Genomic DNA, 72089 nt, shown 5'->3' with positions numbered 1-72089 from the left:
AAAGGCTGACCTTGGATCAGTAATTTTTGGATGCAAGCATTTGACATATAAGGAATGCATGTTCAAACAGTTATTTGGTTAGTCTTCAATTTCAGATCAGACTTTTGTTTTAGTGCTATTTTATCGGGTGAAGATTGCACAACAGTTAGATAACGCGGACCTTTATTTTTCTCTTGATCTTGTTGAATAGGTTTACCAGCTTCTCATTTCTCATATGTGAAGAATATCAACATTGGCTTAACTCTATTCCTATTCAACTATAGTGATCGAACGCTCCATGGGATCTTTGAGGCTGCTAGCCCTGGGCAGCTGAATATCAATCCGTATGCGTGGACGTCTGATGGAACAGAGAGTACACCATATGCAGCACAGGTACAAGAATTGATCATACATGTTTTGGTGTAGGGGGTTGTTACTGTTAGCAATTCCATGTTACTCACCCTAATGTGGTTCTTTCTTGTAAAGGTAAGGATCCGAGTGCGGAAGTTGTACCATCCCTTGACTGAAGATCAGTTTATCTCAATCATTGGTGACAACTATTTTGCGCCAAAGTTGTTTTGGTTTGAGCTGGATCGAAGCCAAACCAAAAGATTGGTTGACTTGTTTTCATCTTTGCCAGCCTTTGATGATGTCATTAGCCTGCAAATTCCATCTAAGTTGAAACATCCTTTCAAAAGTTCACCAACGACTGTGCCAATAGATGCAGTTGGTAAAACAGAAGACTGGAAGCACTTAGATCATGGTGGTTGGGCAGATACTCCAAGATTGGTGAATACTGATACCACCGAGAACCTAAATTATGAGAAGTCACATGCCTCTGTGCTTAGAAGCACTAGTGCATCCACATCAGTAATTGAACCCATGTCTAATTCACAGAAGTTGTGGAGTTCATTGTTCAAATCATCAGCTTCTGATATGGATAAGATGGATCCAACTTCTAACATGGACAAGACAGATCCAGTGCTGAATTCATCTTCAAGTCTTAGTTCACCATTCCCAGATAAAGGTAGAATGGATTGGGATTCATGCCTTCCATCTTCTGTTGACAAAGATGGACATATGTATCAGGCTTGGGGCTTAGTGGAACATGAAGAACCTGTTGAATCAATATCAGGCTCTGCCAGTTGTTCAATGCAGAATCAATCAATCTCCTCCAGTCAGCAGAGCAAGTTGTGTGAAAGGCAATACACGGTACAGGAGAGTGAACATTCTGAACTCGCTGTTTCTGAGTTGAATCTTCAGAAGCTAAATGAACTGAATATTGAATGGGCGTCATCCTGCGGAGGAAGTCAGCATGCAGAGTCTTCTATGGACAATGATAATGTGGAAGTGCCGGATGATGGACCAACAAGTTTAATGGGCTTAAAGGAGGAAGGTCAAAGAGATATTTCTCAAACATCTTTTGCTAATAACATTAGTTCTGAAGTGCTGGGGATACTCAAACAAGTGAACCCTTCTGATCCTTTAGCCTTTGTAGCCAAGGTGAACTAAATTGCCCCTTTTCCTAGTCTGGTTACATTCCTCCCTTTTGCTACTACTAATAGATCATGGTAAGTTATCTTTGAAGTTAATAGGAGAAGTGGAGGGATTGAAGAGATCTAAGTTGGAACAAGACCGGCAAATGATGATTCTGGAGCAAGAGTTGGTATGTTCTATTCTGTCCGATCTAATATTTTTTATATTGGTGGTTCATTTTATGCTCAACTGGCTTGTCTAGAGTCCTTTTTGCACCTTTGACTTCAGCTCTGAAATCTTTTGATTGGGGACCTGCTCCTTTTTCTTTAGTGATCGAATAAATTCATTTGGATCGTAATTCATAACTTAGTAGGCCTAAGATATGCAGCAGAGTTGATCTCTTTTAGTGAACTGGAAATTGTTTCCAGTGGTGATCTTTTATGCTTCTGTAGGAGAATAACAGATATTGACTAAGAAAGAAAAGAAAAGATAACAAGGTTAAGTTGCAGTTTTGTATTGAAATAATGACTGCAATACGCTAGCAGTATATCCAATAACTAAAGCCTAAAATATAGCAACTAACTAATCAGATGCCAAACTGCAGCCTTATTTATCTGAACTTAATCCTACTTATGAGCTGTATATTGATACAACAGAAAGTGGAACTAATCTCCAGGTTTTGAGGCACCACTTTCAACACTCCTCCTTGACTCAAGAACCGTAATCCCAAGTGTTTTCTGAGAAATTTAAATCTTGCTCTGTGTAGGGCCTTAGTCAAAATATCGCAGTCTGAAAATCAGTTTTACAGTGCACCAAGTCTATGTCTACATTCTTTTGCACCTCCCTCAAGAAATAAACTTGTTCTTGAAATGTTATATCTTTCCTTGTGAAACATGATCATTTGCAGTTAAAATTGCAGCTTGATTATCAACAAAGATTTCAGTTCTCTTCTTTTGCTCCATGTACAAATCTGTCAGTAGCTTCTGATCCAAAGGGCTTGATTCACAGCTGATGCAGCTGCAACATACTCTGCTTCAGCTATAGATTGAGCCACTATATCTTGCTTCTCTGAACACCAAGAGAACATTCCAGAACCAAGATTAAAACAGTAATCTGAGGTGCTTCTCATATCATCTGAGCTATCAGCCCAATCACTATCAGAATATCCAAGAAACTGAAAGTCTGATGCTTTTTTGAACATTATGCCAAACTTGCAGTACCTTTAACATATCTAATCACACGATTAGCTACTTGAAAATGAATTTCGCTAGCACAATGCATATATCTTGAAAGTAAACTCACAACATAAAGAATATCTGGTCTTGTTGCAGTTAAGTACATTAGGCAACCTATCAGGCTCCTATAAAGTCCTTCATAAACCTTTTCAGCTCCATCATCTTTGCAGAACTTCTCATTTTGATTCATAGGAGTTATTGTAGACTTGCATTCTTCCATTTTGAACTTTATGAGAATTTCTTTTGCATATCTGCTGGCATATGATAACCTCATGTCCTTTTTGCTGAATTTCCATGCCAAGAAAGTAGAACATTTCACCAAGGTCTGTCATCTCAAAAACTTCCATCATTTCAGTGTCGAACAAATTGATCAAGTTCAAATTGCCTGTAACTAGCAACTCATCTACATACAAAGAAACAATGGTTCAATCAGAATCTTCTTTTCTAATATAGAGTGTAGACTTGCTGAGACTTCTTGTAAAGCCTAAGTTCAGAAAATGGGCATCAATTCTGCAATACCTTGCTCTAGGAGCTTGTTTTAAGCCATACAATGGCTTCTTTAGAAAGTACACTTTGTCTTCTTTGCCTTTGATAGAAAAACCTTCAGGTTGATCTACAAAGATTTCTTATTCAAGGTAGCCATTTAGGGAAGCCGATTCCACAGCTGGTGTATCTTCCATCCCCGTTGAGCTGCTAAAGCTAACAACATTTTTATCGTATCCAAACGGGCGACAGGAGCATAAGTTTCTAAAAAATCTACTTCAAACATTTGTGCGTACCCTTTTGCAACCAACCTAACCTTGTACTTGTTTATGAAACTATCAGAATTGAGCTTGGTTCTATAAACCCACTTGACTCCAATAGCCTTCTTGTGTGATGGTCTGTCAACCAGCTCCCCTTTGTTCTTTTCTATCATTTTGAGCTCCTCCTGCATTGCATATCTCTATTTTTCATCTTTAGCAGCCTCCATAAATTCTCCTGGTTCTAAAATTGCAACATTACACCTTTGTTATATATCAGAAAGTGTTCTTGTGCCTCTACTAGGTACATCATCAACATCTTCATCTAGAAATTCTAGATTTTTTTGCTTGTCATCATCTTGCCAGCTCCAGATGTCATTTTTCACGAACTTGACATCCCTGCTAACAATGATTTTGTCATTTTGAGGTTGATAGATCCTATAAGCTTTTGAGAGACTGCTGTATCCAACAAAAATTCCAGATTCAGTTTTCTTATCCGACTTATCTCTTTTCACCTGAGGTACATAAGAAAAACAAGACAACCAAATAATTTCAGATTTTTAGCAAAGGTTTGTGACCAAACCAAGCCTCAAATGGTGTCTTCTTTTGCAAGGCCTTAGTTGGCAATATGTTTAGCAGAAATACTGCAGTATTTGGAGCTTCAACCCAAAATTTCATCCTTTCTCATGGAACAAACACTTTGTCATCTCCATTAACGTCCTACTTTTTCTTTCCACTACTCTTTTTTGTTGGGGGAGTATACGGTGTTGTTAGCTGAAGCTCAATTCCTGCTTCATTACAAAACTTGTTGAATTTTTCTGAAGTATACTCGGTTCCATTACCTGAATTCTGCAACCACTCTAATTTTCCACAAAAGCTTGTATTTCCAGAAGACATCAGCAACCTTAGATTTATAATTCAAAAAATAAATCCAACAATATCTGGTACAATCATCAATAAAGGCAATATAGTACTTATTACCCTTTAAAGATGATGATTTCTGATAAGGTCTGCCTACATCTGTGTGAATAAATTGCAGCTTCTGCTTTGCCCTCCATGATGAATTCTGAAAAGGCAACCTTGTTTGCTTCCTATACTGACAAGCTTCACAAGCAGGAAGGTTCTTCTCAAGGCTTAGAAGACCTTCTGCTAGTTGATTTTCTTTCATGAAGAGTATATCATCATCATGAAAATGTACGAGTCCGGTTGTGGGTTTCCTTTGTCATAAAAACAAATGTACGAGTTGTGCCATAGTTCTGAGTTATTTTCCAACTGGATAATTGTTGCTTGCTTCTCGTCCAACAAGTTCAAGGCAAAACTTTTTCCTCTCATCTTGACTTTGAACAACTCTTTGTTATCATCATCCTTGATGACACGCTTTTTCTTCAAACAACACTTTCAAACCATTTTCAAGTAGTTGTCCAACACTTCAAAGGTTTTGATCAAGATCAAGAACAAACAACTGTAAGTTTGTAACCTGTAAGGCTTTCAATTGCTATAGTTCCTCTGCCTCTTGCATCGAGGTATTCTCCATTTCCAATTTTCATTTTGGAAATAAAAGATCTATCTAGATCATTAAAGAGTTCTTACTCGTTGGACATGTGATTTGTGCATCCACTATCAATTAACCAACTTTTAGAAGCACTTTTGCTAGCAAAACAAGTTGCTACAAACAATTGCTCTTCTTGATATTGATTTACAACAACCTTAGCTTCTTCTTGTTGCGGTTGTGACTTGCATACTCTCTCCTCATGGCCTAATTGACCACATTTGTTGCACTTGATATCTGGTCTCCACCAACACTTTTGTTGAGAGTGATTTGTGTTTTTGCAATGAGGGCAGGGAGGCTGACTTTCTCCCTGAGTGTTGTAATTATTGCTTGGTCTCTGCTTCTTGTTCTTTTTCCTTCCTTTTGTTTGACTCGTTGTTCTGTGAATTAGCTTGAAAAGCACCTTCAACAGAACCTTCGTTCCTCATTAATCTCCTTTGCTGCAATGCCTGCAAAGCTTTAACAAGTTCTGCTAAAGTAATGCTTGACAAATCTTTAGAATTCTCTGAAGAAGAAATTGTGGCTTCATATTTCTCAGGAAGTGTAACAGGAATCGTTTGAACAATTCTTTTTATCAGCGAAATCCTTACCAAACAAGCTTGCCTTGTTGGCCAAGTCAAGTAGTTGGTCTGCATAGTCTTTTCTAGTTTCTGATTCTTTCATTCTCTTCATTTCAAATTCTCAAATCAGTATCATCACTTGCATATTCTGCACTTTTCATTTCCTTGGTATTCTTTTTTGAGATACTCCCAAATTTGCAACAGACCATTTGCATAATTATGGTAAGAATTGAAGGGGATACTGCAGAGAAAAGGCAAGCCTTAGCTTTGGCTTTCATTGTCTTAATCTCCTTGTGATGTTTGATCTGATTCGTTGTTGGACTATCACCGAGAGAAGTTACTTCATAATTCTGTTCTACTGCTTCTCAGAGATCCAGCGCTTCGAGATGAACCGTCATTCTAATTGCCCTAGCTTGATAATTTTCGCCATTGAAGAGTGGTGGAGTTAAGAAGCTTGTTTCACAATTCATTTTCTATAATATTTTATAAGATTGTAGTTCAAAGAAAGGTTTATATGGTTCACTCTCTTCTCTAAGAAAGAAAAGAAAAGATAACAATGTTAAGTTGCATTTTTGTATTGAAATAATGACTGCAATATAAATACATGAATTCATAACTCAAAAAACTATAGAAAAGGAGTAAAATAAGCTAACATTATCTGCAATAACTAAAGCCTAAAATATAGCAACTGACTAATCAGATTCTGCCAAATACTACAGCCTTATTTATCTGAACTTAATCCTACTTTTAAGCTGTATATTGATACAACAGAAAGTGAAACAAATCTCAAGGTTTTGAGGCACCACTTTCAACACCTTCTTATGCAACTTTTCCTATTTCATTCCTATAACACACAAATGACTTGACATGTCCCAAATGGATAAAAAGAAAAATCTAACTCTTGAAAATTAGTAGTCCCTATGTCAAAGCGTTCTCTTAAAAACAGGCATGGAGTGTCATTTAGTATTTTTGAAGTGTTACATATAGATCTACATGTTACCTTTTGGTTTTTCGGTAATAGGATAGGAAAATCATTCTAATATGAAGAGTAATGTGGTCTACATTGAGCTTTTAATGTTGCATGGCATATTTTCGATACTTCTAAGAAAATGTGTGACAATTTGATGATGAGGAGGAGACATGAATATTAAGTTTGAATTGAAGGCAGTATTGAGCTTTGTGTCTCTCCAAGGACACATTATAGAGTCAACAACAATAATTTATAGGGTGTTAAGTACATTTAACTCTTGAGCTCAACAAATACATGTCAATTATGCATTAAAATCATATACTTCGGAGAGGAAGCGTCTGTTTTGAAAAAAATTACAAGGTTTTCTTAAAAAAATTTCATGGTTTACTCTAGTTTATTGTATTGAAGTTACCTGATGCTTACGTATGTTAGTCGTGAACTCTGCCGAAAATCATCTATTTGTATCTTTGTGTTTGCACGTAGATCTGAGAGGTAGTTATGGAGGTCCTCTCTGTGCCACAAAACACAAAAAATTTCGAAGCTAATGCTAAACCTGTTATAGTACATTGTGCCTTTCTATTGTTGAATTATATGAGCTTTCAGTTCATCAAGTTTATTTGCTTGTTACATGTAAAGGTTCATTACAAATTGGAACTGCGACAAATCATGAATAATTGAGGTTGTTCCTTCTCCTATTTTTGTATGTTTCCAAAAGAAATGTGTTGACATTACTTGCTCATTTCTAGTTGAATCGTACAGTCCATTGAGAAATCAATGGAGTCAACAACCTTCGTTGAATGAGAAAAAGGGGTGCTTAGCCGGAGCTTCTTTGAATGACAAAATTTTTGCTTTTGGTGGTGGAAATGGTGATCAATGTTTTTCAGAGGTAGAAATGTTTGACTTGAACCTTGGACATTGGATCTCTGCTCAGTCAATGATGGAAAAGGTATCATCGAGTTTATTACAATTTATAGTGTTGTATATGACTTATTTGAGTTGGTATCACCAAGCATGTTGCTCTATTAATGAGAAAAGTGTGCGTCTTTTTCTTAGATAAGCTGGAGGCAATATATTCTGAAGTTTGCTCAATTCAATTGATATGTATTTCTATTTTTTTATGTATATATTGCAGCGGTTTGCTCCAGCAGCAACAGATATTAATGGTGCTATATATGTTGCTGGTGGTTATGATGGGAAGGCTTATACGAAGTAAGAATTAGTGTTGTTGCTAACTTGTCTTCCTTAAGGCTCAGTTTCCTATGATTTTCCAGTAATTCATTTTATTTAGCCGTTTGTTGCATGCTTCAAATCATTCCACTTTTGTATGTGCCATATCTTTTATGAAACATCTGTGCCCTTTTCTTTTCAGTACAAGTCCTTGTATGTGTTTTTATATATCCAGCTTTTAGAAACTCTGTTTCATGACAACCCTGTTATCTTATGTAGGAAGGTGTAATTGTGTAGGTCATATCCCATTTAGTTTTTCCTAGCTGGTCAATTAAGGTGGATCTTTTGTTTCACTTTTTTCACGTACTTCTCCCAATCATTTCTAGACTCATGGTTCATGGTCACCTCTTTGGCCTGCCAGGCGGTGGGGATGTTGTGCTGCAGGTAGCTGTCATACCCGCATTGGGATATATATATATGATTATTAGTACGTAATATATTTATAGATATGTGTGTCTGTGTTCTTTTTAGATTGAGTAAGCTGGGTTATATCCGTAGTAAACGCCGAAATAAAATCTAGATTATCAATTTTCTATATAATATAAATAACATCATACACTTTAAAGAAACTAGGATTGCTTCTCTTAATTCCAAGAGTTCTCTGTGAATTCCTAAATAGTGAAGCATTCATTGATGTTGGGAAGTCATATATTCTGCTTGACGCACAATTTTTCCCAAATGGTATTATCAGTTCTAATTAGAAGGTAACTATATATGAGGTTCTGCTTTCCGTGGTGTATTTTGAACCCATTTAAACTGTTATCACATTTTTTTTTGAAATTCAGCCTGGTCTTGCCTGGAACCGCTTAGGTCACTTCAAACCCAATATGGACCAGTGGACCTGGTACTCCCAACCGGGTTACGGACTGACGGGTTCCATAATTAGTGAACCTACCCGGTCTGGCCCGGCCCAGTGCCACCCTTTGACTTGACAGGGAAGATGTAACTGACAATTCTTATCTGCTCTCTTGATAATTATTAGAGGTCAGAGATGGTTTGCCTTTTGGTTCCAATCGGTATTTAATACCATGGTTTATTGGGTGTGGATGTATGATGACCATACGGCGCTTTTACCTAATAAATAATAATGACACTTCTGTCTAGATTCTGTTTAGAGTGCATTTATTTCTGACTGTGATATTTGGTTCTACACTTAGATCTGTTGAAAGATTTGACCCGAGGGAACATACATGGACTACTGTGGAATGCATGAAAATGAGGAGGGGATGCCACTCTTTGGTTGCCTACAATGAGAAGTTGTAAGTCCGTTTTTGGTAGAAGCCTCTGTTAGATATGTTAATATTACCATTGAACTATTTTAACTGTGTTTCATGGTCCTCATATGATTGTAATTGGGTGGACAGTCACTTTGTTGCTTAGCAAGTTTTTCTATAGCAGGTTTCAAGGTAATGGATGGTACGAGACATATTTGGGAGGGTAAGGGTGGTAGGATCGAGCTCGGTGACTATTAACTGATTATGTATTTTGTTGCCCTATTACCAGTAGTTACCGGACCTTAGATAGTCCTGATTTCATGTTTGTACATTGTGTTTGAAGATGATTATATCCAGACGTACAAATGTATTCTCGCAGATATTCATTGGGTGGTTATGATGGAGAGAAGATGGTTTCATCTGTTGAGATACTTGATCCACAGTTTGGTTCATGGGTGATGGGAGAGCAGATGAACAGACCCAGGGGTTACTCTGGAGCAGTTGTGATAGGAGGAAAAATATTTGTAATTGGCGGGGTAAACGATCAAGAGGAAATTCTGAATTCGGTATATTACTTTAAGCATTTATCACTTCCACCTTGGTTTAGAATATTTATCCAATCTTTGCCTTACAAGTACTGCTGCAATTCATGGCAGGTTGAATGCTATGAAGATGGCCATGGTTGGCAGATGACTAACTCGAGGACTTTAGGGAAGAGATGTTTCTTCTCTGCCGTCGTCTTGTGAGTTTGGGAAGAATATCTCAACGTTTTGGTGCTAATACATGTAATGTACTTTCATTATATTATGACATAGGTAATGACTTCACTGCACATATTGCAGATCCAGATATGTAAATGATAAGTAAAATATAACTAGTGTCTAGTGATATATACACTGGTACACAAGAAGTGCTAAGCTCATGTGTGACTGTCTTAAACTCCAAGCTTTTGCCGCTTCACTGAAATTCTGTTATACAATATTTAAGACGCTGTCGATCGGTTCTAGTGGAACACATTATGATCTTTTCATATCTGAGAGGATGTCCTGGTGGTGGGACACTATTAATCTTTTGTTACTTCTCAGTTAAATATATATATATTTGCATATGTAAAAATGAAATTCTCCACATCTATTTTTGTGGTGTTTAGATGAAAGTAAAAGTAGTGTTACTAATGATGAACCCAAGCCCTTGTTAGGGTTCAGAATGATTCTGGTAATGACCCTGTTATATACCCGACACATATCTAGTAATAAATTTGATCATTTGGTGGTAGAACCTGCTCCTAGCTCGCTGCCAAAAGTGCATATTAATTCTTTGTTCAAAGGAAAAAGACAATCTTTGATGACCAGTATAATTATCTAGATAAAGATGACAATACTACTGATGGAGCACGATTCTTTGGTGAAACTCTTATTGATGCGGATGTTTATCACCTAAACAACTGAAGAAAAATTCTAACATCGGAAATTAAAAGAGAAAATTAAGGGTGTTAAATGGATGGATTGAAATAGAAATTGAATTGGTTATGATCCGTCCAAATTTGTTTTGAGCTTAAATAACTAAGAATTGTGTTGAGTCATGACCTACGTAATCTCAATAGTTCTAAGTAGGGGTGTGCACTATTTGGATTAAATCAAAAAATCAAACTCAATTCTAATTTGGATTGGTTTTTTGAATTCTTGGTTTGATTTTGGATTTATAATTTACTTTGTTTGGTTTTTTGGTTTGGTTTCGGTTTTAGAAAAATAAAAGTCGAAATATATATATATATAAAAGTTGGAGTTAACCACTTTTGTTCCTTTTTAGTTACTTTCATTATGATTTAGTTTATTTTCTTATGTCTGAACATCTAAAATTGATATACTTTTAAGTATTGTGTTTTACATTTTACTCGTGATTTATATTTCAAAGTATATTTAAGAAATTCAATTTATATATATATAAATTTTTAAATTGCAAATACTTTTGTTATGTTTCTAATTATTGACATAACCAATTAATCAAATCGAAAAAATTCAAACCAAAAAGAGAAAAACCAAATCAAATCGAATTTATTTTGGTATAGATTGAGTTACACTTCTTCAAAATCAAAAATTGAAAAATCGAACGCACACCCCTAATTTAAGGAAAAACTATCTAACTAGAAACACACTCCCTACCATATACACTAACATTACCTCTATTTTCAAACAATTACATATACTAATCACTTTTAATATTTATACCATATATTTTAAAAAGATACATAAATTCCTTAAAAATGGGATTATCTAATTATCTTTATAGTTAGGCTAAATGGTCTGATGGACCTTTCTACTTGAATCAATTTGTATTTTGAACACTTCTACTTACCATTTTGTTATTTGGACCCTTAAACTTAATAAAACATAATTTAACAAATCCTTCTAATTATTGATCAAACTTATGTATCTTTAAAATGACTTTTAGGCGAGTGAATAACTTTTTAGATAAAAAAATATAAGAATATTTTTTAAAAATAATTAATTAAAAAAGCTTTTCTTGTTCCCCACTGTCTTCCTTTTTAGACATTTTTATGCCTTTTACCAAAACTTTTTTTTCTTCTTCTCCACAATTCACTAACACCAGACACCAGCACTCGCCAGAGATTGCGACTGATTCATCGGAGACCACTAAATCGCAGTGGCACGAGAGACGTGCTCTATTCAACCAAGACGTGCTCATTATTAAATAGCGCATTATTTATTTAATCTCCAACTAGCAGCAACTCTATTCAACCAAATTTCAATTGCCAAAGAATTGAGAAAACAAATTTTGTGAATTCAATTCTCCATTTTTTTTTCACAACAACTATAAATATAATTCCCAAAAATACTCCCAATCTATTTTCATAAAGTTGTAATATTTCTATTTAATTTCATTAAATAAAGTAATGCCTACTTCTATTGTGAAAAAAAAAATGATATAGAAAAAAACAAGAGACATGGAGATGGTTTTGAGTTTTGGGAGTGATTGTGGATTAGGGGAGGTGGAGCAAAAGCTGGAGAAACAATAATTTTATTGGAAAAGGGCTTAAAATATCCTTGAAGTATTGGAAATGGTACAAAATTACCCTTCATCTACCTATTGGCTTCAAAATGTCCTTCTCATCCACCTACTACTTCAAAATATCCTTGTCATTCACCTTTGGATTTAAAATTGATTACTTATTTAACTGTTTTAAAATAAAACTGTTTAAATATTTTTAAAAATACTTGGCGCTCAACTATTGGTTATAATTTAATATATTAATATAATTTATAAAGCAACTCACTACCCACTCATTACTAAACCCCACCCAATTAATAAACCAAATATAATATCAAAATCGTCATAAACACTACTAAAATACGACGAAATTATAGATTCACGAAAATGACATCCAAAATTATTCAAGTCCGAATCGAAGCCCCAATTAAATTTAGGTTGAGCTCCTTAGTTAGGAGAACACTTTCGATAAGATTCTCTTTCAAGCTTGAATTCGAAATTTATGAGTAAAGGTAAAGAAGTAGTACATCCCGAATTAATTCATGCACTTTTTTTTTTATAATTTTATAAATATTGATGATTTGTTTTAAAACCTTTAGCATATTATTTTTTATTATAAAAAAAGTTATCTATAAAGTAACATCACATAATTGAAACGAGAGGATAATTAATATGAACATAGTCAGACTTTTATGTTTATCAATAATTTAAATTTAGACTTTTGAATGTCTGATAGTTTACTTCTATAGATATTTTTGCCTCAAATTTTTAAAAACACTCATTGGCAGTAGTTTCCCTGTTGTTGCATTAGTAATGTGACGAATTTATTTATTTGGTGGGGTTTAATTAGTAATAAGTGGGTAGTGGATTGATTTTTAAATTCTACTAATAAGTTAAATTATAACAAATAGTTGAGCGCCACGTATTTAGAAAAATATTTAAATAGTTTAAATTTAAAATCGTTAAATAAGTGGTCAATTTCAAACCAAAGGTGGATGACAAGGGTATTTTGGAGCCAATAGGTGGGTGAGAAGGGTTTTTGGAGCCAATAGGTGGATGGAGGGTAATTTTATACCATTTCCAATACTTTAAGGGTATTTTAGGTCCTTTTCCGTAATTTTATTTTATTTGATAAAATAGAAAATTTATTAATTTTGTCTTTTATTTAATATTTTAATTAATAATTAAAAAATAATTATGAAGAAGATTACGATTTGAAAGTAATATATAAGACATGGATATGACATGTCATCTATGTAAGGGAGAGTGAGCTGCACACATGCTTGGAAGAATTTAAAAGTCTCATTTTAATTGAGTTTAAAAGTTCAGATGAGTAAAAGGATAAGTAGAAGGGTTCACAATATAAACTGATACAAGTATAAGGGTCTATCAGATCATTTTGCCTTATATTTAAACATCAAAATTAATGGTCCAATTACAACTAGTAATTTTTCTCTCTCATCAACTGTTTCCTGTGCCAATTCGCTACTCTAACAATATGTCTACTCCCCAGTTCCACGATTTTTCTCTTTCTTCAACCTCTCAATACATGTTCCGTTAGTAATCTATTACGACAATTTTTTTAATGGATTGTCTGAGTATTTTTTTGTTTGACTAATTAAAATTGTTATGTTGGTCCTCCTAATTATATTTTGTTTGAATGGGCACAATGAATTTTCAATGATGTTGTTTGTTGTCTTTATAGTTTAAAGTGTTAATAGAGTTTGATGGACCTATACGGAAATAGGGAAAACTCAACTCTGAGGAAGATCTATAGTTTATATAGAATCCCTACTTTTATGAGAATATGCCCCACAAAATGATATATCATTGAGATTGTGTTTAATTCTGACGTTTGTTTATTTATCTAACTAGAGTTAGGGGTGTATAAAATCGAACTGAAAATCGAAACAAATCGTAAATCGAGTCAATCCAAAAAGAAATTCGACTGGTGGTTTAGTTTGACTTGATTTGGTATTGCGAAAAAAAATCCGACTATATTTGGGTTGGTTTAGTTTTAACTAAAAAAATCAACCCGAGATCAAATCAACCCGACATTATAATTTAAAATCTTTCTTACACTATTCCATGGTTTTATCTTTTATTATATTATTTTCAAGTGTCAAACTTAGAATTCAGAATAATCCAATAAAAATTATAGTTCATAGATGTTGATAATTATAATAAAACTTAAGTCATAATTAAATTAATACTAATTCAAAAGGAAAATCAATTCAACACTAAGAATGACAATAATATTGAATGTTTATTCTTTAGTTTTACATTAGTTTACATAATTAAAATACATAATCTAATTTTAATTTTTCTTAAATATTTAGTAATGTAACTAATACTTATTAAACTTATTTTAGCATGATTTAGTACTTTTAAATTATGATAATTTTCATTATGACATTACAATACTTATTTTATATGATGATTTCATTGTTATTTTTAATTGAATATTTTTGTGTCAACAATACTCATCTCACATTTTATGATATTTTTTTAAGAAATACCTTAGATAATTGTATTTTGGTTGGACTAAAGTTATATTTGAAGCACAAGTTAATTATATGTTTGTATGCAAACTTTATTGAAAAAATCCAAAAATCTGGAAAAAAGAGGTTTATAAATTGGTTTGATTTATAAATTACAAATTCGACACAATGGTTTGATTTGACATTTGAAAAATCCAAAAAATCCAAATTTTATTAGTTTGATTTGGTTTATAAATTTAAAATTGTTATACAAATAGTTTGATTTGATATCTGAAAAATCCGAATTAACCCGATTATGTACACCCCTAACTAGAGTGCATGTCTAACATTTTTAAAGTCTCATCTTCTGACCATGTCATATGGTACACCAAATTTTATTGAATCATTTTAAGCAACACAAAAGAGTGAGTGATGATTGAAGGGTTGGGGTAGGAGTCCATTTAATGTTGATCTGTACATCTAACGAATTAAACATATGTATCAAATTAATCAAAAGTTTATGGATTTGAGTTAAAACTGTATGTAATGAATGCTAAAAAAAAAAAGGAAAGAATTTTGAATTTTTAATACTTTTTTGGATTAATGATATAACGGGTTCTCTATAGTCATGATTTATTTTAAAGCTTATGTGTTTCAGTTATATATCATATTCCAATACACATATTAGTTGTATTTGCTTATCATCTATCCGAGATACATGTTTTTTGATATAGCATATGAAATTAATACTTGATACATCAAATTAATATTAGATACATATAAATAGATACATGAAATTAATACAAAATCATATAAATAAATATATAAAGTTAATACTAAATACATATAGCAAATATATAAAGTCAATACTAGATACTTCTATGATACATATGAATATAATTGTGCGTCCATGATACATCTGAATGTATTTGTGTCCATATGATTTTTTATGCATTTAAGAGGTTAGTATGTGTTCATGATGCATATAAATGTATATGTGCAATTGTATACGCACGTATATATGTGATTAGTTTGTTGGATTCTCATATATTGATAATAGAGAAGTCAAATGAATGAATCTATTATTTTAAGTAGGGGTATATATGATCAGATTGGTTCGGATTTTTTAAATATCAAACCAAACCATTTGTATCGGATTTTTTAATTATAAACCAAATCAATAAAACTCGAATTTTTAAAGTTCGGATTTTTTTTGGGTTTTTCCGGGAATGTATTCATACAAATATATTATTTACTTGTATTTCAAATATTTCTTTAGTCCTATTAAAATGCAACTATCTAAGTTGTTTCTTAAGAAAATGATACAAAATATGATGTGATTAATGACACTAATATATCCAACAAAAAATAATGATGAAATTGAGTAAAACAAATTTTGCAAATTAATAAGTTATAATGAAATTGATCATAATTTAAAAGTACTGAATCATGCTAAAATAAGTTTAATAAGTATTAGTTGCATGACTAAATATTAAAAGAAAGTAAACTTAGATTATGTATTTTAATTGTCTAAACCTATGTAAAATTAAAAAAAAATATTTAATATTATTATCATTCTTAGTGCTGAATTGATTTTCTTTTTGCATTATTATTAATTTGATTTTGATTTAAATTTATTATAGTTACCAACATGTATGGAATATAATCTTTATTGGGTCATTATAAATTCTTACTTTCAAACATGAAATAAATATACTTAAAAGATAAAAACTATGTTCATAAAAAAATATTTAAAAATTATATCAAAGTAAATATTTTTACGTATAAAATAAAATTTTAAAATTATATATAATATTGGGTTGGTTTGGTCTCGGGTTATTTTTTTAGATGAAACCAAACCAACCCAAAAATTGTCGATCTTTTTTTCAACCATAAATCAAGTCAAACCAAACCAGTAGTCGAGTTTTTTTCCAATTTGACTCGATTTTCGGTTTGATTCGATTTTCAGTTTGATTTTATGAACCCCTAATTTTAATATCAAATGAAATTAATCAAATTACATAACCAAGATATACTGATTTTTCTTTTATTAATAATATTGACAAATTTATTATTATAAAAGTAATAAAATGAAATTAATTAATTCTAGATACACTCCTTGATTTTCGTCTTGTTGATTAACTTTAAACTTTTAGAATTAATTGTCAAATATATTTTAAAAATCTGTTAGAGTAGTCAATTACTCTTTTAATTAAGAAAATATGTTACAGTCATTCAATTCAAACTAGAGTTGTCCATATGAGCCGATTCACTCCATTCGGACTAACCCATACATGCTTTGAAATTTGACGGGTCAAGCTTGGCTAGCCCATTTTTGTGTGGGCTAGAAAATTTTGCACAGCCCACAAGTATGTGGAGGCTTTGCCTGGTCAACTCTCTTTTCTTAAAAATTATATTTTTTATAATTTTTTAAATTAATTATAATTTAAAAATATTATCATAAATATCGACAAAACAATATTATATGGTATTAGTGTTACTAGTTGTTAATCAAATGTACAAATAAATTATCTTTGTAAAATTTATTAAGTTTGATTTCAAGTATAAATATAAATAGCTAAGTAGTAATATTAACCTAATTATTTTCTAATGATCATAATTAAACACAAAAATTATTACAATATTTCATAGGTTATGTGACCTATGTAGTGACTCCCTAGAAATTTTAGGGAATTTTATTTTATGTAGTACATATTTTATAAACATAATTTGTAGTTAAATTGTAATATTTCAAACTTTGTACAAGTTTGAGTTTACACTCTTGTTATTTTAATAATTTTATTTTTATTTTAAATTAATTTTTATTTGGCATATACAGGCCGACCCTATATATATTTCTTAAGCCTCACAAATTAATAGACTTATTCAGGCCAGATTAAAAAATCTTTTCTTAAATGGGCTCCAAAAATCGTAGTCCAACTCTATCAAATCACGGGTTAGGCTAGGCCGGCCTAACGGGTCTAGCCCATACTGACGGGTCTAATTCAAACAAATAAAATATATATCTCGCTTTTAAAATCGTCGACTACATTTATTTGTCAAGTTATGATACATGTCCATAGAACGAAATATGGAACAAGAAGTAATATTCAAAACTATGTTGAATCCTAGTAATTAGGACCTAACTAGTGAGATTTATGTAGCTTGCTCTAATTTTAACATATTGTTATTTAACTTTTATAACCATGATTTGAATTTCAACTCAATAAATAACAAACAAGAAATTATAAATGGATAGATAAATCTTTCACTAATGAGAATACACATAACACGAGTATAATGCAAATAAAGAGATTTATAACAGACTGAAAATAGAGATTAATTCGGGTTCAATTGTATCCGAGTCAATCAATAATTCATAGCATAAGCAATATCCAAGCCAATTAAGAGATATCTTGAATGAGGCGTGATACTCGAGCTAACCGATAGTCGCATAAACACAATCATAATCACAATAAAATATAATCACACTTGTGAATACAAATAAATGAAACTCCTTCATTACCTGAGAATTGTCACCAAATATCATTTTGCAATGAACCCTTATGTCCCCCCCCCCCCCCCCAACATGCATTGTGTGAATTTACCATAGTAACATGCACAAATTACATAACTTGGAAAACACAATCATCACCTACTTTTAGATGACTCTTACTGGGCAGTTTCCGCTTATAACTCATAAACCATCGGCTACAACCCCCTACAATACACCAACAACATTCGCAAGATCAACATCATCAAGCTAAGCACCTTACCAGCCTAAGAAATCCACATATTTTCCCACCTAAATTCCGTGTACGAAGGCCTATATATACAGATTTTGACAATTCACAAGGTATTATGGAATTGAAGATATGTCAACTACTGAGTTAAGTCTAGTGCACTTGAATACCAAGCAATTGCTGCAAAATTCTTAATATGATCTTCTGACTTTGTGGAGGCAAATTTTAATGGAGGTAGATTGAAATTTTATGGGTTTTGACCTTCTTAGCGTAAAATTTCCTCATCTTTTCTATATTCAAGCTTGGAGCAGTTTAAGAGTATTTTTGAAATAATTTTAGTACATTTTATCACTAAAGAAGGGGAAGAGAAATTCATATTTTTGAGTTTATGTCCCGTCTGACCAACTTAGCGGTTGGTACGCCACCACAACAACGGTGTCATAGAAGAGATATTCCTTTCATGACGGAATGACGTCAACCCAAGTCAATTTTTTAAAATTTGAAATTTTTGTTTTGTCATCTCAATTTTAAATTGACAATGTATTAAAATTTTTTTTGAGATTCCGCACGAGATGTCTTTTGAATAACAACGGAATAAATTATCATACTTGACCACCAATTAAATTAATTATCTAAAATTATACTTCAATTAAGTAATTGTAGTTAAATGAATAGTTCAGAATTTCCATTAAAATTGATGAGAAGAGTCTCTATGAAAAAAAGTTTAGTGCTCAATTTGATCTAACAAAACGTTAATCCATTGAAAAAAAAGTTTAGTGCTCAATTTGATCTAACAAAGCGTTAACCCATCTACCACTTAAACAAAACGTTTATCCTCTTATGATTTAAAAAAAATAAAAGTACCTAAACACTTAAAAAATTGGAGATTTGTGATCTACATATATGACTAAGTCTTCCAAGTAGCCTCTTCGATTTGACGATACTTTATTTAACCTTTACTGAAGCAATTTCTTTATCCGCAATTTTCAAATTTGCGTAAGGAGGTTAATGACTCATTCTCAAAAGTTGAATTCTTATTAAGTAACACCAGATTTCATTGAATCACATGAGAATCATCATTATTGTACTTTTTCAATATCTAAATATGAAACTTAGGGTGAACATCTAATAAACTGGGTCACAGAGTCAATTTGTAAGCCACCTTACAATATGCTGAACAATCTCAAGGATCAATATTCTTGGAGCTCAAATTGTAATTTTCTCAAATTTCATCACAACCTTCATGAGTAAAACCTTCAACAAAATCCGCTCTTCGACCATAAACTTTCTATCACAATTTTTTTGATTCACTATCTATTTTATTATCAAGGAAGAGATTGTGTGATTGAAAGTTTATTTGAGTTAGGCATCACAACAACAGAAGCATTCTACAACAAAGTCAGGCAGAATTGAAAAGATGTTTACTCTTTGAGGAAGAGTACTGGAGACAAAATAAACGGCATTGATTGATTTGTGGAAGGGAAAAAAATACTAGGTATTATCATAACCTAGTAAAAGGGAGAAGAAATAGATTAAAGATCAAAAGAATCAAAGACAAGAATGATACCTGGATTGAAGATGAAGAACAAATGATAACTGAAGCTATTGAATGGTACAATAATCAATTTTCTCAGGAAGGAGAATGCACCAATCAAGATATGTTGCAACAAGTACCTTATCTGGTAACACAAGAAAATAATGAATTATTGAGCACGCTACCAACCATGGAGGAGGTCAAGAAGTTGTTTTAAACTTAATGTAGATAATGCTAGTGTCACTGATGTTTTTTCATGTCTGTTTTATCAAAAGTGTTGGGAAATAGTAAAGGTGGATATCTTCCGATTTATATGTTGTTTCTAGGTCACACACTTCCCAAATCCTTACACATTCACATATGGTTCTCTTATCTAAAAAAAGATCTTGTTTAAACTTATTCAGACCTAAGATCTGTAAGTCTGAGTAATTTTGTTAACAAGATTTTGCCTAGAGTCATTTATGGGAGGTTGGAGAAATACTTCCAAAATTGACTTCTTCTAACTAATCAGGTTTTGTGCAAGAAAGGAGTATTATTAAGAATGTGTTACTTACTCAAGAGATAGTCACATATATCAGAAAGGGAAAGCCTGCTAATGTTATATTAAGCTTGACATGACTAAGGCATACAATAGGGTATCATGGCATTATCTTATTAAAATACTTGTCAAGATGGGCTTCTCACAATATTTTACGGATATGATATGTAGGTTGATTGCTAATAATTGGTATTCCATTTTGTTTAATGGTCAACCAAAGGAATTCTTTCATTCTATTAGAGGGATGAAACAAGAAGACCCCCTATCTCTAGCTTTGTTTGTTTTGTCTTCAGAAGTGCTTTCAAGAGCGTTAAATTCTTTATGTGAAAATCAATATTTTAAGAGATTTGGGTTGCCTAAATGGAGTCATAATATTAGTCATCTTGCTTATGCAGATGATACCAGTATTTTCACTTCAGCAGATGAAGAGTCCTTAAAGCAGATAATGAAGGTGTTGATGGAGCATGAACAAGTGTCAGGGCAACTTATTAATATAGAAAAAAGTAATTTTTATGTGTATCATAAAGTGAGTACAAGCTTTGTGAATAAAGTAGAACAAGTGACTGGTTCTTCTAGAGGAAAGTTTCCTTCAAGTACTTGGGTTGTCCAATTTTTCATAACAAAAAGAGGAAGGAGTACTACAATGATTTGATAAAGAAGGTGAAAGACAAACTGCAGAACTGGAGAGACAAGCTACTTTCTTATGAAGGCAAAGTTGTACTTATTGAAAGTATACTTCAAAGTATTCCTATATACTTGTTGTCTGTCGTGGTCCCAACTAAGTATACAATCAATGAGATATACAAGATATTTGCTAGATTTTTTTGGAGAACTAAAGAGGAAGGAATAAGTAACATTGGATTTTCTGGTCAAAGTTGTGTCTCCCAAAAAGAGAAGGTGAATTGGGCTTTAGGTCATTATATGACTCTAAAGCTCTTTTTGCTAAATTATGGTGGAGATTTAGAACCACAACTTCTCTTTATGTGGAATAAATATTGCAAAAAGCGCCTACTGAAGTAATATGGAAAAATGGCTCTCAAATTTGGAAAAAAATATTAGAGGCTAGAGATCAATTTGATGGATACATTTGGTGGGAACCAAAGAGAGGTAATGCAGACTCTTGGGAAGATAACTAGACAAGATTAGGTGCTATTCAAGTTACTAAGCTAGATATTGTAAGAGCTAACTTATCTTCCAGATAATCTTTGGTGGATGAAAACCACTTCTGGCAAATTTACGATTAGTAGTGCTTGGGAGGAAATTAGACAAAAAGGACAGCAAATGAATAACTTTGAATATATTTGGCCAACTTATTCATTATCTTGAGCAATATAGATCTTTAATTAGATCATAGTTGGTGAGATGGGTGAAACCTGACGTGGATGGTTTAAATGTAACACTGATGGGGCAAGTAGAGGTAACTTAGAAGAGGGCTCTGCAGCTTTTTGTTTGAGAAATGCTAACGGGGATTTGATATATGATGAAGCAAGAAGATTAGAGGTAACTAACAACTTATGTGCAGAAGCTATAGCTATTCAAGAAGGGGTTAGATTTTGTATTGAACAACAAAGGATTCAAGTACTAATAGAGTCAAATTCACTATCTATGATCTATATGATTGAAGATAGATGAGATACTCCATGGAAGATTAGAATGGAGATGGAAAAAATTAAATATTGAAGGAGTAAAGGGATAGTGCATTTTGCCCACATCCTTAGAGAAGGCAATGCACTAGCAAATCTTTTAGATAATGAAGTTTTTTCTTTTATAGGGACAGAAGATCTAAAATACAGTTGTTTCCAAGAAATACCATTCCAAGCTAGAAGATTACTCAACATCGACAAACAACAAATTTCACAACTAAGGTTCAACACATTCAGAAATAGGGATCAGGTTTGATGTTAATTATTCAAATTGTCAAACGGACGGGCAAGTACATCAAACAAATTCAGGAGCATAGATTCAACACAACAAAACTTCAAACTACATGGAGCCATCTTTTTGATTGATTTTATTTGACCATTGTACAAATAATAAATTTACTAATGGTGGTATTAGTCTTGTATTAGGCTTATTCGATTGTAAATATTTATTTGAACAAAAGTTAATTAAATTCAGTTGAGTTTTGTCTTCAGCTCTATAGAGAAAAAGTTAGAAATACCTTTTGAGTCATTTTTTACTTCGCATAGAAAAATTTATTAGTTCAACTTCATCCTGGATCTCGATTTCACAGCGTGTAGTTAGAGCTTTGAGATCATTAAACTTGGAATCGAACTAGGAAATTAGCTCAATCTTGCATTTAAGGAGTGATTCAAGTTAGATCTAGCTAACTATTGAAGCTTCGAAGAGAAGTTCAAAAAGAGTTACCTTCGCAATTTTAAAACCGTCAAGCTTCTTGCTCCGACATGGTTGATCAAGAAGTTGTGTTCTTGGCATTTCCTTTTTCTTGCCTTTGTCTTTTCATTTTCCTTTTTTAGCTTTTCTTTTTGTTTTTGCTTATTGTTTTGTTAGGCTGATGTGGTGGGCTTTTGACCCTTAACCCATCAGCCTTTTAGTTTATTTATGTACTTATTTGAGAATCTATAAAATTTAAGCCTTTGGCTCCTTTGGATTAAAAAAAAATCAACTCTGAGTTGTGAAAAATCTATGTTGAATCAACTTGTCTTTGTTCGAGAACTCTCTAAACAAATTTGTTTCTTATGGTCTAATCTCAAATTTATTAAACCAACCAAACAAAGATCAATTTTTTCATCACACAAAGCCTTAAATAATGTCATCTCAATGCTCAAATGATAATTATTGTTGTATGCAAACTTCGCCAAATAAAAAATTGATCTCAATGATCATTCAATTACATATGCTTGCAACATATCGTTAAAGACTTGAATAGTCCACTCTAATTAACCATCATTCGAGGAGAGGGGGGGAGAGGATGTACCAACCACAACTCAAGTAAATTCAACTTTTTTTTAATTATTTATAATTTTAACCCAAGTCTCAATTATTGATACCATTTATTCATTTCAATAATTCACACTCTCTCTATCACAATTCTCTCACTTTATAATTTGAAAAATTAATGAATTTGACAAAGCATTCAATGAATTTGCCTTTTCTATTATTAGTATTTATATTGTATTTGATTAGAATAAAAAGTGTATATGAAAATATACCGATAACAATATATATATTGAGTCACATGTTTCATAAAATTAAAATAAATGAAGTATGTAGAAAAATGTACTTAATGAAAATTATATAATAGGTAATGCATATGTATATATCGTACTAAAAAGATGAAGTATATATATATATATATATATATATAATTCTTTGATTGATGCATTTAATATTCAAATGTCTCGGAGGAAAGCACATTTTTGTACTTCATTTAGAGGTGGCATCGATCGATTTAGTTTATTGATTATCGATGTATGAATATATTAAATCGATAATAAATTAATAAGATAGTTATTTTCTATTTTTAGTTTATCAATATTTGATATTTAACAATCCGACTTTCAATTTATATGATCTGAAATGCTCACATAGTCATATGTACATAATGAAATATTCTAAACAGACTTTGATAATGACAAAATGAATCATGTTCTCAATAGAGGAAGAAAGAACAGAGAGTGCAGGAACTAGGACAACCTATTAAAAGGAGAAATTAATATAGAGGAGAATTGTTTTTCTTATAAGACCCGACTAGGATTTTATGCAATCCTATAAAAGGAAAATTGACTCAATGAGAAAGGTGATTCTTGCATTCATTGTAACCCCCCGTATTCAAAATAGACCATAAAAATGCAGACTTTCAGAAGTTGCAGGTGCCAGTGACGGAGCCAACTACGGATCGTCAGTAGACTTACGGTTCGTCTATAGACTCCATCGATGGGCCAACTGACTCTCAGTTCTAAGTCATAAACGAAGGTCAACTAGTACGAACCGTCAGTCGACTTACGGTCCTCCGTCGATTGAATAGCTAACTTCCAGTTTTCAGTAGCGAACGACGGTCGACCAGTACGTACCGTCAATCGACTCCGTCAATTGAACAACTAACTTCCAATTCTCAGTCGTGAATGGCGATCGACCAGTACGGACCGTCAGTCGACTTCGTCGATTTGCTAGCTGACTTTCAACTCTCAGTCACAAATGAAGACCAACCAGTACGGACCATTAGACGACTTACGATTCATCAGTCGACTCTGTTAGTGACTTTCAAATTTTAAGTCAGGAGTCTTTTGGTCTTTTTCTACTTCGTTTAACCCCTAATATACGTCGTTTGGATCCTAAATCATGAGATTTAAGTCAGTTTAAGCTTAGAAACATAAATAAAACTTACCTAAGTCAAATCATTAATCAAAACTTAGAAAATTAGAAGCAAGAAAGGAGAAAAAGGTCAAGAACCCGAGTTCAAGAATGCATAAAGTTTTCATCAATTCTAGCCCCAAAATCGAAAGATTTCTTCGTGGATTTCATCACCAGGTATGTGGGATTTCACGAGTGGGTTCCTTTCACCCGTTAGATCCCTAGTTTTCAGTCAGTTTCTTGATTCTCATATCATGACTAGACTTAGGGTTTCTCGAATATTATAATTATTGGGTTTTTAGCTGATAAAATGATCCAAATCATATTAGTACGTTAATATTTAAATAAATTCATGAATTCCAGAACGCTAGCTATGTATTTCTTTAGTTCTTGAATTACACATACTAGGTTAGATATTTCAGTTACTTCAGATATACATGCCTCAATTATTAATGTATCATTATCAGATTAATTGTTGCATTCTCAGTTTGCATGTTCAGTTTTGAGCTATTCAGTATTTACAGAAATTCAGTCATAATGTGTTAATCACTTTATTAATTGGGAGTAGCATAATACCGAGTTGGAGTAAGGTTCAGCGTACCCTAATAGTCGCAGAACTAATAGCTAAGTAGGTTGTGAGTCCCCTCTGTGGGCATCAGTTTTAGTGATCACGCCAGCATAATTTTTATACCTCTGGCAGGGTATATTGGATCCTCTCGATGGGGCGTATACATCGGACTCCACATTTCGCTCATGTGATTTTAGTATCGGTTATTAGTAGTTCCCACAGTTCATTCAGATTCTATTGCATTGACCATATTTACGGTTCAGTAGTACTCAGTCTCAGCATGTTATAAATTTGTTCCTTGCACCCAGTTATCTCAGAATTCAGTATATCATGTTCAGAATACTATACTTGCTTTTGTGGTTGTTCAGTTATGTTTTATTTTAGCTTTACTCTATCCTACATGCTCAGTACCTTTCAAGTATTGACGCATACGTGTCTACATTTTCTCGTGAGGTAGGTTCAGGTTCTCAGCATCCTATTCACGCTTAGATCGATTCCCGATCTCTAGTTCAGCAGAATCACTGGTGAGTCCTCATTCTCCGAGGAACAGAGTCATGAGTTCATTTCAGTCTTTTAGTCATTTAGTTTCAGTTTTTGCTAGACTTAGTTGGGGTTTGTCCCAACATTTCTAATCAGTTAGAGGTTATTTTCATACATAGTTAGTTTCATCTTAGTATTCTGTTAATAACTTCTTTGTATTAAACTCAGCTGTTTTTAAATATCTAAGTTATAGTATATGAGTATTCCCCATCTTTTCATTTTAAATATGTTTTAGCTTTCACATCAGTTTATTTTCTTTAGTATGCTCATGATCATGCCAGCAAAGTTAGTTTGGGATCACTTGTGGTCCTAGGTCCCGTGTCCGCGTCTCGCAGATAGCTCGGAGCGTGACATTCATAAAACGTGATTCCTAGCAAGAGCAAGCGATGATGCAAAACGACAAAAGAACTAGAGTTAAATTTTCCTTTTTGAAGTTGGGATATTGTCAATTTAACTTATAGTCATTGTTTAGTGATAATTATTCTATGTTTGAAGTAAGTGTGAGAATTGTAACGAGAAATGGATTTGACTTCTTAGAAAATAGAGACAATGATTATAGTTAATCGTTAAAATTGAGATACTGGAGGTAGTCCATTAGATTATAGAGTTGTAATATAAAGTTGTTCTTTGAAATTTTAGTGAGAAATTGTTGAAAATCAATAAGTTGTAGGTCGTGATCCCTCTCCCCCCCTCCGGATCAAAGAGGCTTTCTATGATAAATTTCTTTATCGTTTCTATTACATAGTCTTCTACTATTATTATAAGAATCACGTTCTTGTTAGGTGGTTCAGGTTTCTTCACTAAAGACTCATGCAATAGATTGTGGAAACAATATTTTTTATTTGTCTTTATTACAATCAAATCTAAAATTGAGATGCGAAAAGGTATCACAACAGAGAGGCAAAAAGACTAGTTTGTGTGAATACGATTGAATGCAATATTAAAATTTCAAAATAATATTAGTAAAATGTACTATTACATAATTACGAGTAAAATAGTAATTTTAAAACAATCATATCAGACTATCAATTTAACCATTAACCACATTTATAAAATCTATAATCAAATCTATTACCCAACACCTTAATATCAATAAATCAATAATATTTTTTTTCAATTCAATTTAATTAAATTACTAATTTTTACACGCCCCAAACTTCATCCGTGGTCGAAAGGAAAATACGATTCTTTTTACTCAAAATTGGAGAGGAAAAATATTTTACTTTATATGACATAAATAATTCTTTTCTATCTAAAAATAAAATAATAGTAATGAGTTTTCGTGCAACTAATTGCACTGTCAAGCATAGAGTCGGAAAGTGGGTGAAGAAATAGAAGTTCATGGGCGGACATCTCAATGAAGATAGTACACTAATATAACTCACCTCTCTACTAAGCTCACACATTTTCCATTTGCTATAAATTCCTCCTTCCCATTTCTCTCTCTCATATCTCTCCGATTTCTTCTTTGTTTGCCTCGGTTTCTCCGATCAGAGCTCATGGAGTCCGCCGCCGTTCTCCGCTCCTTCCACCGTAATTTTCTCTTCCTATCTTTGTTTTCTAGATATATATACATTTTCAGGTTCTAATTGAATTGTTTTGTATTTTCATGTAGTTTTATCTGTGTAGCTCTGCAATTTTCTGATGTTATCACGAAGCATATCGAGATTAAGTTCTTAGATTAGATTCTTCGTTGGCAAGAAATGATAGCGATCTGCTTTACTTTCTTATTTTCGTCTCAGATCCGACATTGGTGTAAATGCATAAATACGAGATTGCACGATTATGAATTTTAGTTATTTAAACTTTTAAAGCTTGTGGATATCTCTGTTTTCTTCTCTGCTAGTGATAGTTTTTGTGGCTAAAAATATGTGTTGTTAGCTTAGTCGAGACTCTAAGAGGAACTTCAGACTAGCGGCTCTGGATTGATGAAGCTGTAAGGTCTTTTCGTGCAATTTACTTTCAGTTCTTCTGACTATAGGGATTTATGTAAAATTGAGTTAGAAAACCATGAGATAGAACCCTAATCAATGAGTATAAACTGATGTTGATTCACGAAAGGACAAAATGTTATGTTTCAAAACGATTTTAGAGAACAGAAGAATGATTCATTTTGATAAACTAAAAATCAATCTTTTCCGTTTTTCAATTATCTTTAGTGGTGTCAACCTATTTTTTTGCATAAATAATTGCTAATAGTTCTGCTCTAGCTATCTCTTTCACGAGGATATCATCCCAATGGCTCTAATCATCTTTCTGTTATCCTACTTTATTGTTTCTGATAGATTCAGTTGGTACCACTTCCCATGTGAGGTCAGTAATTGAAATGCCTGGCGTTATTCCAACAAATAATATTGCCTTCTCCAAGCCTACTAAGTTTTCCCTGAAGGGCTCCTCAAATGGTGCAAGGCGCATTTCTTCTCCTAACAAGCATGGTAGATTGATACTGTCATGTGCAAAGACATCTGAAACAACTGTGACAGCGAAATCTGGTGGTGAGTTACTTTGTTGTTGCACCAGGTGTAAATCAGTAGATAGGGGCTAATCTTTTCTAATTTCCATGTGGCTATTATATTGAATGTACATCTAATTCTTGGTTCATGTGATGTGCTAGTACTTTTTGATATCTACCACACTGTTGTGCTTTCAAGCACCCTATAATTCATTCCAAGCAGAATGCATATCTCCTATTGGAATCTAAAGCTTATCGTTTTATCATTTATCTGATTAAAAGTGGAAAGTAGTCTTCTGTCGTGTCTTAACTTTTTTAACCTGAATGGGTATTTCTTGCAGATGGCAATCACAAAGTTCCAACAGAGAGTAGTCCACTGCCAACAGCAACATTTCCTAAGGGTTTTGAGGTTGGTTTTATCTCTTTGGAAGTTAGAATGTTTTTACTGCCTATTTTTTCTTTTTCCTTTTTTTATGGGTGCTGTAAGTACCTTGGTGTTGATTATTTATCATTATATGCTTGATGAATTTTTGGCTTAATTGGTCCTTCTGTATTAAAGCATGAATTCTATGGATTTTCTTTTATCACCATCTTCAAGCAAATGCAAATTGAACTATGTTAAAACTAAGAAACCTTGCAACTTCGGCCAGTCTTTATCGGGTATATTTTTGAACTTGTGATTAGGTAATAAATTCTCATTTCTGTATTGATTAAAAAATAATGTTCATTTTTGTGGCGAACCCGTAGTCACCAGTGTCACTTTACTTAATTCTGGCAACCTAGTCAAAATCATGTCTTCTAGTCTTCAGTATGCAAATGCCGTAATGATGCTTTATTTATATTGCTTTCTTATCTTCGACAGATTGGTAGACTATTACTTTGCTTGCTGTGACTTTAAGCATGATCGTTTGTTTGTTCTACTGATTATTACCAGGCTCTGATCACGGAGGTGTGTGATGATACAGAGGTAGCTGAGCTGAAACTTAAGGTTAGCATTTCTTTATCTGCTGGTGCATCCTTTCATTTATAGTGCATAATCACTCGGCCTATTTATTTGTTGGGGAGATTCTGAAATAGAATATGGAACTATACTATAGACGGGAATATAAGACTAAAAGTCTGCGGAAGTTGGATTCAACCAAAGGAGAAGGTTGAAGCATGTTTTATCTTCAAATCCTCTGAAATTCCAGAGCCACTGAGTATGCGTTATAGCTTTACCACTGTCACATGACCTGAACTATCTACTAGCATATGTTAAAATGATTTTATTAGTCATTAATCGAACCTCAGCTTGGTTACAATTTACATATTACTTATTTTACTAGTTAACCAGTACCAAAGATTATAGCCTAGTGGTAACGGTGGGAGAGTACAACCAATAGGTGTGAGTTTTCTCCTTACAGTCTGTAGTTAGTACTACAAAATGCAGATGTTTATCCCAACTGTTAATTTTTTTTGGTGTAACATGGCAAATTGCAAATGATATGTTGGCCATAATAGATTTTTTGAGCTCATTACACAATATGTAATGGAGCTAACCCTTGTAAATTCCCCACATCACCTTGTGGTTGCTGGACTTTTAATACAAAACCTTTTTAATGATAAAAAATATGAGTTAAAATAAAAGTTGTAAAAATGTAGTACGATTGTTAAAACAAGTATGGAATATCTTGAGATGGTAAAATTTGCTATTTCAGAACTACCTGTTTTTACTGAAAAGTGTGATGGTATATTTGGTAATAATTGGGTAAATTCAAGCATCGATGCCATACAACTCAACATACCTAGTAGAATCCCACAAGTGGGGTCTGGGGAGGGGAGAGTGTACGCTGACCCTACCACTACATTGTGGAGGTAGAGAGGCTGTTTCGAAACACCCTCGGTTCATGTGCAACAAATCCAAGAAAAGAAGGAAACAATGAAGCAATCACAGTAGCAACTAATAAGAAAAGCATTGCAGAGCCTACAAGAAAGTAACAATAGCAACAAAATAATGTGATAATCGAAACACAATAAATTACATATGATGATAGATATCAAAAGCAAGAACTACATGAATACAACTAGTACTACACTCTTTTTTGAGAATTGACTAGTACTACACACTCTAACAAGCCTAAACCTTCCAACAACAGGACAACACTCAACTACCTACTAACCTTCTACCGAAAACGCGAACTCCATACCTTCCTAGCATTGACACCATAGGAATCAGAATTTCATATACGGTATCGACTATCGATACACAGTGGAAGAAAAGAAGGAATAAAGGTTATTGATGCCGAGAGTTTTGCAGGATTCAACAATTCTGTACCACCAAGCTTGTTCTTATATAATATTGCAATGAGAAAAAATATAATGTCGAAACCTTTCTGCATGAAGAGTTGAAAGCTGCTCCTACAGTACTATTGCCATACTGGAACTGTCGCAATTATCGTCCACATAGTTTGTAGTTGTCACCAAAAGCTGTGGAATGATTATGATAGTCAATTTTCAGATTTTCAGACAAACTCCATGTTGGTTTCGACATGACACATTGCCGGTGTATATAATTCTAAATATTATTTCAGAAAAATTATCTTTTGATATGGTCTGAAAGAAAAGGTTTTATGATTTCTACTGATGTTTGATTGGATATTGTGGCATTTATCATAGGTTGGAGATTTCGAACTGCACTTGAAACGGAACATTGAAGCTCCAGTAGTGCCTGCGCCTGTTGTTTCCGCACCACCACCACCACCACCACCACCTAGTGCAAGCAAACCATCCATTTCATCAACTGCTGCTCCTGCAGCATCCCCAGGGAAATCAACCTCAGGAAAGATCAGCCCATTCACAAACGTTGCTGCTGAAAAATCAGCAAAATTAGCGGCTCTAGAGTCTACTGGAGCTAGTGGTTATGTTCTTGTATCGTGCCCCACGGTGTGTATTACTTGACCTGTTAAACCCTTTTAGCATGTGTCATGTACTATGTCAGCAATGGCTTCCACTTTTTTCGACAGGTTGGTTCATTCCGAAGGGCCAGGACATTAAAGGGAAAGAAACAACCTCCTGCATGTAAAGAGGTAACCCATCATAATTCCGACCCTCTGGATTATGTTCTGAACTTTATTTTTTTCGAAGGCTTTCATATTATAGTGATAATCACCAACTTCTTTCTCCTTAAATTAGATTAGTTTCCTATTGTATTTCTTGACCTATATACTAGATGGTTGTAGGTTTAGTTTTTCAAAAGAGTACATTTGGTTATGCTGAATAACTATCATGTCTAGATATTAGAAGGGATGAGCCAAGGATATCTAAGCTTGTGTATACCTTGTGAGCATCATCATTTTTATGCTTAAGATCTTAAGGATTGAGCGCCAGTGGTTTACTAATCTTGGAACTCAGTAGACTTTTGACATATGCTTTTGTCTTCTATCTGATGCTCACATAATTAAACCTCACACAGGCTTTTTAGCTTAGCACTTGAATCATGCATGTGTGTTTTGTGTGCAGGGTGATATTATCAAGGAGGGACAGATTATTGGCTTTTTGGATCAGTTTGGGACAGAACTTCCTGTCAGGGTAAGCCTTTTTTTAAGGCAATTTTTTTGTTAAATTATCTGCTTTCAGAGTAATATTTGCTGACCTTTTTCTTTTACTTTCTTATTTTTTTATTTTGTTGAGCAGTCAGATGCGGCTGGAGAAGTCTTGAAAATCCTCTTTAATGATGGCGGTATGGGTCTTTCAACATTTTTTCTTTCTCCACCTTGTTTTACTCGTCAAGTTGTCACAGCTGCAATTTCACGCTAAATTAACAATTACAGTGCATATGAGGAATTTAAAACCACAAATTTTGCAGTGAAATACAAGCTCCTGGCATACTTGTAAATGTTGCGCTAATCTCCTAATATATAGGTGCTGCATATGTATTTGCCTGAGATCTTAATTGATGCCTGAGTGAGTTTTGCCCATTTTGCCCATTATAATGGTTCTTTTCAACCGAGCACACATTGTTCTTAACTAACCAACTTAATTAAGCTGTTTGCCATCACCCAGTATTATTGGCATATTCATTTGAGGAATCTTTTGTCTTCCAAAAACATTTAACTTATTTGATGCGGGTCTGTGCATGTATTTTAAATTTCCTAATGGTATTACTGTGCACTAATGTTTTTTTTGAAAACCTCAACTCACTATTCAGTTCATGGTGTTTTGCAGAGGCTGTTGGTTATGGTGATCCACTTATTGCTGTCTTGCCATCATTCCATGGTATCAACTGAAATAGCTTACGCCTCTAGTTTTGAATTCTTGGAGAGTACTAATGCTGCTATTCTTGTCCTTGTATTTTGATCAACTCTGTCATCTTAGACTCTCTCCTAACCCCATTTGGGATGCAAGTTTAGATTGGTCACTGTAAACTTTTTATTACAGGTTAACTCGGCTTTTAGAACAATAAAAGATTGTCCGATCCAAGTTGAGAACTCTTTATTATTTTTTCTGGTTGTATGATTTTGTATATTTAAGTAACGCTGATGACGTTATCAATAGGGGCCAGAAAAGGTTCTTGATGGTGGAGTTTGCAATTACTGCCTATTTTTAGGCGTGGTTGATTGGAGCAACTCTACATATTTTGCCATGGAATTCAACATGTTATTTTGGTTATCACACCATTAACCTTGTTTAATTTTATTTTGGGATCATTTGGTGGAGGGTATTAGAAAAAAATAATCATGCATTAGCTTTGAGCACTAGTATTATCTTATTTGATATACTTTTTCAATCTATGTATAATCAATGCACTCTCATATCTTATTTGATATACTTTGTCAATCTATGTATAATCAATGCACTCTTTTTGGTATGAAGGTACATTAACTGATATAAGTAAATTCATGGTATTAGTAATGCAAATCGATTTAATGCATGTATTTGCATGATTTTAAAGATACAATTGTGATCAAAAGTTTTATACGTATTCACCATATTCATGGAGGATATTTTTGTAACAAATAATTTATTTTAGAAATTATGCCGTGCATGTAATTTCTAATATATCGAAATAAACATTGCATAACAAATAATATGAACATAGTTCATGTGAATATAATTAGTATTAACAATATTAATGTTAGCATTATTAATAGAAAAAAGAGTCAAAAATATTCCTTAACATTGTTTTATTGGTTGACTATACCCTTATCATTAAAAGGAAGTTATTTTTACCTCTACCATTACTAATTTCATTAATTGTACTCCTCAGTTAACGGAAATCTCCAAATTGATTCAAATTAAATTGATTTCAATTGAAACGATTCAATTATCTATTTTAACCAAAATTCAACCCAACTAACTTAACCCAAACCTATTTCACCTTCATCTCAAAAACACCCATCATCTTCTCCCAAAATACATCTCCTATGAAAACCCAAATCGCAAGAACTTGATGGATTGTAGACAAGTTGTGTTCTTTCTTATACAGTTACATATTTATGTTAGCTAGCAATTTAGAATTTTCAAAGTGAGGGATATGATCATTCGGGTATGGTGATCCTCTTGGAAGCATGTCTGTGTATGTAATTGCAAAGGCTTATAATGGAAAAATTTTATTATGAATGAGGCACAAGTATGATGTGATAGACAAAATTTGTAAGAACCTCCGTCTATTTTATGACAAGTAGATAACTGGGTCCCATTTTGAAGAAAAAAAGAACACAAATTTCTTTTTCTCTCTTCTTTCGTGACTTTTCTCCCTCCTTTTTCTTACTACTCCTTACTTTTTAAGTATTTTTTTATTTGATTCTTTTTCAACCACTATTTCAACTTTTGCACTTATATAATTTAATAGTTTTATTCATGATAAGTACGGAAAATATCCATAAAACTTATATAAATACATAATTTTTCTTTCAATTTATACGATATCTTTTATTCTTGAAATTCAAGTTTGGTGAAATTTAATAAATATTTTGTTTATCTACTTTCCTTACATGTTTCTTAGGAAATTATAGATAAAATGATAATTTTATTAATTTATTCCTTAAAATACTTCTTTCGTCTTCACAATTTTTTATTTATACTTTTGATAAAAAATAATTGTTAGAATTAAAGAAATTATTTATATCTTAATTTTATATATAAAAAAATTAAATACAAATAATTATTTACTAAAATATGAACAAATAGCATAGAATGGAAAAAATAATATAGTAAAATAAAAACTTATACAACATAAAAAATTAAATCAAAATTCACTACATAAAAAAAGAAAAAACATACACTAATTAGATCAGTGAAAAAATATGTATATATAAATCGAAATAAGTGTAAAAGAAAAAATAAAAAAAAATCATAAACTAATTAGATTAGTTTAAAAAAAGCATTAAAAAAATGAAAACAAAAAAAAATTGAAATAGGAGTAAAACTAAAAAAAGAAAAACATAGATTAATTAGATTAGTAAAGAAAAAAAAATATTTTAACAAATAAAAACAAAAAATATATTGAAATAAGCGTAAAACAAAAAACACAAACTAGTTAGATTTGTTAAGAAAAAATATTTTCAAAAATGAAAACAAAAAATACATTGAAATAAGTGAAAAACAAAAACAAAAAAGTCTAAGGCCTCATTTGTTTGCAGTTAACGAGGGTCTGAATCTCAATCAATCAAATTCTTCTCATACAGTGTGTTTGTTTTTGATGACTAAATCTTAATTATTCAGAATTAGTTCATTAAGATTATTTGTTTTATTTCCCTACAAGCCTCTTAATGAGTCTGAATACATTTGAATGGATCAGATCTATAACACACTCTTAACACCCTTCAGACTCAAAAATAAGACACCTATTTTAATTCAACTACTTCACAACAACTCCTAAAAGTTTTTTTTAATTAATGATAATTATATGTTTACGGTTATAATTTTCTTTATTCTTACTAACTTAATATATGTCTTTTACTTTCATAAATCAATGAATATAGTTGAATTGATAAGCATTCATGATATGATATTTAGCACGGTTCCAGAAAATAAGAAAGTATTAATTATTGATCGGTAACAATAACAAATGTCCATTATAAAATAAAACATTTTCATAAACATTATATTACTAGTCTATATAAACTATTTTACATGACATTATAGTATATTCTCGAAGTTTTTGAGTACAAATAATAGTCATATTAATAATGTAACTTAATGTTAAATTTTTCATAGATAAATCGTATTAAATTGTTACGATAAAAATATTCAAAATATTATTTTCTATAAAAATAACTATTTTACTTAAATGAGTTTTTAATAACATTTTATCGATACAATGTTTAATTTCGTATGCACATTCATATATTGAAAACAAACAGTCCCAATAATCTAGTGTTCAGATTCAAAGACAACATCTTATTATTTAGATGTTTATTCAGTTTTACCCATCTAGATCTTAATGCATATCTTAATATTCAGACGTGTATACAGATTCAAACATCTTAATCTTAATGGAAACAAATGAGACCTAAAAGGACTTAGTAGATGCCTCGTCACTTGGCACATGGATCCCATCCCGTTCATCAATTAAATAATGCCTCATACAAGTATGACTTGGCATACGTCATACAAAATAAACTTTTTTCTTAAAAATGACTTAACATTGGGCGTTTTAATTTGTCTATTTCCACAGTTCAAGAGTACAATTTAACTTGCTTTTATTGCAGGCGTAATTATGAGGCCTGGGTTTATTTATGATAGTTGTCATGTCGTTTTAAAGATAAGGGCATAATAAACCAATAAAACAAAGTTGATGGATATTTTTTACTATTTTCCCTTATTAATACAATATATTTAACACAATTTTTATTAGCGTTGTCAATATGGGATGACTCATTCCATTTGGGCTAATTCATACAAGCTTTGAAATTTGACGGACTAGGTTGGCCCACACTATTTTTATTTGCGTGAGCAAGAAAATGATTGGCCCAGCCTACTAGTGTGTGCTTTGTCGGGCCAACCATCTTCTTAAAAATAATATTTTTATAATTTTTAAATTAAATTAAAATTTAAAAATATTACCATTAATATTGATAAGACATATCACACGGTGTTAGTTTTACTACTTGTTAATCCAATTCACAAATTAAACTATCTATATAATATTTATTAAGTTTGATTTCAAGTAAAAACATAAATAGCTAAATAGAAATATTGACCAAATTATTTTCCAATGATTATAACAAAACACAAAAATTATGACAATATCACGTAGGTTACGACCTGTGTAGTGATTCCCTAGAAATTTTGAGAAGTTTAGTTTATGTGGTACATATTTTATAAACATAATTTATATTTAAATTGTAATATTTCAAACTTTAAACATATTTTGAGTTTAGACTCTTGTTATTTAATACTCTATTTTATTTTTAATTTTAATTAATTTTTATTTGTCACACGGGCTGATCCTATCCATATTTCTCGAGCCCCACAAATCTGCAGGCTTATTCAGGCCGCGCTAAAAAGTTCTTTTCTTAAGTGGGCTCTAAAATATTGTAGCCCAACCCTATCAAATCACGAGTTAGGTCAAGCTGATCCAACACACCTAGCCCATATTGACGACTTTAATTTTTATACACTTTTTTCAAGCGATTTCTTAGCATGTAACATTTTATGGATAAAAAAAACTTTCAAAATTAAGTAAATGTGATATAAATCATAATTATTGAGCAGCGATGATCATTTTAAAATTACTCTTCCCTTGTTGTACTCAATCTCAAGGTGGAAGTGCATTAGCTTTTTAATTCACTTCATCTGAGAACCTGTATGTAACTTTTGGTATTGTAAGAACTTCAATGCCTTTTGATCAATTCTCACAATGAACTTCTTCCCCACAAGTATTGTGTCCATTTAGTCTTGGGTAGGATCAAATCCAAATAGTTCCTTTTCATACACAAATAGTCTTTGGTGCCTCCTAAATGACCCCTTGTTGAGAAAAGCTATTGGATGCCCTTCCTGCATCAGCATAACTCCAATACCATACTCACATATATCTGTCATCACAATGAACAATAGCAAAATTATTTGGTAAAGCTAAGACGGATGTTGAAGTTAATGCTTGCTTCAACTTTTCAAAAGCCCGAGATGCCCCTTCAGACCATTTAAATCCATCTTTCTTCGGTAAGTTAGTTAAAGTCTTGTTGATCACTTCATAGTGATTGATGAACTTTCAGTAATAACCTGCGAGTCCTAGGAACCCCCTCAAGTTCCCTCAAATTCTTACGTAATGGCCAATTTTGACAACACTGATCTTCTCGAGATCCCTTTAGCAGATATAACATGCCCCGAGTACTCAACCCTACTGGCCCCAAAAGAGTATTTGGTTTGTATCACGTATAACTTGTGTTTTAGTATTAATTCAAAGGTTATTAAGAGATAAACCAACTACCTAGTTAAGCTTTTTCTAAACACTAGAATATCATCAAAGAAAACCGATATAAACTTCCTGAGGTTCTCTTTAAAGACATGATTCATCAAACTTTTGAAACATGATGGAGCTTGGATAGCCTAAAGGGCATGACCAGATACTTATTTATGACGGCATTCTAGTTGTCTTAAAAATGTCCTCCTTGGCCATCTATGATAATCTAGTCTTAAATCTATCTTAGAATAGATGTTAGAGCCCACTAGTTCTTCCATCAACTCTTCTATAATATAAATTGAAAATTTGTCTTTAACTTTTGCTTTTTTGAGCCCTCTATAATCCAGACACAACCTCCAACTCCCATCTTTCTTGCAAACCAACACCATAGGTGAAGCGTATGGACCGGATTTGGGTTAAACAATGCCTTGTTCTAACATTTCTTCTATGAACTTCTCAATAACATTAATGTGCTGATGAGTATTTGTAAGGCCTTAAGTTCACAAGATCACTTCCAGCCTCAAGAGATATCTTGTGGGTCCTCGTTGTGGTGGTAAACCCTTTGGATCAACAATCAACTGAGGGAACACATCAATGATAGCCAAGATTTCCTCTGGTACTATTGATACCTTCTCCGTGAATAGTTGACCTCCTCCTTTAACCATCTTATCTAATCTGTTGGCCTTGTACAGAACTCTCTTCCACATGCAATCATGTCCCTGGTAAATAAACCAAAAAGCAACTATTGTACTATCAAGATTCAGCCACACGACTTAATGGGTATCAACAGGAAATCAAAAATATGGACCCTGAAAAGAATTTATACAACTCATTTGTATGCCTGTCATGACCATCTGCAACATTGATGACACATTACTAAACTAAACAATATGAAACTATTCTTCTTAAATAAAAACTAACCAACTTAACGGCTAGGTGCAACCCTTCCAACGCACAGTACACACTCTGCCTAAACTTCTTAATTCATTCCTGCATCATTGTGTTTCTTTCATTTGTAATGATTTCACGTAGGAAATGTATCAAAATAGTAACATTCATGCACACCTTAGCCACAAATGGAGAGAAATAGGGATGTTTAAGTCTTTATTTGTTTTTACTTAATGAAGGTTTTGATTTTAATTATTAATTTTGTTTGTTCTCAAGGTCCAAATCTTGATCATTAATTATATTTATTTTTCTTATTTTACCAGGGTTTCAATTGTCACACCCAACTTAGGGATGCAACTGGCACCTAGTGCACACTTGACCCTAAGTCGACCCTTGCTGGATATTCAAGCTACAAACTTAATACTAGCCGTAAAATCAAAAAACAAATTAGTATGTCCTGACTTAAAATTAAGATTGTCACTAGCAAGACTTTTGTCCACAAAAATCTGCAATCAACTCAGCTAATATCTACAAGTCACATCAAATAGAAACTAAAGTATATATTATCAAGACAATGATAACATCTATAATTAAGTAATACTATACAGGCCACCATCATGATGTCTAAAAACATATAAACTGAACACATATAATTATGTACAATTCAGGCCAATTACGAACCATTGTGCTAAAAGAAAAAAATAATAAGGTCAGCATAACCAACAATATATACATATCTATAGACCAAAGCTTGCAAATAGACTTTTTGGTTACTGGTTAGAGTTATGCAGGTATTAGTTATGCAGGGTTTAGTTATGAAGAGTTCAGCTATGTAGGTATTATTTAGTTATATAGATACTATAATACATGAATTATTAACTACTGAATATTATTTGGTTTAAATTAATATATATTATTTACAATTAAATAAACAAAGAGTATAATTTTACCTCATTTTGAATAAAAAGTAAAGAGAAAAAATTCTCCCTCTATAATGGACTTTTATTTTTTTTTCTTTTTGTTATTCTTTTTAATGTTTATGACTTATAAAAATAAAATATTATTAATATATATATATATATATATATATAAAACATATGCGCAGACAAAATATATACTATTCAATTTATAATATTAATATAAATATTTGCATTTGTAATTCAAATGAAAACAAAATAAAAAAATATTGTTCAGTAAAGAAGAAACAAAAACAAAATATAAAATTTTCTTACAAAAATAAATATTTTGCTCTTGGTTTGATACAAAATTAGCCATGGATAGACGGTAAAAAAGGGTAAACTACAACATTAACGGCGATTAATTTTGCACGAGCTCTGCAGCTTAGAAAAAAATGTTCGTGTATTAAGAATTTTTTTTTGTTAAAAAAAAAACAAGTAGTTAGGGAAAGTTCTCAGCGGAGGAAAAAAAAAGGGTTAACGTTTTCAATAAAAAATGATTTAGAAATAAATTAATAGGGGTAAATGTGTAATATATTATTTTAATACATGTATAACTAATATCCGCATAACTTATTCCAGCTTCTGCCCCGCATAACTTATACATAAATTTCCTCATAAGTTATATAAGTATTAATTATGTAAGATTACAAAAACACAACCAAACACCATATAAAATTAATACATTAATAACTTTTTATACAACATTTAGAACTCTACCTACTAAACATTGCATGAGTTAGATTGACTTTTCAACTTAATAAAAAACTTAAAACATGGTAAAACTAATACTACTTTTTATTCATGTACAAAAGTTACTCTTATACAATAATCAAACGGCCCCTAAAAGTAATATATTATGTGGGGAATGGATCCCGACCTACCTATCAACTGAACACGAAAAGTACAATCAACTCTAGAAAAATGGGAGATGACCAATCCATTGGAACTCGACTACTGTATTGAAGAGACCTTGTGTACTTGTTTTTCGAGATTTGTAGGTAAGAATGCGGAAAATAATGTGACGAATATGAAAGGTCATAAATAATTGAGCAATGTTAAAGTCAAAAATAAGATGGGCGTAATGACTTGCTCTTGAATCTAAGCATAACAAAATAATTAAAGAAACTAGCTAATCAAGCCCCTCTAGGTAGGGGTGAGCATGATCTGATATATATTGAATTATCATACCATACTGAAATTTTTAATACCGTAATTTTTATATATTTGTACTTGGTTTGGTGTATGGTCTTGTTTGGGCTCCTATAGCTATATTTGATCCGTCTAGGTTCCCATAACTACACCTTAATTAAGCATACAAAACTCTACTAAGGGTTGGTGATTTCAAATTAGGCATAGAGAATGTTCATAAGTAAGTAGATTAATTTCAATATAGCTCTATGGGCAATCTACGCTTGTCAAGCAATAAATAAAGGGACATTTGTATGTTTGTGACTCAAATTCTTGGACCATAGCTAGTAAGATAGCTACCATAAGCATCAAACAATTCTAATTAATCAATAAGTAAGATGACTTTACAAGCATGCTTCACAATAATGCGTATTTGTATAAGGCCGCTAACAAATAAATGAAACACCCAGCAGGTCATCATCATAACTCAATTGGCAATCACAACGCTACTTACTTGAAGATAAAACTACAATTCTAACTCATTAACTTTATGGGCATCAAGATACGCTTAATGCAAACTATGTAATTTCTACATCAAATTAATTGTTATGTTTCCAATATCAACATTAAATACTAAGCAACTAACTCTAAAGTCCTTTAAAGCATCATCAAGATATCAATAGCCAACTAGAAGGTGACAATTTATCAGAGAAGATTCTTGAATTTTTTCCCGAGTATTTATCCCCTAAAAATTCACTCATCAAAAGAGATTGAAGTATCTGAACATCGATAATTTTCATAAGCAATTGAATCAAATATGAATTATCAGCGATTATTATTGTAAAGAAGTTTATAACTATTAAAATCGATCCAATGATTTATTTATTTTAGAAGTTAATTAGCTAAATACTGCCAAATGAATAAATTGTAAGCTGTCAATTATGTCCATATATAGAATAAATTTTTAATAATTAAATTTTAGAGAAAAGACATAAAGACACCATCGAAGTTGTCCCATATTTACATAAAGACACCTAAACTTTAAAAGTGTCCTATTACACCACTAAACACCTATATATAGTTGTAAATGGGTCATTTTTACCCATTCCGTCGTCTATGTAGTGTGTGTGTTGCTCACTCTCTAGGATAGAATTAACCCGATCCGATCCTTTTTTAAAAGAAAATTTGTCTTCTCCTTTTCATTTCATTTCTCACCTTTTTCCTAAAATCGAACGAAAACACAAGTATTGTTGTTGACGAAAGTGTTGTTGACGATCTCGTTATTGATCGCTGTTGATGTGTATTTGTGAAGATTCTTGGAGATTGAAGGTCTAACAGGTTAGGGTTCTAAAACATATGATAAAAATCTTCACTTTTTTTTATTATTATGATTTGATGGATTATTACAGTGTAGAAGTGTTGGAATCGACCTCCTACAGTTGCCATTGTTAGGATATTTTTGAGTATGTTGCGTAATCGACTTAGTTAGTGTAGGGCATTGTGTTATTGACTTAGTGCGACTGTTAGTGATTAGGGTTTTGTGATTGTGTTTTAGGTTAGGGTTAGATGTTGTCCACTTAGTTCAAATCTTATTATTTGTCTCTTATACATTTGTAGACTTCAATTTGTACATTATCAACTGCTATTGTTAGTCTTTTGTTTTGTTGGTACAGTTAGAGCTAAATGTTAGTGCTTTTTTCTACTTTTGTTAGTTAGTGCTTCTGTTGTTGTTTTTGTTTGTTAGTGATTATGTTTGTTGTGTACAACTTGTTAGAGTTAGTTATTGAAATGTGTGTTTGAATTGTGTTTGTTGTTGCTACATGTTTTTTCAGGATAACTTTTACTCTGATAACTTTAAGATGGTATCATGGGGGGGGGGGGGGGGTAATAGAATTTGATCCACCACCTAAATATATTGGGGGCTAGATGTAGATGTTGATAGGATGTTTTATTTTGAGTTGAGGGGCTACATAAACGAACTAGGACATATAATAGATTATGATTTTTTAATCAAGTGGGATGGGTTATTGGTCCTTGTTGATAATGATAAGGTTATATTTGGCCTTTTCAATATGATAAATAATGGGGATACAATGGAGGTGTATGTTTTTCATGGAGTTAGTGAAGCTAATCTGGCCCCACTTGAATTGGAGTTTGTCCCCCATGTGACTGAAAGTGGGGTAGGTGAAGAATCTTTTAACGAGACTTCTAACCCTGATAATCAGTCTCCTACTTCTACTTTAGCTTCCATCCCTACAACTGGTCTTTCTAAAACTTCTTGCACTCCATTTGAAGCTCAGTCTTCTATTGTGCCTCCACCATCTCCTTCTACTGTGCCTCCTTCTTCTACTGTGCCTCCACCATATCCTTCTACTGTGCCTCCTCTTTCCACTGTGCCTCCCCCATCTACTTTTACTGTGCCTCCTCCTTCCTATGTACCTTCATCTGATTATCCTATAATAGATAATGATCCAACTGATGATGAAGTGAAAGATGAATTATGATCTGAAGGGGATACTAGTGAAGATACTGAGGTTGACAATGATATTCATCAAGAGTATGTAGATATAAGGGAAACCAAGAGGCATTTCAAAAGGTCACAAAGGAGAAGTAGGGGAACTACTTCAGATTAGATTAATGTTAATGAGAAAGGTCCAAATATAGGGTATGATGAGACAAATAATGGTATTAGGGAAAGCTTAGTTGGTAAGCTAGGAGGTGATGAACCTTATTATCTAAGTGATGAAGTTCCTAGATTTGAAATAGATGAAACAGGTTGGGAAGATGGTGAACAGTTGATCAAGTAATGCATAAACCTGATAGAAGAAAGAAAACCACAAATAGAGTTGTGTTTGATACAACTGCTGAAAAGATTGTTTGGGAATTAGGACTGGTTTTTGGAACTGTTGAAGAATTTAGAGTGGCAGTGACAAGATATGCAATCCAAGAACATATTCAAATTGAAAAATATGTAAATAAGCCTGGCAGAGTTAGAGTGAGATATTATAAAGAGAGTTGTCCTTGGTTGTTGTGTGCAAGTAAGGACAGAACTAGTGGAGATTTCATTGTTAAAACATACAACCCTATCCAAAAATGTTTGACATCAACTCATAACTACATGTGCAACTCAAAATTTTTGACCACCAAATACAAAAAAAGAATAACTCAACAGCCAAACATCAACATTGTGTTGTTGCAGGACATTATTAGAAAGGAGTTGGATATTAATGTTGGTAGGACAATAGTGAAAAGATCTAGGACTAGAGTGTTACAAGAGATCATGGATGATCACATTGTGGAATATGGTAGGATTTTTTACTATAGAGATGAAATATTAAGGAGTAAAAATCCAGGTAGTACTTGTATAGTGAAGGTTGGAGAACATTTTGAAACTGGGCAGAATTTTTTTGAAGGATTTTATGTTTGATTCAATGCTTTAAAGAAAACATTTTTTGGAGGTGCTAGGACGTTGATTGGTTTTTATGGGTGTTTTCTCAAAGGTGTGTGTAAAGGCCTGTTGTTAGTGGCAGTTTATAGAGATGGAAACAACTAAATGTTGCCTATTTGCTGGGCAGTTGTGGAGGTTGAGAATCAGTATACCTGGACATGGTTTCTTGAACTAGGGAAGAATGATCTAGAACTTGGAGAAGAGTATCAACTATCCATCATTAGTGTTATACAAAAGGTAATTACTGATATCCATCTTACTATTTTATTGTTGAGTTTTGCATTTTAATTTATTCTTTTTTTGTTATCTTGGTTCGTTAGGGACTAGAAATTATTGTGGATACTTTATTGCCACTTGTTGAACATAGAAAATGTGCAAGACATGTTCTTGCAAATTGGTGAAAAAATTGGAAAGGAGTTGAAAGAAGAAGAGTGTTTTGGAGGACTGTTAAATCCATATTTGAAGTTGAGATGAAGGACAATATAGAGACAATGAGAAAATTAGGATAAGAAGGTTTGAATAATCTTTTATGGTACAATTTGATTACATGGTGCAAGAAGTATTTTGAAGAATATAGCAAATGTGATATATTATATACATGTACTTTTATTTGTTAGTGGTCCAAGAAGTATCAGGCAAGAGAACTGATCCAAGTCAATCAGTTGAACCATCTTCTCAAACACAAGTACTTTTATTTGTTACTTTCAAATGTAAGTTATATGTAGATGTATATGTATTGATATATTAATATACGGTCTACTGAAAGTGATAGAGAAAGAGGCATAGGAAGATCAACAAGAGGAAGAGCAAGTGGCAGAGGTGTTCCAGTTCAATCACATGGAAATGCTACAAATACAGAGGTAATATATCTGATAATTATTCATTGTTAGATAATATAGATATGTTTTAATATTTTGATTTCAAAGTATAAATTGTAAATGGTAGAGGAAGAGGTAAAGGTACAGGCAGAGGAGCAGGAACAGGAAGAGAAATGGCTCAAGAAAGAAATGTGAATGAAGGACTAAGTAGAGGAAGAGGAATGACTCAACAAAGTCAAACTAAATCTGAAGCAAACTGCAGTAGGAGAGGCCTAGGAAAAGGGAAGAGACCAGTAGAACATGACGACACCAGTGGAGGACAAACAAGACCTTTTAAAAGGCCAAGAATGGTAGATGTTGGCATATACCAAGCTGAAGATGGATCTCAATGTAAGTTTACAACTCTCAATGCAAGTTTACAATTGTCAATGTAAAATTAATTGTCTAATATTTGAGTGTGTATTTATTTGACTAACCAGCCTGGATTTCCAAGTAGAAGAGTCATCAATATTGGTACAAGAGTTACAAAGAGGCCTGATGTTGTTACTGGTGATATTGGCTACACACCAGTATGTGGATTCAAATGGAAGGGGAAGACAACTATTACCAGTAGCAACCTGGAAAGAATGAAGGCTGAAAAAGTTATCCAAAGTAGATTTGTAGCTGCTGCTAATGCTGCTAATAGCCAAGGCCAAACAACTTCAAGTAGGAAAACTTCTGTGGCATGGGAGTAGGGCATTTTGATGTTGTCTTGTTCATTTTGACAAACAAAATTTACCTATGCATATTTTTGTGTTGTTTTTTGTTGGAAACAAACTCAGTTTTGTGTGTAACCAAACAAACTTGAATGGTTGGAATCAAACTCGATTATGAAGTCTTCTTTTTAGTCAATTTTGATGTTGCCTTTTAAATTTTAATTGACATATTTGTGAAGTTTCTCAAATTGTTGCCACGATAATATAGATAAAAGAACCAAATACATTAACAAATTGTTCAAATCATAGCAATTTTGACAATAAAGAACAATAATAACTTGAACATTCAACAACTTATATCCTTCAAGTTACACACACCTACAACTAGCAAGATCAAGACAATTAGCTTCTAGGTACACACATCTATAATTTCAAAAATTTGAAAGTAACTAAAGATGTCTATGGCAATTTTGGTTGCACACACCTACAACTTTCATCGTTCACATTCTTGGTTAGACTTAAACATAGAAAACACACAATAATGATCAAGACGATTAGTTTAAAGTTACAATATTTACCCTTCTTTTTCTCCTTCATCGTGACTTGTTTACTTTCAACACGACTTTCATAAGATGTCAATACTTCTTCCAACTCCTTAATTATCTTTGCTAATCTCGGAGTAACATACTTGGATCGTATATCAACTTCTTCTCGATACCTGTATCTAAAGAAGTTGCACGCATCCTCCAAAAATACGCAAAAAACACAAATTAAAGAAAAATACATAAACAAAAGATCTCCATAAAAGAATTAGTAAACATACACGCTAACGTGGACAAGACCAAAATCTTCGAGCTGGATTATGCTTCGACCATGAAGTTTGCATTGATAGTAAGTCACTATGTTTGCATCGCAATTTCACTCGCAACATCGGATCATTCTCATCATTACAAAAACGATTCAACATCGCATTTGACATTTTCAGTCAAAAACTAATCACATAATTGAGATGAAATTCAACCATAAAAAATTTCAAATTAACGTTTCTACTGGGAATTAAAAGATAAAAGATGAATTCCTACCTTATTTTCTTGAGGAAGATGTTGAAGTCGTCAAACAGAGAACACCCACATTGTTCTTGCCATGGAAATCAAAATATTAGGGCTATCAACGACTATTTTTGAGTTTAAATTGGAGAAGATGACATAAATTGATTAAATAATTAATATTAAAGAAAGAAAATGACATGTGACTGTTTTAAACTGGTAAATGAAAATGAAAAATGATTCATGACGCGCTTAACGTGTGTATAAACAAACCAGACGAGTTAATGGATAAAAATAGCTCATTTATAACAATATATAGTTGTTTAGTGAGGTGATAGGATACTTTAAAAATTTAGATGTCTTTATACAAATATAAAATAACTTTAATGATATTTTATATCTTCTCTCTAAATTTTAATTAATTTCTTAAAATTGTAAAAAGTCAGTTGCATGGAGAACATGAGGAATGGAGTGTAAAGAAAAAAGGGAAATCACTGGCTGTCACAAGCTTTGAGAAGAAATAGGCGAATATAATATATATAACCAAAAAAAAAAAAAAAGGAAAAACGAAGCCTTCAGAAGTGTTGTCATTATTTTTGTTCTCACTTGCACTCCCTCTCTCTGTGTACCTTCCGCATCGAGAAGGGAGCAAAAGCAAAGGAAGAAAAAACAATGGCTTCTCCGGTGACACTTCCGATCTCCAGTCCACAATCTGCGGCTACTGCCGGATCTCAATCTCAGGCACCTATATCAACTCCCGCATTCCGTTCATTCATTTCCCGTCTTTCATCTTCGATCCGTCAAGGTTTCGCTCAACGCCGCCCTTGGTTGGAACTTCTCGATCGCACATCATTTGCCCGTCCTGACTCCGTCGCTGAAGCAGCTTCTCGCATCCGCAAAAACTTCTCCTATTTTCGCGTCAATTATGTTACCCTACTTGCTGGCGTACTTGCTCTTTCCCTTCTATCTCATCCTTTTTCTCTCCTTGTCCTTCTTGCTCTCCTCGGTGGATGGTTTTTTCTCTATTTGTTTAGACCTTCAGATCAGCCCGTTGTTATCTTTGGCCGTACTTTCTCTGATCGTGAAACGTTGGGGATATTAGTTGTATTCACCATTGTTGTGGTGTTCCTCACTAGTGTTGGATCCCTGCTTATCTCTGCTCTTCTTGTTGGATTGGCTATTGTTTCTGCTCATGGAGCTTTTAGGGTTCCTGAAGATTTGTTCCTTGATGATCAAGAGCCTGCCAACGCTGGATTCCTTTCGTTCCTCGGTGGTGCTGCTTCATCTGCCGCCGCTGCCGCTGCGCCGGCTGTTGCTGCTCGTGTGTAGTTGGATCCATTTGATTTGATGACATGATATGAGGTTGGTTTGGAGCTTCTATATTTGATGTGAATCAGTTATTCAAACTGTAATATTCTTGGTAGAGAAGAAGTAGTTTCTGCGTTGGATTTTGCAGAAAATATTTAGAAATTTTTTATCCAGATTATAGATCTTGATTGGATCTGTAATTTCCTACTTTTAGATCTGTATTTAACTCTTTACTTCGTTTGCTACTATATTTTAATTCATGTTTATCTGTAAGTTGGTGTCTCAAATGTTAAATTTACGTAATAGTTTGCCTTATGTGTCGATTTCTACACTGAAAATTGATAATGACTTTCGTTCTGCTCCTGCTTATAGTTCTTAGATTTTGCTTTACACGATTTTGTATTTTTTTGTTGGTTTGTGAGCATCTCTGCTACATGTCATCGGAGGAGGGGAATGTGAGATGTTTAAGATGATCCTGTGTGGAGTTATGCTGGAATGAGAAGAAGAGATTGAGATGAGGGAGAAACAATATGTGAGCACTGACCTCTTTATTTTATCAGTGAAAGTATTATGTGAACACTAACCTCTTAAGGAAGATTATGTTTTGGTAACACTAGTTTTCTTCACTTCTATCGTAATGTTTGTTTGCAGATAGATAAGTCGTTTCTAAACTGTTTAGCCTAATCAATTTTCTCAGTAATGTGAAGTTTTAAGGGTTGTCTTTCATTGTGGATAAATTAGCTATAAAGGTAGAGTGTTTTGAGAGCGACCCCGATGTCTTTGAGTCAGTTTTGTATGAGTTTATTTCTTCATGAATTTCAGATTGATCTGTTTCTATGACCAGCTGGCTGTATTTAGAAAAGTTAAATGATTGTTATTGTTCTTGCTGCATGGTTAAAAAGTGCTTGGTTGATAGCATCTATTTACCATTTAGTCGTGTGACATTGAGACAGGGAAAGCATTCAGTCTCTAAAAAGGCAGCACATGGTTGGTTATTATTTTTCTAGTGTCAATTTATTTTATGTGAAACCCCAAAATGTTACAAGAGTTGCGAAGCCAGGTTAGAATACAGGACATTATTAGCATCAGATGCAACGTTCTCAATAACAAGTAGATGGGTTAAACAATAGATGAGGTATATTGTCTCTTGTAGCAATGTCTACCGTATAATGATCAGCAGTTGCTTCTTAATAAAGCTTTACGAATATCTTGTCCGAAGGGGAGCAAAAGTATAAAAAGGTAAGAAAGAGGTGCATTATGTTCCTATTATACCTACTGGCAAAATGAATAACTTTTAGGGTTGTATAAAATAGAGGTTTAGGAACCGTGGGTAGCTTCTTGATTTTGGAAATGCTTTGTGTGACGTTGTGGTTACTTTGTTAAGTGTCTCAAAGCTATGAAACTAAGTTTTCTTTGAGTATGATATTAGTTTTTTGATATTGTATTTCAACTCTTTTTTTGATATAAATGAGTTGATGACCAACTTGCTAACTATTAAGAGCATCTAGGATTATTATCAAGTGTCAGTATACCATTCTTCAATAGAAGTTGTCTGCCTCATGCATGTGAGTGGTCCAGCAATGAGATCTTACGTTTTTTTTTTGGCGGGGTTAATAGAATTCTTTTGTTATTCATTGATGTAGTAGCTCTGGGTTTGTACCCAAAAAAAAAAAAAGAAGATCAAAACTCAGCTTCTGTACACAACTTTATGGGTGGAGCTGAGGGGACATGCTAGTATTTACATGTTACATTTTACACCAAAATATGTAGCTAGAAGTCGATGGTATTCTAATCTGTGCTGGCTCAAACATGAGTTTCCAATCTTTCTATGTAATCCACCAAATACAAAGCTGGAATGGTATCTCAGATTCTTCTTCTACCTTTTGCCAACATGCTTTAACCTGTCCAGCAGGAAAGCAAATCTTTGACTCAGCTTTGCAAAATAGGGAAACCACTGGTCCACACAGAAACAAATGGTTAGCCTCTATCTCAATTTCACACTTGTAATGTCTACCTCATAAAATCAAACCCCTTACCTGTACCTCCTTGAGTCAGGATCGCTTTCTAGCCAAAAGAAGCACGCGGTGACTTTTCTTGCGACTCAATAGGACATGAAAACTTTTCCAATTGTGAACTAACCAAGATATTGCTTCCAATTCCAGATAGTTGTGGTTCAACGAGCAACTTACAGTTGGTTCATTGTCTGTTGTGCACTGTGCTAACTTGTTTCTGCCAAAAGACGGAACAGTTCAGATTGTACAGATGATGCATGGTGCTAGAACAATTAGTGATGTTCATATGGAGTTGACTAATGCAAACACTTGTAGATCCTGCAAAGTTTTATTCCTGAGCATGTCACTCCAGAGATGATGCTGCATTGTAGATTATTGAGCATTAGATTCTAATAGGTAGGTAGATAGAACTTACAGGTAGCAAAGACTTGAAGGAGATGAAGCACATGTAGAATATGTTGGTTTGATTGGGTATTATATCATACTGTAGTAAAAATGGAAAAGAAAAGGATGAGCTAAAATGTTCTATTTATCAGTTGAAAGGCAGATTTGAAGCATTTGAGGCAGTATGTTTTCTAGAGGAGTAAAATTTGAATGTGAAGGTATGGCCAACCCTTTTTCATATCATATTTCAAGAAACCTCTTCTTGTTGTATATTTACTTTGTTCTTCTTTCCTAATTTTAATTTGCTAGTGTATACTATATCAACACATTCAAAACTATGGCTTGGATAATAATATTCTTTTGCTTCTTTAGCTATATATATATAGCTATGTATGGCGTTTGAATGTGAAGGTATGGCTTTTTTCTTGCCTTTTTCCTTTTGTTTTACAACATGTTTCGTTCAATATTATAAGAAAAAATTTTAAAAAGAGGAGATATAAGGAAATAAAAAATATTATAGAATTAATTATTGACAGATTTGTGGAAGGCAAATGATAAAATGAGACGAAATTAAGGAATGAAATTTTTATTTATATAGGAAACGTGTACTGTTGTTTTATAATTTATTGATTTATTTTTTATTTATTTTGTTTTGTAAAATTTTTATTGCTATGTTGATAAAATAATAAGTCAAATTATTACTATATAAGGAGTTATTTAGGTGATTAAATTGTATATTTTGAGTTTTTGAGCCTATACCAAGCTAATGTTGTGTCTACTATCATTAATTTTTTCCCTCATAAATTGCAGCTGGAAAAGTAATAGTGATATTTAAAATGCAAAATTTATTACTGCACTAGTACATATTTAGAAGATTTTTTTCTACTTTTTAATATCAATAATAGAAAATAATTTGCAGCTTGTAAATACATAAAAATGACAAGATCACTGGTTGTATATAATTATATCTTCTGCAATTATCATCATATCATGTGTGATGTGGCAAATTTTAACAAATCTCAGCAAAATAAACGGTTTGTCCCGCACCATTATAAGAATCAAGATAAGAAATTAATAAAATCAGTCACACCTTAGAAACAAGTAGCATAGGGAAATCATTTGGTGCTCTATGTCTATGTCAATATGAGCTAGCTCATCTTATTTGGGCTAATTCATACATGCTTCGACATTTTACGGGTCAAGCCGGGTTAACACACTTTTGGTGTGGGCCAAAAAACGATAGGCTCAACCCACAAGTATGTGGGCTACAGACTTGCCGGGCCAGTCCACTTTTTTTTAAAAATATATTATTTTTAGAATTATTAAATTAAATTATAAATTATAATTAAAATATATATTATCATAAATATCGACAAAATAATATTACATGAGGTTAATGTTACTATTTTTAATCAAATCCATATATAAAATTATCTTTATAATATCTATTAAGTTTTTTTTCAAGTAAAAGTATAAATATATAAATAGAAATATTAACCTAATTGTTTTGAGTTTGGACTCTATTTAATTTTAAATTTTAATATATTATATTATATTTTTTAATTAATTTTTATTGGCCCACGGGCCGGCTCTACCTATATTTATCAAGCCCCACAAATCAGCAGACTTATTCAGGCCGGGCTAAAAAACTCTTGTCTCAAATGGGCTCCAAAAATCGTTGTCCAACCCTATAAAATCCCGGGTTAGGCCAGGTTGGCCCAATAGGCCTAGCCCATATTGACGGCTCTAGTGTTGTACGTTATTTCAATTCCTTCCGTTTGATTTGAGTTTCATATCGATAATGTGTTATAAAATAATAAATTAAAAAGAAAAATATTATAGGAAAAAATATAATGAAATTAACAAGAACAATTTTCATATATATCAAACATAAAAATTACATTTGTATATTGTAAAGATAGTTTGCATAATTGTGTTTCATAACAAATTTTATGTTTGCTATGTCTATTAATTTGTATATTTTCGCTATACATATACCAAAAAAAAAAAATCGTATAATCTGTTTCAGTATACATATACAAAAGAATTAGTTGTACAATCTTTGTTTATATAAAGCGAGAAAAAGATAAAGACAAGAAAATTGGACAGGGGAAGATCCGTACTTGTATAATTACAAGTGTATAGGAGAAAAATACATGTATTTGTATATATAATTTTTTTCTCGTTTTATAGAAACACAAACACAATTTATACATTTGTGTTTGTAAAAAGTGAGAGAAGCGATATCTGGGAGAGTGGCGAGCGATCTGGGAGAGGAGAGAGGGGAACGAAAAGATACGTATATATACAATTTTTTCTCTCGCTTTATACAAACACAAATACATTTTATATATTTGTGTTTGGATAAAGTGAGAGAGGCAGGAGAGACAACCCAACGAGAAACGAGAGTGGCGAGCGAGAAATTCACGGAGAGAGACAAAACGACAACAATTTGCTACGAGTTACAATTAAATCAAACTATAGTTATAACATTTAATTTAGGGATAATGAACAAGTACCCCCTCAACCTATGTCTGAAATCTCAGAGACACAGTTATACTATACTAAGGTCCTACTAACCCTCTTGAACTTATTTTATTAATAATTTTCTATTCTTTTTTGGCTTATGTGGCACTATCTTGTGGGCCCAATAATAGTTGACATTTTTTTTAAAATTAGTACCACGTAGGCCGAAAAGGAATAGAAAATTATTTATAAAATAAATTCAAGGGATAATAGGTTTTTAGTATAGTATAAGTGTGTCTCAGTGATTTCAAAAATATGTTAAGAGGTACTTGTGCATTTTTCCTTTAATCTATATATATATTATTACTATTATTTTCGATTTTTAAAAAACTTGGGCAATGTGTAATTAAACTTTCTAAAATGGTCACCTTTTTGGTACATTTCCAAAAGCTACTTTTATCGGCACATTTAACTCAAAAATGAATTTTCATTTCGGTCCATTGAAGTTAAATTGTTGGAAAAGTTCTGGATGAACAGATTGTATAAAATGTACTAATGAGAAAGTAATAATAAATTAGTACTACTCTTTAAATTTATGAGGTTTAGCTACCTTTTTAATTTGTTTATGAAAAACTATTTCATTTTCAATTACCTTGATATTTTTTACTTTTAAGATTCATTCTAATATATTATTAACATATAGTAACTCAAAATAGATTAATTACGCTTTATAACTATAGTTTGCTATTACAATTCGTAAATATATGTTATAGGAAGGAGAGTGACAAGTGAGACTGAGAGAGGGCGTAGAGAGGCAAGCGAGAAAGGACAAAGAGTGAAAGAAATTAAAGGTGAATTGGTTATGTATATCAGTTAGATAATTATTTATTATAAATATGTATTTGTATATTTAGCGAGCGAGTTTGGGAGAGGCAGGAGCGAAGCGAGCGAGAATGAGAAAGGGAGGCGAGAGACAAGCGAGAGAGAGCAATTATTTGTATAATTCGCAGGTACGTTTGTATAATTCACGTGTTTTGAGTAATTTAATGTGTGGAATTATTCAAATATGATAAAATTTGAAATGATTAATTGATACTAACATAAACATAATAACTTTAAACGATTATACAAATTACATTATATAAATTATACTATACAAAATTTGAAAACTACTCGTTTATACAAGAGAAATACATCAAATTTTCCCTGAACTTGGCATCAAAACTTATTTTAGTACTTTAACTATACGAACTTTTAAATACCCTCCTTAACAATTTTAAAGTGATTAAATACCACTCTAAGAGCTAAAGTGGCAAAGTGAGTGTACTCACTCTCCTTAAAGCGCGTGAAATAATAAAAAGTTAAAAATATTGAATGGTTATACTCACTCTCCTTAAAGCGCGTGAAATAATAAAAAGTAAAAAATATTGAATGGTTATATCATACACATCATGCCATTTTTTTTATTGACCAATATATAAATAATATTTTTTAATTTTTTTACAAGTTAAATTTTTTTAAAAAAGTGAAATTTCTTGTGCAAAGGTAGATGTATTTGTGGGTTCAATTTTTTTTTTAAAAAAAATATTTTTATTTTTTCTTTATTTAGTCGTCTTCCTAAAATGTTTTTTTCTCCATTAAAACACTTCTAATACATTTCTTCTTTCTATATTAGTCATTTTTCCTTCAAGTTCATCTCTTACCTCACTAACTATTCGTCAATCCACATTCCACAGAACCCAACACCTAATTCATATTATTGGATATGAATTTCTTGAATTTGAAGTTACTCATTTTAAATTCTAGATGCAAAAAAATGTGGGTCTATCACTTTCTTATTCAACCTTCACTTTTCATTTTAATTTTTAAGAAAAAAAAATACTTTCAGAAAATGTCATTCTCAGATGATAGATTTGTAGGAGAGAGTTCGAAGAAAAAAAAGTACGCATGCTTTTTTTAAAAAAAAATAGTGAATGCCGAAGAAGAAAACAACAATTGAAGGTCAAAAATGCTCGGGAAGAAGAAGAAAGAGGGGAAGAGGGGGGATGTAGAAGAGAGAGGGTGGAAGAAGGTGGAACAATTTTGATTTTAAAATGTAAATGTTAATTGATTAGTGTAATGAATTTAAAAAAAATATTTAATAAAAATGATAAATAAGCAAAAAAATAATTAAAAATTAATGACAAGGTGTTGACATGACTGTGACGCTTACATTACTAATATGTGGCAGGTGAAAGTAGTATTCTACTATCAGAGTTGTATTTAATTCACTTAAAAAATGTTACTATTTTTAATCAAATTCATAAATAAAATTATCTTTATAATATTTATTAAGTCTTTTTCAAGTAAAAGTATAAATATATAAATAGAAATATTAACCTAATTGTTTTGAGTTTGGACTCTATTTAATGTTAAATTTTAATATATTATATTATATTTGTTAATTAATTTTTATTGGCCCATAGGTCGGCTCTACCTATATTTATCAAGCCCCACAAATCAGCAGACTTATTCAGGTCGGGCTAAAAAACTCTTGTCTCAAATGGGCTCCAAAAATCATTGTCCAACCCTATAAAATCTCGGGTTAGGTCAGGTCGGCCCAATAGGCCTAGCCCATATTGACGGCTTTAGTGTTGTACGTTATTTCAATTCCTTCCGTTTGATTTGAATTTCATATCGATAATGTGTTATAAAATAATAAATTAAAAAGAAAAATATTATAGGAAAAAATAGAATGAAATTAACAAGAACAATTTTCATATATATCAAACATAAAAATTACATTTGTATGTTGTAAAGATAGTTTGCATAATTGTGTTTCATAACAAATTTTATGTTTGCTATGTCTATTAATTTGTATATTTTCGCTATACATATACAAAAAAAATAATCGTATAATCTGTTTCAGTATACATATACAAAAGGATTAGTTGTACAATCTTTGTTTATATAAAGCGAGAAAGAGAAAAAAAAAACAAAAGAAAATTGGACAGGGGAAGATCCGTACTTGAATAATTACAAGTGTATAGGAGAAAAATACATGTATTTGTATATATAATTTTTTCTCATTTTATATAAACACAAACACAATTTATACATTTGTGTTTGTAAAAAGTGGGAGAATCGAGTGAGAGTAACGAGCGATATCTGGGAGAGTGGCGAGCGATCTGGGAGAAGAGAGAGGGGAACGAAAAGATATGTATATATACAAAAAAAATTCTCGCTTTATACAAACACAAATACATTTTATACATTTGTGTTTGGATAAAGTGAGAGAGGCGGGAGAGACAACCCAACGAGAAACGAGAGTGGCGAGCGAGAAATTCATGGAGAGAGACAAAATGACAACAATTTGCTACGAGTTACAATTAAATCAAACTATAGTTATAACATTTAATTTAGGGATAATTAACAAATACCCCCTCAACCAATGCCTGAAATCTTAGAGATACACTTAGGGTCCGTTTGGCCATAAATTTTCCAAATAATATTTGGGAAAAATTTGACAAATAATGTTTGTCCATACAATTTGTCATTATTTCACAAATATTTTTGGCAAATATCCCAAATTTTCAAATACTAGTTTTTTCTAGTATTTGGGTCAAATATCATTATTTGGGATATTTTAAAAATTAAAATTTTATCCCAATCTTTTATCTTTTACAAAAACACCCTCTCTAGTATTTGCTTGCGTTGTATTACATCATTTTTTACGTGAACACCAAAATAATGATGAAATATTTAGTGAATATTAAATAATGATATGATTGTTGATGAAAATTATTAAAAATTGGCTTTAGGTAACAAAGTCATGTACTTTATCTACTTCACGATGTATGGAATAATTCTTGTTGCACTCACTCCAAATTACCACATTGCTTCAGTGTCATGGACATTATTTGTTATTGTTGTAACCAACATTTAATTGACTTGTAATACAAACTTTTAGTTAGTTTTGATAGTTTTTAAAACTTGTGTGTATAAATCATATTTTTCTAAAAAGGTGAAATATATTTTTCAAATTTTATGGTCAAACACATGGTGAAATTTCACCCAAATTTTCATTCAAATAATATTTGCCAAGAATATTTGGAAATCTATGGCCAAACACTAGCTTATACTATACTAAGGTCCTATTACCCCTCCCCCCCCCCCCCCCCGAACTTATTTTATTAATAATTTTCTATTCTTTTTCGGCCTATGTGGCGCTATCTTGTGGGCCCAACGATAGTTGTATTTTTTTTAAAATTAGTGTCACGTAGGCCGAAAAGGGATAGAAAATTATTTATAAAATAAATTCAAGGGGTAATAGGACCTTAGTATAGTATAAGTGTGTCTATGTGATTTCGAAAACATATTGAGGGGTACTTGTGCATTTTTCTTTTAATCTATATATATATTATTACTATTATTTTCGATTTTTAAAAAACTTGGCAATGTGTATTTAAGTTTTCTAAATAGTCGCCTTTTTGGTACATTTCCAGAAGCTACTTTTATCGGCACATTTAACTCAAAAATGAATTTTCATTTCGGTCCATTGAAGTTAAATTGTTGGTAAAGTTCTGGATGAACAATTGTATAAAATGTACTAATGAGAAAGTAATAATAAATTAGCACTACTCTTTAAATTTATGAGGTTTAGCTACCTTTTTAATTTGTTTATGAAGTACTATTTCATTTTCAATTACCTTCATATTTTTTACTTTTGAGATTCATTCTAATATATTATTAATATATATAACTCAAAATAGATTAATTACGCTTTATAACTATATTTGCTAATACAATTCGTAAATATATGTTATAGGAAGGAGAGTGACAAGTGAGACTAAGAGAGGGAGTAGAGAGACGAGCGAGAGAGGACAAAGAGTGAAAGAAATTAAAGGTGAATTGGTTATATATATCAGTTAGATAATTATTTATTATAAATATGTATTTATATATCTAGCGAGCAAGTTTGGGAGAGGCAGGAGCGAAGCGAGCGAGAATGAGAAAGGGAGGCGAGAGACAAGCGAGATAGAGCAATAATTTGTATAATTCGCAGGTACGTTTGTATAATTCACGTGTTTTGAGTAATTTAAAGTGTGGAATTATTCAAATATAATAAAACTTGAAATGATTAATTGATACTAACATAAACATATGAACTTTAAACAATTATACAAAATATATTATACAAATTACATTATACAAATTATACTATACAAAATCTGAAAACTACTCGTTTATACAAGAGAAATACATCAAATTTTCCCTGAACTTGGCGTCAAAACTTATTTTAGTACTATAACTATACGAACTTTTAAATGCCCTCCTTAACAATTTTAAAGTGATTAAATACCACTCTAAGAGCTAAAGTGGCAAAGTGAGTGTACTCACTCTCCTAAAAGCTCGTGAAATAATAAAAAATTAAAAATATTGAATGGTTATATCATACACATCATGCCATTTTTTTTATTGACCAATATATAATTAATATTTTTTAATTTTTTTACAAGTTAAATTTTTTTAAAAAAGTGAAATTTCTTGTTTAAAGGTAAATGTAATTTGTGGGTTCAATTTTTTTTTAAAAAAAAATAATATTTTTATTTTTTCTTTATTTTGTCGTCTTCCTAAAATGTATTTTTCTCCATTAAAATACTTCTAATACATTTCTTCTTCTATATCAGTCATTTTTCCTTCAAGTTCATCTCTTACCTCACTAACTATTCGTCAATCCATAGAACCCAACACCTAATTCATATTATTGAATGTGAATTTCTTGAATTTGAAATTACTCATTTTAAATTCTAGATGCAAAAAAATGTGGGTCTATCACTTTCTTATTCAACCTTCACTTTTCATTTGAATTTTTAAGAAAAAAATACTTTCAGAAAATGTCATTCTCAGATGATAGATTTGTAGGAGAGAGTTCGAAGAAGAAAAAGTACGCATGCTTTTTTTTAAAAAAAAAATAGTGAACACCGAAGAAGAAGAAAACAATTGAAGGTCAAAAATGATCGGGAAAAAGAAGAAAGAGGGGAGGAGGGGGGATGTAGAAGAGAGAGGGTGGAAGAAGGTGGAACAATGTTGCTTTTAAAATGTAAATATTAATTGATTAGTGTAATGAATTTAAAAAAATATTTAATAGAAATGGTAAATAAGCAAAAAAACAATTAAAAATTAATGACAAGGTGTTGACATGACTGTGACGCTTACATGACTAATATGTGACAGGTGAAAGTGGTATTCTACTATCAGAGTTGTATTTAATTCACTTCAAAAATGTTAAGGGGGGTATTTGATCACTCTTGTAGTTTCAGTGCTAAAGTAAGTTTTGACGCCAAGTTCAAGGGAAATTTAATATATTTTCTCTTTATACAAACTTCAAAGAGTTATACACAAAAAAGATTGAATGTATATGGTGAAAAAACTAAAAAATCAAAGGAAATCATCGTCATATACAAATACAAACTATCATATACAATATAAATTAAAGGGAAAAGGGTCTGATATACCCCTCAACTTTGTCATTTAGAGCTGATATACCCCTCGTTATATAAGTGACTCATATATACCTCTACTTGTAAACCAATGGCCCACATATACCCTTTTCCTCTAACGGAAATGAAAAAAATAATAATTTTAATCTAAATTTTTATTATTTTTTTCTAAAAAATATAATCCCATATGAGTAAATTTAATCCTTGTCAAACATATTTTTTTTACTTTTTTTTGTTTTAATGACTAATTTATAATTATTATTTTTTTAGTCAAATTTATTTATGTTTCACTAATATTCTTGTAAAACTTATTATAGATGATCAAATTTTTTGTTTGAATACGAAATTAAATTACAATACACAAAAAAATAGTTTAAACTTTTTTTCTTTAAACTAAGGAATGAAAGAAAAAACAAAATAAGAATAAGAAACTCAAATAATTATAATAAAAGAAATCAAAAAATAATTTATGTATGAAAAAAATTAAAATATACCTTGAACTTTGATAAAAGAATCATATATACCCCTAAATAATTTTTTAAAAAAAATAAGAAGTAACAAATATAAATTTAAAACTAATTTTTTAATTTCCGATAAATAAAGGGTATATGTGAGCCATTTTGTAACTGCAGGGGTATATGTGAGTCGTTTGTATAACGGTAAGGGAATATATGAGCCACTTTTATAACGAAGGGTGTATTAGCTCTAAATGACAAAGTTGAGGGGTATATCAGACCCTTTTCCCTAAATTAAATGAAGAATTATTAGTGGCGAATTATACAAGTGTAACTAATTATACAAACTCTTAGACAACGTACGTAATGAATGTATAATATTAGTCGCGGTGCTATTATAGCAAAGTATAGCTATGATGCATAATTAAATAGTATAAGTTTATTTAACCGTGTTATTTTTCTCATATTATTATTAGTTTTTTAAAATGTATTTTTATTATGTTAATATGGGAATAATTTCAACTTATAATATTTTTCATAACCTTTTAACTATCTAAATTCTAATTATAAAATATTAAATTAATCTTATTTAATTTAAAAGTAAAAGAGTGTCACATAAATTGGAACATAAAACAATAACAATAATATACTTAATAAAATTTCACAAGTAAAATCTAAAAAATGTAAGATATACGCATAACTTAGAGTCTGTTTGGCTCAGCTTAAAAGTTGGTCAAACTGACTTAAAAGCTGATTTTTGACTTATTTAACTGTTTGGCAATATTCAAAATAGCTTATTTTAAGTTTAAAAAAAAACTTTTTTTTAAGCCAAAAGTTAAAAGCTGGGGTAGGGGTGCTTTTTTTTTTTTTAGCTTATAAGCTGTTTTAAGTTGACTACATTTTTATGTTTTTTCCCTTAATATTTTTATACAATCTCCAAATTACCCATATAACCCTAACATCTCTTTCTTCTATTTTTCCCTTTTCACGTTTGGCATAACAACTTCAGCACTTTTATCCAAACGCATGACTGCTTATATTAAAAATAAGTTTCAGCACTTTCAAAAGTACTTTTTTAAAGCTGCTTTTATTAAGCCCATCCAAACGGGCCCTTAGAGCCTGTTTGGCTCAGCTTAAAAGCTGGTCAAACTGACTTAAAAGCTGGTTTTTGACTTATTTAGTTGTTTGACAATCCTCAAAATAACTTATTTTAAGTTAAAAAAAAACTTATTTTAAGCCAAAAGTTAAAAGTTGGGGTAGGGGTGCTTTTTTTTTTCCAGCTTATAAGCTGTTTTAAGTTGACCACATTTTTACATTTTTACCCTTAATATTTTTATACAATCTCCAAATTACCCACATAACCCTAACATCTCTTTCTTCTATTTTTCCCTTTTCGCGTGTGGATGATAGACAATTACTATTACTAATGAATGAAAAAAAATAAATCTTAAATCTTTCAAGTGATCTATTCAAATTATATATTATTAAAATGTAAAATAAGTTGCACATATAACTTAAATAAAAATTTATATTCCTCTTATAAATAATTTGTGATAATAAAGAAATATGTGAATAATAGATTATTATTATTACCTATAGATGAAACTAAAATAAAATCTTAAATCGTTCTTTGATCTATTCAAATTATATATCTTTAAAATCTATAATAAGTTTATATTCCTCTTATAAATAATTTGTGATGAGAAAGAAATATGTGAATGATAGTAAAATATAATTATTTATGGCTGTAAAATATAAATTAATTAACTTTTATTATGTTAACGGCTTTTAAGGGTATTTCAGACATTTTAATTTAAAAAACTGTTTATCAGCACTTATTTGCCAAACACATCAACAATTTTTTTTTTAACTTCAGCACTTTTATCCAAACGCATAACTGCTTATTTTAAAAATAAGTTTCAGCACTTTCAAAAGTATTTTTTTAAAGCTGCTTTTATTACGCTCATCCAAACGGACCCTTATTATTTCTATGTGAAGGTAGAAAAATTATTTTCAAAAGGCCCTCCCTAGATAAAATAACAAGAGACACTGAGAAAAAGATAGTTAATATAACAAAGAAATAGTACAAACTCTACCAAAAAAACAACTTAATAATGCAATAATTTAAAAACAACATATTAAGACAAACTACTGAAAACAAGAAGAAAAAAACTATTATTATATAACATGAACAAAATCTATAATAAAACGACCAACCCCTACACAAATACATATATTTTTAAAGATTCATTAAACATTTAAACTTATCTTCTATCAAAATTTGCATTTTCAAAACTCTCTTTTAGTATTTCTTCCATTTCAATTTATCCATCACATTTTTTCATTAATCCATCTAAAAAGAAAAATACCTTTTTTTATTTAAAAAACTCAACTTTTATGTTCTTTTTTTTTTACTTTTAATAAAATAATTTATTATTACATAACTATTTAAGATTATTAGACCATTATTCTTTTTAGAAAAATCTCCACTCCTTCCTTATTGAGTATGTGAACCCAAATGTTTCATTAAGTGGGAAGTACTTTTTTTATTGTCGTTGTCCAATTGGACAACAACGACAGTAAAAAGGAGCCATATTATTTTTTTGTTAATAAACAAATACTAAGGAAACGTCAAATCTAGTTAACCTCGGATGACTAAATGGACCCCCCCGGTTAAATTCTCGAGTTAGTCTGGACTTAACACGAAATTTAAGAAATAATTTTAAAATAAGGCATAGTTATCTTTTGATTAGAAATCATTTTATCAAGAATAAAATTAATATTTTGAAATAAAATTTTTATTAAATATAAAAATATGCCATTCGTTTTGAATTAAGACGGAGTATATATACATGAAAGGCCAAATTAGTAAATGAACAAATAAAGACAAGGCAAAAGTATCAATTTCAATTAGAATATAAGGGACCCCAACATGAAAAAGATAGCCGTTAGAGAAGGTTTTTAATTATTAGGTGGCCAAAATTAAAATAGCCCACTTTCCAAAGTAAATTTTTTTTATCAACACACCATCCATAACTATCCACTAATAAAGGCCCAAAGCATTTTTAGTTGTAGAAAAACTAGCCGTTATAGTAATAATTATTTTGTGTTTGGAGCCTGCCTGTCTTGTGAATCTGATTACCCCCTGACACTTTTTCATGTCTCCCAATAAAACTTCTCATAGTTTTAGCTCTATATGCTTCCACTTCACGTGGAATCTTAGCTCCTCTCATACTACAAAATCTTCTTCTTTTACTTGTGTTTTAGTTTCAAATTATAGGGAGAGGAGGAAAGTTTCAATCTTTATTGGAAATGAGAGATCAAGATGGAGTTTTTACTAGTTTTGAACCATACCCTTTTCGAGTTAACAAGTTTTTAACTCATCTTGCAAAATTTGCTCAACTTTTCTTGTTATTTCAGTTACTGATATTTGGGATTCAGCCAACTTCAGGTGAAGATTGGGATGGGATAATTATTACTGCAGCAGATTTTCAAGCACTTCAAGCTTTTAAACAAGAATTGATTGATCCAAAAGGGTTCTTGAAAAGCTGGAATGATAGTGGAATTGGAGCTTGTTCTGGTGGATGGCTTGGTATTAAATGTGCTCAAGGACAAGTTATTGTTATTCAGCTTCCATGGAGAGGTTTAGGTGGAAGAATTACTGAAAGGATTGGACAATTTCAGTCTCTTAGAAAACTCAGTTTACATGATAATGTCATTAGTGGTTCAATTCCTTCAACTTTGGGACTCATACCTAATCTTAGAGGACTTCAACTTTTTAACAATAGGTTATCTGGTTCTATTCCTGCTTCTCTTGGTTTATGCCCTCTTCTTCAAACACTTGATCTCAGCAATAACTCATTCTCTGGTGCAATTCCACCTAGTCTTGTTAATTCAACTAAGCTTTATAGGCTTAATCTTAGCCATAACTCTTTGTCTGGTTCAATCCCCACAAGTCTCGCACAATCTCCCTCACTCATCTTTCTTCATCTCAACTATAACAATCTTTCAGGCTCAATACCAGATACTTGGGATGGAAATGGAAAAAGACTCTTCCAACTTCAGTCTCTTACACTTGATCACAACTTCTTTTCTGGAAGTATTCCTGCTTCCTTAGGCAAGTTGAATGAACTTGTTGAGCTTTCACTTAGTCATAATCAATTGACTGGAGTTATCCCAAGTCATTTTGGGGGACTCTCTAGTCTTACAACACTGGATTTGTCTTATAATGCTATTAATGGAAGCTTGCCTGATAGCTTCTTGAATCTATCCTCACTAGTGGTCTTGAACTTGGAAAGCAACCAACTTGATAACCAAATCCCAGCAGCCATAATAAAATTGCAGAAACTCTCAGTTCTCAACTTGAGGGGCAACCATTTTAGTGGTGATATTCCAGTCACTATAGGAAACATCTCTACTCTTAGACAACTAGATTTAGCTCATAACAATATAAGTGGAGAAATCCCTGCTTCTTTAGAGAATTTACCAAATCTTAGAGCCTTCAATGTCTCATATAATGATCTGTCTGGTCCCGTTCCGACTCATCTCGCACGGAAATTCAACTCGAGTGCCTTTGTGGGTAATCTTCAGCTATGTGGTTACAGTGCATCAACCCCATGTCCAATCTCTCCAGTTAGCCCATCCTCCGAAACACCAAAAAGGCAACGTCGTAAGTTAAGTACCAAGGACATAATTCTCATAGCAGGAGGGGCACTTCTCATAATCTTGGCTCTGCTGTGTTGCATTCTCCTATGCTGCTTGATCAGGAAAAGATCTGCGGCTAGATCAGGGAAGGATGGACAAGGCACGAGTAGGGCGGCAGGTGAAAAGGGTGTTCCAGCAACTGCTGGAGAAGTTGAGGCAGCAGGAGGAGGAGATACAGGAGGAAAGCTTGTCCATTTTGATGGACCTATTGTGTTCACAGCAGATGATCTTCTTTGTGCAACCGCTGAAATAATGGGAAAGAGCACTTATGGTACGGTGTACAAGGCCACATTAGAGGATGGCGATCAAGTTGCAGTGAAAAGATTGAGAGAGAAGATTACGAGAGGTCAAAGGGAATTTGAGAGTGAAGTCAATATTCTTGGGAAGATCAGGCATCCAAATCTTCTTGCCCTTAGAGCATATTACATGGGACCTAAAGGAGAGAAACTTCTTGTATTTGACTACATGCCTAAGGGAAGTTTGGCAACTTTTCTTCATGGTAAGCAAAGCACAATTGAGTTTTCCATTTCACTTTTGTTTCATTCAGATTATAATAAATCCTTAGTGTTCTTTTGCAGCTCGCAGTCCTGATACACCAATTGATTGGGCAACAAGGATGAGAATAGCAAAGGGTACAACAAGGGGATTGCTCTTCCTTCATACAAATGCCAATATCATTCACGGGAATCTTACATCAAGCAATGTTTTACTTGATGACAACACAAATGCAAAGATTGCAGATTATGGTCTTTCACGTCTTATGACTGCTGCAGCAAATGCAAATGTGATTGCAACTGCTGGAGCACTTGGGTATCGAGCACCTGAACTTTCAAAACTCAAGAAAGCAAACACAAAGACAGATGTATACAGCCTTGGTGTTATTATACTGGAACTTCTAACTGGCAAGTCACCAGGAGAAGCAATGAATGGTGTGGATTTGCCTCAATGGGTTGCATCAATTGTGAAAGAGGAGTGGACAAATGAGGTATTTGATTTAGAACTAATGAGGGATGCATCCGTTATCGGGGATGAATTATTGAACACCTTGAAATTGGCTTTGCATTGTGTTGATCCATCACCATCAGCTCGACCAGAAGTTCAGCAACTTCTCCAGCAACTAGAAGAAATTAGACCTGAAACAGCTACCAGTTCTGGGGATGACGGTGCCGCAGCAAGCGATGATTAGACATTAGATTTCTCATCTAAGTATTTTTTTTTTGTGCCACCATTCTTTCATTCTTGAATTAGGTTGGTTATTTTTGTTCTTCTACTGTCTGTAGATACCCAAGAGTGAGTGCTTATTTTGTTTTGTTATTTTGAGCAGCAATGGAATCCTCCTAATTTCCATAATTTATTATACCAATAAAATACACTAAAAACTGCTCAAGTAAGAGGAAGAAAAACCTTGCAGGTCATTTTCTGTGAAATCCAACAAACTGGAGTCAATCAAATATTATTATTTAAGAAAGAGATTTCATGACATTTGCAGGTGTAGTTTGAAGTTCTCAAAGGTTTTTCCTGTTCTTCCTACTCCTAGTGTCGGGCTCTGGCCTTTATCATGTGAACTTAGCTGTGAAACTCAACAAATAAATATGTCTGGGGAAAGTTTTGTTAAATGAAAATTCCCACATGTTATCAATTAGAACTCTACGAGGAAAAATATGTTGGATCAAACATCTATGCCTAAGATATGAACATGTCTCTAAGCTTGTATACAAATAAAGTACAATACAAAACAAAGGGACTAAAAATAGATAAAAGAAAGGCAGATGCTAAAGGCCATTATATACAGCAACTTCTCAGCTACCATGTTTTGCATATCCCTTTGTTTCGTCTGCCACCGTCTCCCAAACATTCGCCATCTTTTCCGCATATCCTGCCTGGTAAAACTCAACATGTTAATTTCTCCTACAAATCTTTTCGAGGGAATACAAGGAAAATGTCTCTTGCTGGAAAGGAATATCATTAGTAACATTTCAACTGAAAACAGCCATTGCAGAATGATTGATCCACTTGTCTAAGAAAAGTTGAAAGGTGACCTTTAGTTTCATCTATACACTTGTCACAAGAAAGTTCAAGCAGTTTGCTCATGTCTGTCCCAGAAATGAATGGATCACAAAAATCTGAAGCTAAAAATTCTAATACAGATTGCTCAAACCGTAAAGCCAACTACAGCACAAACAAGTAACAAGAATAGGGGACAGTAAGAAATTTGTTTGAGTTGAGTTGAGTTGATAATGTATGTTAGCCTTCACTTAAGCACAACACCGGTTACCATGTAATCATTACTACAAGCATTTTTTTCAAGTTTTAAGTTACCAGTTTCCAAAAAGCATTTTTTTTCACGTTTCCACGGTGGCTAACACAATTGAGTGTGTTTTCCACCAATGGTACATTTAATGTAGAACCAGATTTAAGGGTCTTAGACTCTTAGTTCTGTTGAATAATCGTGCTTCAGAATGAATCTAATCATCATCCAGTTTAACAATATGGCTTAACAAAGCGAAGTACTTCAAATAGTTCAATGAGACTGGCCAGAGAAATTAAAACAGCAGCCTTAGCTTACTGAAAACTAGAATAAACATCAGAAGCAACTCCCCATCAATTGGCAGTAGGGTCCCGAAATTCTAAAATGAACGCAGTTGCTACATGCATAGGATGTTTCCAAGTTATTTACATGCTTGTATTCCAAATCATATGGTGGATTAGAACTCACAATGATGCACCCTAAAAACTAAATGATAGCTACTACCATATCGAGAAGAGAGTAATTAGAAATGGCTAAACAATCCCAGAAGAATAAAGATTCTTTTTTGCTTTGGCTTTTTTGTCAGGCATTGAACCCCCACCCCATGGAGCGTTGTGAAACTATACTGTTGACTTCCTTAAAGATGATCATTTGACCTGAAGGAAACAAAGCAATGCAGAACGCATTGCATCAACATTTCATATGATTCCAAGTACAAAATTCGTGATATTATAACAATATTCCAGGTCTCTAGTTCCTGTGCTCATAGCTTCTGAAACCACAGAAACAGACCCAAGATCCGACATTAACACTTGCTTAATTATCAATCTTCCACTTCCAGCCACTTAACCTAAATGACCAGCACCATTTCAAGCAATTATCAGTCTCAACAGTTCTTAATTTGTAACAACTCAGTTCGTAAGTACTTTAGCCTTTACTCTTCTTGGGACAAGAGTACAGAGCAAACCCACAGGAAACTTTAAAACCGTAATGTTACACTCAATCCTAGTGTTGGGCATAGCACAAAACACATCACCTATTGTCCATCAGTTATACATCACTAAACCTTGAGTTAAAAGCAGTTAAAGCTATGTAATATTCCTCATCAATATTCACTATTTTTCACTGAGAAACGGGAAAGACATTCTATTAATGGACCTTGTCTCAAACCATGTATTGACTTCCCCGTTGAGACACGATATGAGAGGAAAAGAGACGAGGCACCCAAAAAAGATCATTCCACAAGGCAATAAAGAAATGACTGAAGATTACAACATGTTCCCAAACCCCTCTATGTACGTAGAGATCTCCTTTATCAGCTCTCTCTCAGCTTCCCCTCGTCATTTACCCATTCAACACAACTTTTCTATATTCAGCTAAAAAATTAACAAACTCAATTTTGTAGCAATGAAATAGGATGGAGTGGGAAGAAGGAGAACGGCCCTCCCTGAGTTATGGCTGCAGAAGAGGTCAGGGAGGATGCAATTATTATGTCATAGTCCTTTCTAAAGTAATTGAAACAAGGATCTTCCCTGTCTCCAAGAGATGTAGTTGTTCATGAAAAGAAGACTAGATAACCAATAGTGAAGACCCAAAACCGGCTTTGTGACAGGAAAAATATTGCTGCTATGTGGCATATTCTGATATCCTACGCAGAGTACTTATTTTCCAATCACTAATCTCTATAGCGGAAAAGTTGCCCCCCTCATCCTTCCTGTTCTTTTTTCTTCTCTAGCATTAGATTTTCAGATGAAATCTTACGTCTTCCACTCTAAAATTTCTCTAAGGGAACACAAAGGACAAGCTGATATCTTGCCTATTTATTTTTCTTGCACTTGCTAGAACACTTGCACTCTTTGGAAAGTTGGTGGAGAACGGACATTACCCTGACTATACTAGATGGTTAAAAATAGATATAACTAGATTAAGTGTGCTTAACATCTGGAGTTTAAAATGGTCTATAATTTTAGTTGGACATATTGGAAAAAATTCAATTGCCTCTTACGAGCATTTACTAATACAAGGGGAAAAATAAAGCATGTTCTTCAGAATAATGCTAAATCAATGATTTCCGAGAAGGCATTTGATGCAAAACACTAGAAGACAAGATACATTTTTTCTCGGTCTAGAAACAAAGATACCTGATTGACAACAAATCCTCTCAACATTCCCAAGAAGTCATCACGTCGTTCCTTCTCAAATCTCGCAAGCTCACTCTTGTTGTTTTCCTACAAGATTCACCATCAAACAGCTATAATGTCAATCTCATTGAAAAATGATGCAGTATTAAAGAAAATGGAAGAGAAGATAAATTAAATACCCTTTATACAGCAGTTATATACTTTCCCAGATCAGAGCCCAATAAAAAAAATAATACAGAAGTATCGCTTCCTAAAATTACCGTTATACAAATTAAACTAGATGAACTGGTAATACATGCATCGTCACTCTCTTGATTGAAGCCGGAGTCTGGTTGGAGGGATCTTACATAAAATAACTTCAGCACCTAAATTTGTTAAAAGAAAACTAATGGAAAATCATTTAAGAGCACTGATTTAGCAAACCGGTTACTTCTTGAAACAATATGGACACCAAGGACTAATCATCAGTGACCGTAAAAGTTTGAACAAATACAAAATCATAACAAGCTTCTATTTTGATTTTAAAAAAAAAGACTCTAAGAAGCCTCATTCAAATATGACTATACACTGCCTAGTAACATGAATATAAAATATTTGTTTAGTGTAGCATGAAAGTATTTGTTTTATTGTAGCATGATTGCTGATATTAAGTGTCCCACCTTGGTTGAGGAAATAGGTTGTCTCTTTTGGACAATACTCATCTCATGATCTAGCTTAGGCCTAAGGTCAACTTTCTTAACATGGTATCAAAACCTGAACCATCTTTATTCTTGATTTACCCAATGTTAGGCCCTCGTATTATTCATGCATCAAATGTCCAGTTGTAAGAGTGCCTAAGGGTGTTAATTGTCCCTCATTGATCGAGGGGATGGGTTATGTTAGCTCAAAAGCCATTTTCTTAACAAGGGACATGTTGAATAGTAACTCTATTGCCTCGGCTTACCTACATCACCTACACTATACATAGTTGGCAGCACCTGATCAATAAACCAGAAATATTGTTCCAACACTAAGGTTAATACGCTTTAAACGAATGTGCCAGATAAACCTTCTGAGGAAGTAGGTCTGTGATGTCCAATCCTAATCTTAAGCACTCGTAGAGCTACTGTTCTGTCCTATCAGGGCCATAGAAACCTCACATTATGTTTCACTAATCCAATATGGGTAAAAAGAGCTTTAATAGTCTATAATAGAATCAAGCATGAACAAGATCCACTGATATGAAATTCTAGATTGCCAAGTTTAGCTCCACTTGTGGTGCTCAGAGTAATAAGTGAGAGATGATGCGGACAAGAATATCATGAACTAAATAGCTATGGTCTATTTTTGTCCCAGTTTTGTCTGAAAAAAATGGAAGCCAAAAATCTGCAGATTGGAGGCCAATGCAAATCAACCAGATGAAGCATTTACATTGACTTCCCATTGCAGTATATGTATCACTTTTTTGCCCTCAATTACTGAATAATCTTTAATGCTGGTTCTTATATATATATATATATGTATGTATATATATATATATGTATGTATGTATGTATGTATATATATATATATGTATGTATGTATATAAGTATGTATGTATACATACATACATACATATATGTATGTATACACACACACACACACACACATATATATATGTATGTATATATACGTATATATCTTATATGAGAAAAAAGAAGCCAAAAATTTGCAGATAGGAGGCCAGTGCAAATTAACCAGGTGAAGCATTTTCATTGACTTCCATTGCAGTCTATGTATCTGAGTTAGCTTGAGCACACCTCAACTAATTCCATAAAATACTTAATACCTCCCCTAGCACAGGTATCAGGTAACTTTGTCTAGCAAGACTTAGATAGATGGGAAGAAACCACCTAGTGCTTATTGTCTTCGCTGGGATTTGAATTTGAGACTTCATGGTTCTCAACCTACTTCATTGACCACTGGGCCACACCCTTGGATGCAAGCTAATCCTCGTCCTTGTCAACATATCAATAATTGCGCATACATGTAAATAGTCCAATTGTTATTAACTAAACTTGAACTAGGAACTGAGTATAACTGGACCAATTGTTGTTAATTAAGCCTGAACTTGGAACTAAGTAAATTAGTCCAATTGCTGTTAGTGACCAGCACCCAGAAGAATTTAGCCAAAAGACTACATGTCATATTCAAGATTAACAGAAAGATTCTCAATGATTTTAAAAACAGTAAAGAGGATTTATTGTTTGAAGAAAAGAGACAATGATGTTGATGGTATGGACTGCTCACTAAGTAGTAAAGCAAATGAAGATACAAAAATCAGAAAGCTTACTTAGTTGCAAAACTAACTATTAACATGTGATGTTACCTTGATCCGCTCATACTCCCTCACAGCAGAACTTTTGGCATCTTCAGTTTCTCTATGTGTTTCCTTGAGCTCTTCTATTTTGCGAATTCTGGCCCTGTCCCCACCAAATATCTTAGACGCAGCAGCTTCAAGTTTTTCGATCCTCGAATTTAGTGATGACAGCTCAGACAACAATGTCTGTACTGTCAAAAGAGCACTTGACCTATCGGAAAATGCATTGTTCACAGCTAACATCACTCCAAGGTATTCATGGAGCTTATCCTGCAACATACCGACACTTGAATGGAAAATAAGCAAATGTAAAGACTACTGTATCAAAAACTTTTCAAAATTAGTAAAGCACAATTAGCTATGATGTCTCCAAACATGTCTGATGAATGTCAGGTAAAATTTGTCTGATCAAGTATATTGGGTGCATCTTTATGAGTCAGCTTTCAAGCTACTAAGAACTTACCAAATGTTTGACAGTTTGAGCATTTAGCTCCCTATATAGTCTGCTTGCCTTAACAGAAGCAGTTGCCACATTCTTCATATCTGCAGCCCTTGTTCTTTGTGAATCATAAACAGCTCGCTCCGTCTCAAACTTTGTTAACTTGACAAAAGCTAGGCCCATTTGGCCCATGGTTTCTCCAATATCCTGCTGAGATTTTACAAGTGCTTCGGCCTGAAGAAAAATAGGAATAACTGTTCAGTGCCAGTAATGGCAAATACCTTTCTCGGCATAAGACTACTAAATAGCTCAAATGAAGATATTCATGCTCAGTCTAAGAAATTTACTGCATAGAGCACAGACGGTACTTTCATGAAAGTCTCAAGATAATGTGTACTAAAGTAACTAAACCCACCAAGTGAACTTACATTTATTAAAACTGAAATTCTTTTAGAGGACCAGTAATAATGTGCATATTGAACAAGCATAAATGACCAACTTTATGATACTGCTATAATAATCAATTAGATGTGAACATGACAACTCTTTACCGATCCACATTCTGAAGAAGAACAAGAACAAACAGGAAAAGAAAATGTTTTCCGAAAGATATTAAC

General features: G+C 32.5%; 6 protein-coding genes and 1 long non-coding RNA gene across 7 annotated transcripts in view; 5 read left to right on the top strand and 2 right to left on the bottom strand.

The window, feature by feature from the left end:
* The window catches only part of LOC101259848 (uncharacterized), a 13106-nt gene extending 3144 nt beyond the window's left edge, over positions 1 to 9962 (top strand). Inside the window, exons 1-10 of the mRNA XM_069299690.1 lie at positions 1 to 77; positions 191 to 372; positions 466 to 1482; positions 1556 to 1645; positions 7146 to 7182; positions 7256 to 7455; positions 7642 to 7718; positions 8894 to 8995; positions 9330 to 9516; positions 9607 to 9962. The exon at positions 1 to 77 is cut by the window's left edge and continues 3144 nt beyond it. Of these exons, the coding sequence (XP_069155791.1) occupies positions 1 to 77; positions 191 to 372; positions 466 to 1482; positions 1556 to 1645; positions 7146 to 7182; positions 7256 to 7455; positions 7642 to 7718; positions 8894 to 8995; positions 9330 to 9516; positions 9607 to 9696 (2059 nt within the window). The 3' untranslated portion in view covers positions 9697 to 9962. The remainder of the gene's footprint in view (positions 78 to 190; positions 373 to 465; positions 1483 to 1555; positions 1646 to 7145; positions 7183 to 7255; positions 7456 to 7641; positions 7719 to 8893; positions 8996 to 9329; positions 9517 to 9606) is intronic.
* Positions 9963 to 18015: 8053 nt separating this feature from the next.
* LOC138349141 (uncharacterized) lies at positions 18016 to 22800 on the bottom strand. The gene is made up of 3 exons (XR_011221736.1): positions 22622 to 22800; positions 19750 to 19861; positions 18016 to 18160 (listed from the first exon to the last, which is right to left on the bottom strand). It is a non-coding gene; the product is annotated as an uncharacterized lncRNA (long non-coding RNA).
* Positions 22801 to 26926: 4126 nt separating this feature from the next.
* On the top strand, positions 26927 to 32778 carry LOC101263617 (uncharacterized). The gene is made up of 9 exons (XM_004240841.5): positions 26927 to 27209; positions 27962 to 28171; positions 28470 to 28537; positions 29063 to 29116; positions 30784 to 31050; positions 31131 to 31193; positions 31627 to 31695; positions 31801 to 31846; positions 32332 to 32778. The coding sequence occupies exons 1-9, from the start codon at positions 27176 to 27178 to the stop codon at positions 32391 to 32393; spliced, it is 873 nt and encodes a 290-aa protein (XP_004240889.1). The 5' UTR covers positions 26927 to 27175; the 3' UTR covers positions 32394 to 32778.
* Positions 32779 to 42581: 9803 nt separating this feature from the next.
* Positions 42582 to 42992, top strand: LOC104647989 (allergen Asp f 7 homolog). The gene has a single exon (XM_010323983.1). It carries the CDS (start codon positions 42582 to 42584, stop codon positions 42990 to 42992), a length of 411 nt encoding a protein of 136 aa, XP_010322285.1.
* Positions 42993 to 46906: 3914 nt separating this feature from the next.
* Positions 46907 to 48076, top strand: LOC101263325 (PRA1 family protein B3). The gene has a single exon (XM_004240840.5). It carries the CDS (start codon positions 47168 to 47170, stop codon positions 47822 to 47824), a length of 657 nt encoding a protein of 218 aa, XP_004240888.1. The 5' UTR covers positions 46907 to 47167; the 3' UTR covers positions 47825 to 48076.
* Positions 48077 to 62721: 14645 nt separating this feature from the next.
* LOC101263033 (probable leucine-rich repeat receptor-like protein kinase IMK3) lies at positions 62722 to 65656 on the top strand. Its single transcript, XM_004240839.5, has 2 exons — positions 62722 to 64805; positions 64885 to 65656. Exons 1-2 carry the CDS (start codon positions 62915 to 62917, stop codon positions 65490 to 65492), a joined length of 2499 nt encoding a protein of 832 aa, XP_004240887.1. The 5' UTR covers positions 62722 to 62914; the 3' UTR covers positions 65493 to 65656.
* Positions 65657 to 65899: 243 nt separating this feature from the next.
* The window catches only part of LOC101262726 (sorting nexin 2A), a 7453-nt gene continuing 1263 nt past the window's right edge, over positions 65900 to 72089 (bottom strand). The window contains exons 2-5 of the mRNA XM_004240838.4: positions 71497 to 71706; positions 71043 to 71303; positions 68696 to 68782; positions 65900 to 66186 (exon numbers count right to left, since the gene is read on the bottom strand). Coding sequence (XP_004240886.1) covers positions 66106 to 66186; positions 68696 to 68782; positions 71043 to 71303; positions 71497 to 71706 — 639 coding nt within the window. The 3' untranslated portion in view covers positions 65900 to 66105. The remainder of the gene's footprint in view (positions 66187 to 68695; positions 68783 to 71042; positions 71304 to 71496; positions 71707 to 72089) is intronic.

This window comes from Solanum lycopersicum, chromosome 6, assembly GCF_036512215.1.
Source record: "Solanum lycopersicum chromosome 6, SLM_r2.1".
Classification (NCBI taxonomy): Eukaryota; Viridiplantae; Streptophyta; class Magnoliopsida; order Solanales; family Solanaceae; genus Solanum; species Solanum lycopersicum.
This window is presented reverse-complemented; position numbering and strand designations above follow the sequence as displayed.

Coding starts and splice junctions, on each gene's coding strand:
- LOC101263617 (XM_004240841.5), top strand. CDS start 27,176: ATGGAGTCCGCCGCCGTTCTCCGCTCCTTCCACC. Junction 28,538..29,062: donor CATTTCCTAAGGGTTTTGAG/GTTGGTTTTATC, acceptor GATTATTACCAG/GCTCTGATCACGGAGGTGTG. Junction 29,117..30,783: donor TAGCTGAGCTGAAACTTAAG/GTTAGCATTTCT, acceptor CATTTATCATAG/GTTGGAGATTTCGAACTGCA.
- LOC104647989 (XM_010323983.1), top strand. CDS start 42,582: ATGGAGGTGTATGTTTTTCATGGAGTTAGTGAAGCTAATCTGGCCCCA.
- LOC101263325 (XM_004240840.5), top strand. CDS start 47,168: ATGGCTTCTCCGGTGACACTTCCGATCTCCAGTCCACAATCTGCGGCT.
- LOC101263033 (XM_004240839.5), top strand. CDS start 62,915: ATGAGAGATCAAGATGGAGTTTTTACTAGTTTTGAACCATACCCTTTT. Junction 64,806..64,884: donor TTTGGCAACTTTTCTTCATG/GTAAGCAAAGCA, acceptor GTTCTTTTGCAG/CTCGCAGTCCTGATACACCA.